The 72,089-nt window shown below is 32.3% G+C and overlaps 5 protein-coding genes and 1 long non-coding RNA gene across 9 annotated transcripts in view; 3 read left to right on the forward strand and 3 right to left on the reverse strand.

The window, feature by feature from the left end:
- Nucleotides 1-5,645: 5,645 nt before the first annotated feature.
- LOC132722481 (uncharacterized) lies at nt 5,646-8,665 on the forward strand. The gene is made up of 2 exons (XM_060706986.1): nt 5,646-5,909; nt 6,271-8,665. Exons 1-2 carry the CDS (start codon nt 5,810-5,812, stop codon nt 6,861-6,863), a joined length of 693 nt encoding a protein of 230 aa, XP_060562969.1. The 5' UTR covers nt 5,646-5,809; the 3' UTR covers nt 6,864-8,665.
- Nucleotides 8,666-9,309: 644 nt separating this feature from the next.
- On the reverse strand, nt 9,310-9,660 carry LOC132722477 (putative nuclease HARBI1). Its single transcript, XM_060706983.1, has one exon. It carries the CDS (start codon nt 9,658-9,660, stop codon nt 9,310-9,312), a length of 351 nt encoding a protein of 116 aa, XP_060562966.1.
- A 369-nt stretch (nt 9,661-10,029) lies between these two features.
- LOC132722482 (uncharacterized) lies at nt 10,030-11,742 on the reverse strand. The gene is made up of 3 exons (XR_009624616.1): nt 11,669-11,742; nt 11,187-11,265; nt 10,030-10,152 (listed from the first exon to the last, which is right to left on the reverse strand). It is a non-coding gene; the product is annotated as an uncharacterized LOC132722482 (long non-coding RNA).
- A 558-nt stretch (nt 11,743-12,300) lies between these two features.
- LOC132722483 (HMG box-containing protein 4-like) lies at nt 12,301-25,913 on the forward strand. Its single transcript, XM_060706988.1, has 10 exons — nt 12,301-12,484; nt 15,794-16,056; nt 17,533-18,424; nt 18,956-19,126; nt 19,496-19,581; nt 20,024-20,111; nt 20,659-20,723; nt 22,344-22,562; nt 23,121-23,213; nt 25,387-25,913. Exons 1-10 carry the CDS (start codon nt 12,406-12,408, stop codon nt 25,552-25,554), a joined length of 2,124 nt encoding a protein of 707 aa, XP_060562971.1. The 5' UTR covers nt 12,301-12,405; the 3' UTR covers nt 25,555-25,913.
- Nucleotides 25,914-28,396: 2,483 nt separating this feature from the next.
- LOC132722484 (ATPase ASNA1 homolog) lies at nt 28,397-37,958 on the forward strand. The gene is made up of 8 exons (XM_060706989.1): nt 28,397-28,551; nt 29,920-30,067; nt 30,352-30,406; nt 31,839-31,929; nt 32,384-32,534; nt 33,294-33,401; nt 35,595-35,795; nt 36,331-37,958. Exons 1-8 carry the CDS (start codon nt 28,430-28,432, stop codon nt 36,457-36,459), a joined length of 1,005 nt encoding a protein of 334 aa, XP_060562972.1. The 5' UTR covers nt 28,397-28,429; the 3' UTR covers nt 36,460-37,958.
- A 7,185-nt stretch (nt 37,959-45,143) lies between these two features.
- LOC132722485 (protein O-linked-mannose beta-1,2-N-acetylglucosaminyltransferase 1-like) overlaps nt 45,144-72,089 on the reverse strand; it is a 39,765-nt gene continuing 12,819 nt past the window's right edge. For 2 of the 4 annotated variants that reach the window (XM_060706992.1, XM_060706990.1), the window contains exons 2-21: nt 71,817-71,963; nt 68,286-68,418; nt 64,856-64,989; nt 63,010-63,075; nt 62,295-62,408; nt 61,504-61,630; nt 60,517-60,615; nt 59,342-59,472; nt 56,564-56,634; nt 55,867-55,942; nt 55,155-55,280; nt 54,746-54,804; nt 54,201-54,273; nt 51,597-51,725; nt 50,580-50,770; nt 49,586-49,697; nt 48,728-48,799; nt 48,303-48,344; nt 47,872-47,939; nt 45,145-47,270 (exon numbers count right to left, since the gene is read on the reverse strand). In XM_060706992.1, coding sequence (XP_060562975.1) covers nt 47,201-47,270; nt 47,872-47,939; nt 48,303-48,344; nt 48,728-48,799; nt 49,586-49,697; nt 50,580-50,770; nt 51,597-51,725; nt 54,201-54,273; nt 54,746-54,804; nt 55,155-55,280; nt 55,867-55,942; nt 56,564-56,634; nt 59,342-59,472; nt 60,517-60,615; nt 61,504-61,630; nt 62,295-62,408; nt 63,010-63,075; nt 64,856-64,989; nt 68,286-68,418; nt 71,817-71,876 — 1,953 coding nt within the window. In that variant the 5' untranslated portion in view covers nt 71,877-71,963 and the 3' untranslated portion in view covers nt 45,145-47,200. Of the gene's footprint in view, nt 47,271-47,871; nt 47,940-48,302; nt 48,345-48,727; nt 48,800-49,585; nt 49,698-50,579; nt 50,771-51,596; nt 51,726-54,200; nt 54,274-54,745; nt 54,805-55,154; nt 55,281-55,866; nt 55,943-56,563; nt 56,635-59,341; nt 59,473-60,516; nt 60,616-61,503; nt 61,631-62,294; nt 62,409-63,009; nt 63,076-64,855; nt 64,990-68,285; nt 68,419-69,438; nt 69,587-71,816; nt 71,964-72,089 lie in introns of those variants that run through there. The other 2 variants (XM_060706993.1, XM_060706991.1) reach the window with 2 other exon arrangements.

Below are 72,089 nucleotides of genomic sequence, written 5' to 3' on the forward strand. Positions count from 1 at the left end.
TTCATTATTGAAACAACAATAGATTTAACCAAGTGTTCTTTTGTTAAAATAAATATGGCGGGGTAAAATTCCAATCGCAACTTTTCGGCCCTTTCCGTCTGCTTTCGGATAAGGACCTCGGACACGGACGGGTATAACCTACGCTAAGAAACTAAACATGTAAACAAATAGTAATATACATTCATTAAGTTCTTTTACTTTCAAGTTAAATTTCAGTTACTTAAGTTCTGTTTAACCGTGCTTTCTCCTCTACGGAATGCCGTTAGGGCCATCGCCTATGAATGTGTTGATCTAAAGCGCGATAGTCGATAGTACGATGGTGAAAACGCGAAATCACGAAACTACGATGGTGAAAACGCGAAAGCACGATGATGAAATCGCGACAGTACGATACTACGATGATGAAAATCGCGTTTCAGATCAAACCATTCAGAGGCGATGGCCCTAACGGCATTCCGGAATGCCGTTAGGGCCATCGCCTATGAATGTGTTAATCTGAAACGCGATTGTCGATAGTACGATGGTGAAAACACGAAATCACGAAACTACGATGGTGAAAACGCGATAGTGCGATGATGAAAACGCGATAGTACGATGATGAAATCACGACAGTACGATGGTGAAAACGTGATAGTACCATGATGAAAACACGACAGTACAATGATGAAAACGCGATAGTACGATGGTGAAAACGCGATAGTACGATGGTGAAAACGCGATAGTACGATGGTGAAAACGCGATAGTACGATGATGAAAACACGACAGTACGATGATGAAAACGCGAAATCACGAAACTACGATGATGAAAACGCGACAGTACGATGGTGAAAACACGATAGTTTATCGCGCTTTCATCATCGTAGTATCGTACTGTCGCGTTTTCATCATCGTACTTTCGCGTTTTCATCATCGTGCTTTCGCATTTTCACCATCGTAGTTTCGTGATTTCGCGTTTTCACCATCGTACTATAGACTATCGCGTTTCAGATCAACACATTCATAGGCAATGGCCCTAACGGCATTCCGTAACAATGCATCCTCTTACAAATTATTTTATGCTGCATTAATGAGTTAAACTTTTTGTATGACTTAAAATTACGTTCTCAATACTTATGCGCAACACACAAGAAACAATTTACAAAATTGTCGCCCTTGCACATATTTTGAGAATAGCGTCAAGTTAGCGTAAAAAAGACGTTAGCTCTGTGGTTTTCAATACGCTATACATTACCCACAAAGACAGCTGCTTTTTAACAGCGAAATATTAAAAAATATTTGATTCAGATTTCAGCTATTTAAAAGCGAAGACGAAATGTTGTCTTTAAATTGTAGAAAAGGTATACACGTATTTTAAAAAAAGAAACAAAGATGTTTGAGAGTATTATAGTGGACATGTAGCTCTATTTAATGCAACAGGCTTACCGAAATCGATTTTCAAATTAATGTTTTACTCCGTTTATGTATCTTAATTAATTTCAACGAATCAAGTAATATCTTTCTGCAAAGTAATTTTCTAAAAATGAAAATCAATTTTCTTCTAATCTCAGAATTGCTATACCAGTCAGAGATTGTCAGGACAACAGTGAAATCTTTTGTCATTTCAAACACAGTGATGGCGTTGGAGACGGTCATGACAAAGATGTTAATAAATCAGATGTTGATGCTGATCAAGGAACGGAAGTTGATGCTTCGTATCACGGCATTGTAACCTACTAGTATGCCAGCGTTCTAGAAAAACAGAAAGCTGGAGCGTCGGGCCGAAGAGGAAAGGGAAATTAATTGTAAAGAAATCCGTAAGAGTCGATGAAGGAAACATGGCACGTAAGGTAGATAACTTGTTAAGTTAATTAAAAAGCTAGAAAGCATGCGGTGAAACGAACCCGTTCATATTACGAGTTTTGCAACAGTGTAGACGCTTTCCTTAGACATGTAGAAAAACCGAAAGTCTACATCAAATATTCCGAAAGGGGAGATGGTGTGCAACGCGAGGGGTTTTACAGTTTTTGGTGTTAGACCAGCAACTATTAAATGTAAAAGCCGGCAACGTGCCATTATTGGATATGGCTTACATGTTTCCAGCAGAAGTCACCTGCAAGAATATATTCAAACAATATCTTTAGCACATGATGATATGCTACGCCAAAAAAGCAAACGACAATTTTCGCCATATTTCAACTGTTAGCAATGCATTGACATGTCCAGATCCGAAACCATTTGAATGTGTGCACTGGATAAACTTAATCTATAAATTTTATATTTCCGTGCCTGTCAAATGTTCAAACAATAATGTTAACTTACCTGCAGAAAAGTTTTCAAACTGCACAAATCCACCATGGAGAAATACAAAAAAAAACCAAACAGCAGACGACAATTGTTATGGATAACGTTTACTTCCGGTATACTGTCTGTTGACATTGAAATATTCATTTGGCATTATTCCACATTAAACCTTTGTATAACAAGTACGCGATCAAGTTTACGCTTTCAGCATAGACAGACGTATATCTTTTGGATACTTAAAACCTAAGCTCACTACAAACGAGAAACCATCAAGCAGATCGTCTAATCCAGTTGGTGAATGTTCACGGTTCTCAAAGACGAGCACGCGACAACCTATATGCCAGCAGTAGCAGACGATCAAAATAATTGCAGAAGACAAGCAAACAACGGGATATGAAAGAATCATTGACGGATCCTTTTGGAATAATGTCTGCTTACTGTAACAGCGAGATTCATTCTAGTTTTTTTTTTAATTTCTAAAATATAATTCATTCACGGAGCTAGACTATTTTTAAACACAGCTATAATATAGTATTTAATACTAACTAATTTTAATATGTTGTATACAGACAATAACTCATTTTAGATACAATTTATGTGTTTTTATTACGTACGGCGACATTGTATTTTCCCTCCGACATGTACATGTACTATTCCATTTTTTTGCAGGTATGACATCTCTCTAGCAGACGACACGTAAAATTGGAAACAATATGGCATTTTTCATAGCTTATTGTTATAGTTTTTATTTGTTTGGGTCGTCAGACCAAACAAATAATGGTAGCGAAATTTCAGAGTCTGATGCTGCCGAAAGTAGGCCGCTTTTTTGAAGCGGTTACTTCACTTTATATGTACAGTAACGCCGAAAAAAATCAGGGGAGATCACTGCGTAAAGATTGTCAAATGACAGGCGCATTAATTTTCAAGCAAAATAATTCCCGAATGGTCGAAGATTTCTAATATTGTTTTATCCTTTATAGATATACATGCTTATAATAAGCTCCATGATTATTAACATCTGTGTTAAACAACAGTTAGCGTCGAAATAATAAGGGTTACACACCCTAATTTAGAATAATATGGTTTTCTTCAGACCTTTTACATATAACTTCACCGTGGCCGAGGGGTCTGGAGTTCAAATCCAGGATGACAACTCTTTTTTTTCAAATTGTTTTAATCAAATAAACATTGAATTGAATATCAGTGTTGCAATTAGTCTTAAAGCCAATTAACTACAATTAAAACGCTGGAAAGCACTGGTGGCACTATACAAAAAACAAATTGGTTTATAATCTCACAACCTTCACCTTTCTGACATTCTGAGACCCAAACACATTCAGCGCCTTCTGTGCTTTGATTTATTGTTTTGCATTGGGACACATTTATTATTTATTCAAAGAGAACATTAATCAATGTAAAAATGGGTATAGCAATTAACACACATGGACTAATGTTTAGTATTACAAGCAAAAACGTTCGAGAAAAACAGCATCCACATTGGAATGTAGATGGTTACTGAGCATGATTTGTTGTATATTTTATGTACTTACTTCAGAAAAAAGAAGCGAACAGAGAAAATAAATTGCTTTAACTAGAAACATCAATTTATCATAGTTTATTTCAAAATGTATGTTTTATATTTACAATAACGGTGTAGTTTATTGATCGAAATCTTATAAAATAAACATATCGTCTTTTATGTATTGATTTATGTTTCCACTCCTCAGAGGTAAATTCTATATCGTATCAAACAGTAAGACTCTTTGTTACAAGTTAATAATGGTTTGTCTATTATAACTTGATGGTATTGATCATTTTATGCAACAGCTTTAGGAAATATTGTCACAGCTGCATTTTTTACTGACTTGAAATTGATTTTTAAGGTATGAGATGGCAATTTGATTATAAAAAATATAGGAATTAATGCCAGAAAAAAAAATATGATGGAACTGCTTTCTCTAATTTATAACCTAATGAAAGTAAACTCAAATATAACAATTTGTAGATATTTATTCTTTTAATAAAAAGTCGATACATTCAAGAATGAATTTGCAGTCAAGATTACTCATAAAAAGATAGCGACAATCTTGATTAAATATTCATTATTACATCGTTTGTAACCCGTTTGAAATCAGTCCGATGACCAAAACTTTAAAGTTATTACCGGGTAACGGTATATACGCCTTATGGGAAATTATACAGCCTGAATGAGAAAAATATGACCCCGACGCCAGTCGATTATTGATCCAATTAATGAAAACAATTTATATGAACATTTTTTGACACTGAAGTATCTAATACTAATTGAATAGAACTTAGATTTATGCTAAAACATAAAGAAACATATTTACATTTTGAACCGCGTCACGACAAAACCAACATAGTGCGTTTGCGACCAGCATGGATCCAGACCAGCCTGTCTGATCTACGGATGCGCAAGCTGGTCTGGATTCATGCTGGTCGCAAACCCATTATGTTGGTTTTGTCATGGCACGGCTCATTTATGAAATGATAACGTTATTGCAGTACAAATATGCAGAAGATACATTTATCATCAGTCATTGGTGGTCTTGCTGCTTCTTAATCTACATAAACATATTTTTATATTGTAATTAAAGACTCTGACATAATTAAACTTCCCTTCAGTGTCACTTCCCACTGATGACAAAGCAGACCTCATTCTTAGACTCTAAATCCCTCCATGAAGATATTGTCCAAATGAGAATCTGTGGGGAAAAAATTGGACATGGAGTTTCACGGGGGGGAATCACGTGACTTTGTATAGTAATACCCACGAGAAAATGGCGACTGCTGAGCCCCGGTAAGTACCTTATTATGTTAAATTAAGGTGACAAACGTTTCTTAAATCAAAACAAAACCTAGCGTATCATATGCGCGTTAATTTTCTTCAAATGACAATACAAAGTGCATTATCGTACGTTTTGTGGTTTTTGAGAACATTGTTTGAATTGTGTGAAAATTGCACATTCAGCGATAGTAATTCGCACGAAGCGATATAATTTGGTACCAAAATAAATGAAAATAAACTTACTTTCTGCACTTAAGACACAAAATCAATCATTTTATTGACATCTGTTATCGTAGAAGTTCATATAAAATATATTTTCGAAGGTCTGTAGCCTACAAATGTTCTTTGCAAATGTATAGTAAGTATAACGAACAATTTCTGGATAGTAAGTTACACGAAAACAAAATAGTAAGTTTCACGCACAGATTCCATTAGCATACATATACATTAAAAGAAAGTTAAAGTTCATATGTTAAGAGATAGAAAATACTTATTTCAATTATGCAAGATCAAATATTTCACATTTTTGTCTATAGGACGAATGCTTAATTGGTTGCTATTATGGGCGCATTTGTTGCCGATAAACTTAGTTTGGTTTCAAACCCGTTTTGTAAACCCTACATTTGTTTTTCAGTTTTTCACTTAAACTAAAACTGATTTAGTTGTTTTTAGAAGCGGAAACAAGAACCGGTTTAGCAAACTGACCAAACTGCCTCCAGATGCAGTTTGATCGGTTTAGGTTGTCCGAACATACATGCACTTTCCTGGAAAAATGGCGGCAGCCAAACATGAAGGAATGTTGGACCAAAATTCAAATCGGTAATTGACAAATGAGCATAATTTTTTAAACATTTTAAGCGGAACAGTAATGTTACTTATTAGTTGCAAAGTTGTATGACACAGCTTATAATGCTTTATAAGTATAACTTGTGATGTTGCATTTATAGACGAAACGTACTCGAGTCTCAACGTACCCAGCATTAAAAAGTCAAAGTAGAGATCTACTTAACATATATCACAAAATATTCTCTTCTATATTTTAGTTTTAATATTTAAAAAGTAGCTATTTATGTGATGAAATTAAGTATTCTTTAATAATTTACTTCTCACTCTCAGTCCTGTAATAAATTACGTTGAACTGTTGAATTATTATTTTCTAAGGATTCTTACTTTATTTCAGTATCACAGAACGAAGTATTGCAAAGCCCAAGTTTTCAGTGGACGAGACCTGCTGTTCTTAGGTTAATAGCACTTTATAAAGAGAATGAAGCAAAATTTCAGAAACCAGCTATTAAGAAAAAGACAGTTTGGCAAGAAATTGCAAACAAAATTACTGAACACCTGTTACCAGTAACATGGCAGCAGTGTGAACAAAAATGGAAAAACATGACAAAAGCATACAGAGACACAATCGATAATAACCGAAAATCTGGTGCTGATAGAAAGGAATGCCCTTTCTTTAAAGAAATTGGAGAAATATATGGGTACAGACCAAATGTTACTCCATTACATTGTGAAGGATCAATGGCTGAAGCTGGTGAAAGTGAATCTAGCACAGGTAGTGAAGAACCAGGAGCTTCTACATGTAGTTCACCAATCAAGAAAAAAAAGCAGAAAACAAGAAAAAACAAAACCGATACAGTAATACAGTTAATAGAAGATATGAAAGAAGAGCAAAGGGAGTTAATAACTGAGATAAGAAAGCAACATGAAGATAGAATGACAACTGAAAAACAGAAAATTGAACTTTTGTCAAAATTACTGAAAGATTGAAGTTAAGAAAGCTGGACAACAGTATTGCTTGTTTTAAAATGCTCAGCACCTAGAACTGATTGCGTTTTAATATGCTCAGCACATAAAATGGTATGGCTTGCTTGAAAATGCTCAACACTTAGAACAGTACAGCTTGTTGAAAAATGCTCAACATAAAGAAGAGTATCACTTATTTGAAAGTAATTTACACATATAACAGTATCACCTGTTTGAAAATGATCAACATGTAGTACGCAATCACTTGATTAAGTATCAGTTTGCTGGATTGTTAATGTGCTAATTCATTCTGATTTGGAAGTTCTGTCTGAAGAACAGACATTAGTGTTTTGAAATTTATAAAACCTTACTCAGTTTTCTTGTTAAAGTAAGATGGTTAGTTTTTAAAGTGTTCTAACATTTCATTTCAACTAGGCAGCAGATTACCTGCCAAATTTGTTTGCTAATTTTTGCCCAGTTTAAGGTCCAGGTGTTCTTATATCTACTTTGTTGACTTAATTGGTCATTTTGTGTTTCGTGCAAAGAATGCACCTGACTAACATTCTTTAGATATCCAAAATGTACAGTGTTTTTAAAATTAAATGATAAAAGTAATGATCTTCTCAAGTTCTGCCATAGACTTAATATGATTCAGTTATGAATTGTGCTCCATTCAAAACATGGCTTTAAAAGGATTTAAGAAGGAAATTCTGCGTGGTTTTATTAATAGTATAGTGGAAACTTCTTTATAAACGTATGTACATGTATAAAGCAAGTTTTCTTGACATGCTGTAAAAATTGTTGTGGCCTTCTAGTTTATTTTTTGTAAGATCAACTATACTGCAGTAAATATTATTAAAATGATTTTAGGAATTTCAAACCTATGGAATTTATAATATGCCCCATTGAACAGCTGTAGGGCGATATATGTGTGTTTTTCTGTGTGTGCTCACTTCTGCGAGTCGTATTAGCTTCATATCTTTTAAACTGCTTAAAGATTTTGAATTTATTTGTGTATTTGCTATTGAGATAATGTGTCCAGTACAGTTTTAAGCTATACTGACACAATTTCAATATAGTACTTGAGCTTCAAACTTCCACTTTACAATGGTTATATGTTAAGTCTCCACACCTTATCTCTCTTAACTGCCTGAAGTAATTTAGCAGAAATGTTTAACATAATGAAATGGCGTGTGTTTATTGGTCCATTCTTGTAACAGTTCAAGGTCATGCAGACACAGGGCAGAGCGCAAGTTTAAATGGTAAAGATATGCTTGGCACTCATCGTTGTTGTACACAGTAGCTGATACCAATACCTTTGCAGACAGAACTTATATATCTTTTAATATTTTAAGATAGACTTTGAATTTGCATTTTAGCAAATATCAGCTAAATGATGGAAACAAACTTCCTGTTGTAAGAAAACCAGTTTCGAAATTCAAGTATACTTGTTTTTATTTGAGCTTTATTTGATCATTTATTATTGTGGAAACTACAATCGTACGATGAACCCTTGTTTGTGCTAACAGTTTTTAATGCCCTTGTCTTTTTTAAAGTTTTAGGGTAAATTGACTCGACATATACTTTTTTTAGACATGTTTAGTTATGACATGTGAGTTATTTCTCAGATGTGAGAAGGTGGAAATTAATATTGTTCTAGATTTTTTTCACAACTGATCATATTTTCATTGGAGATTCTTTATTTTACTTTTAAGACTTGTAGGAAAAAGTGTACAGTGTACAAGATTAATTAAGAAAATTTCTTTTCTGTTACATGTGTTGTTATGTTTATAACATTCAGTTAAATAAAAGAGAAACACAGCTTATGAATGTTTTCTTTTTAATTTTGACTAAATCAGTTATGTATTATCTTATCTGTAAATAATACTGCCACTTGGTATACACCATAATGCATGTACTGTTCAAAGTTACAAAAGGTCGGCAATGGCTTTTCGTTTCACGTCAGCTGACGCACATGTTTTACAAATGTCCATAAAATTGTTGACCTCTTCGTTGTCCTCGGCGCTATCCGGTATGAATTCCAGGATGTCCTCAGCACTGTTGTACAGACAAAGTTGATGAAGACAACAACAACTTAGTACAACATGCACAATAGCTTTGATGTCTGTCAGATCCACAAATTTCAGTCTGCGAAAGCGTCCTTTCAGAGCTCCAAAAGCTCTTTCTATGCAGATTCTTGTTGAACTATGTTTGTAATTGTACCTTTTCTGGATTTCATTGAGGTTTCCAAAGTCCTTAAAAGGTACCATTAACCAGTTGGATAGTGGATAGGCTGAATCTCCAAGTAGATGTGTGTTGATGGGAAACATGTAGATTTCTTCACTTTCAGCTGCTGAAGCACTCTTGAATAACGGGGAATTTCTAAGGACTCGTGCATCGTGCACTGACCCAGGCCACCCGCAATATACATCTAAAAACTTAAGGTTACAGTCGCAAACTGCTTGAAGTATCAAGGAGGGTAACCTTTTCTGTGAATATAGTTTTCTGGGAATTCTGTTGGGGTGCGGATAGGGATATGACTTCCATCAATCGCTCCAATGACACCTGGAAAACCATTGATTTCCTGGAATCCATCTACAGTTCTATCAGCTGTCCGTTTCTCTGGCCATTTCACTAAATCTGGTAGCAAGTGTTTACAAATTTTCTCTGAAATTTCATGAATGCTTTTGTGAACAGAATACTCGCATACCCCAAATATATCTGCCAAAGCTTGATACGTCTGTTGTGTTGATATATACTTGACATATATTAGCAGTTTCTTTTCAACGCATATTTCCCCTTTACCTATGTATGGAATCATTTGTTCTACTAACGAGTCGAATGTTTCCCTACTGATTCGGAATCTGTCCTTAAAATCATCAACACTATAATATGGCAATACTCCCTCCACATAGTTCTGGATTCGTTATTTTCTTTCTCTAAATGTTGTGGTGGCAACAGCCATGCTACAAACTGTGTTCCTGGTTATTTTTTGTAGCAAATGAATATTGTCATCGTGTTCAGAACACATTAATTCTTCTAAAAATTAGATATCAGGATACATTGTCCACCATTTTTACTTGATAAACCCACAGTTTGGTGATTAAAACTAAACAGGTTTCAGGTTGATCCTAATAACACTAAACTGCAAACCTATAACATGAACTGGTTTATCGGCAACAAATGCGCTCTATTATAATATATCAAATGAACTTTGATGGGATTTGATATTACACGGCTCAGTGTTATTTTTCTGTGGCGATAGTAGTTCTTTGACCTCTGCAGTTTCAGGTGTGTCTTGGCCCTCATTTTACTGTAATGAACAAATATAATTGCTTGTTAATTGGTATGGTGATGTTTATTAACTGAATGCTGATCGATGTTTTTATATGGCGGTATTTGTTACATTTAGTCACTATGTTACTTAATTTATGAAAATATATTGAAGAATTCGCAAGAACAAAATAACTTCTTACAAAAAAAAACAACAAAAAAAAACAACAACAACAAACAACAATGATACAGTGATACAAGTTATGATTAAAGGCACATTGTTCCTCAGAAATCCATATTGTTTAAATTCTTTAGAAATGTCAAACATGTGTTTGATAATGTTTAAATAATGGATAAAACGTATGATAGTATTTTATTACAACTGAAAAAGGTAGCACTGAACATTATATTAAGTGATGTGTCGCTAAGGTAGCAAAATGTAAACAAAGTAGTATTTTGACTTCCATACGAAATACTTATTCACTAAAGGTATACCATTTTCCAACAGAACCAAAGATGTAAAAGATAGTTTGAGTATCTAGCAAATGAGTATGTTTTCGGAAACTGTAACAAGATACCAAAAATAAACAGTTTTTTTTTTAAATAAAAATGATAGCATTTAAGAGGCATAATGGACATTCAAAGAAAAACGAATATTTGAAATCAAACGGTCAAAGATATGAAGGCAAGTGGAGTAAAAAAAATATTTACATAAAACAATCTTAGATGCTGGGTTTCAAATCACACCGTCAATGTCGGGACACCTGAGTTAAAGCACCGACGTTTTGTTAGCTAGTTTGATGAAAGAATTCAAGGACTCTGGTCGGACTAGAATCCATAGCGGTGAGAAGCATGTGTATAAAAATCAGGGACTTTAAACACTCCGCCATGGACGCACTGAATATCTTATTTACTTACTCTATCACAAACAAAAAGTAAGAGTTTACGACGCAACACATTTGCACATGGTAAGAAAATAAACGTATAGTAATACATAACATTTTAACAAAACTTCTTGGGTTTATTTATAAAATCTGCCAGTGTAAGAATAAAATTAATAAAAACTTTGTATACCAGTTCTATGATGGCATTAAATATCAATGTGAAATGGCGAATGTCTTCTCCTTTGCGTTTTTGGTCCAAATTGCAGATACTGAAAAATAAATGATGGTGTTGTAATATTTCCTTCTGCACAGTTATTTCTTTATAAATCTAGTTCTAAAGATAACGGATGTGGGTCCAGTCTAACGTGAAAAAGGGCCAAGTGTAACGTACATTGTTGAGTATCAATGTCAATGTCTCATTTAGTTATTTTAAGTTAAGTAATCTTTTATGAAATTATATGAATATGAATACATGTAATATGAAATAATATGAATTATTATTAAAATACTCTCTCGATATTTGTTTCTCTGTCACCGTAGACGGAACACACTTGCAAATTTGAAACCAAAAGAATTATAAAATAGTTTCGTCACATTTAAGTAAGCTATTGGAAACTGTGCGTTGATTTAAGAAACGTTTGTCACCTTAATTTAACATAATAAGGTACTTACCGGGGCTCAGCAGTCGCCATTTTCTCGTGGGTATTACTATACAAAGTCACGTGATTCCCCCCGTGAGTTTAATTTATTTAATTGCTAAGTCCTACACATAACAAGAAAAAAAACCAATATACCTTACTAGATGAATTCTTGACTCTCTTCCATTGGACCTTAGACTTTACCTATCATCTCAATTTTCTTATAATAAATTTTTACACCTTAAGAATTATAACAAATGCCCATTAGACCCTATCCTTTGTTATGAGAAATATTATTATTATAATAATGCTATTACATTATATTGTTTCTCAGATAATTTAAACCGATAAACAGTGTACAAACTAGCAGACAACGGGCTTTTCTTAGAGTTTCGAGTAAAGAAAACCAGTTGAATATCCATCTGTAAAATGGTTGGTAACTTTAACAAAAAAAATTAATATACCTTTGGTGTCAAAAGATATAATTATGTTGAAGTTTAAATTGATACAAAGCTAAGATTTCGAGCTTTTCATTTGTGTAAGAATTTTAAAATCGCAATAAACTGGCAGTTTCAAAATTGTGTTATTTGTATTCTTTAAGCTTTAACAAAATGTGCATATTATTATTTTAGTACCGCGTATCCTAAACCAGTGCCACGTATTTACAGAGTATATTTTTATACTAGCACCGTTTCATAAAATGGCGGCCAAAACAAAAATAATTTCATAAAATAATATTTTTTTCTCTGAAACATTATCTAGATTCTAAATATGGCAACCAAAAGAAAAAGAGATGTTGAAGAAGATGCTTTGTCTACGCCAGCATCAAAATTTCAGAAGCAAGACGAAGGTAAATGGCAATAAATTACAAAAAATTAAAGAAAATTGTTACAAGGAAGTGGCTAGCCGGCCCGTACGGCTAGCCAAAAGTTCTAGCCGTACGTGAGTCACGTACGACTAGCCAGGACACACTGTCTTCAGTAAAGAAAGTACGTACTTTAATTGTCATCTCAAGACGTCGAGATAAAATAGCGTTTGGTTGCAGTTAAATAACATCAATTGAAATAGTTTACAAAATTTTGATAATAATCCTTTTTTGTTTCATTAAGTTTAATTTTTAAATAAAAAAAAAACAAAAAAACGAAAACAATTGTTGTTGGGCTCTGATAATTGCGTCAATTACCGACGGTATAGAAGTTTGTCCATCGTCCATCATTAAGGAAAGTTTGCATTATTAAATTATTTTTTCCTTTTCACCGTTCACAAATCATAAGCATGAAAATTAAGGACGTTATAACATGCAACTTTGACACTTAATTTTATTGAGATAGAAAATATTAGATTATACAATGCTTACTCGTATTTTTTTTTTTGCAAAATTGCGGAGCATCTTTATTAAAGTGAACACACTAGGACAAATGCGGAGATTTGATTAAAATCGTCGTTTAAAGACACAAAATAACATATGCATTTTCGACTTCCATATAATTTTGAAAAGTGCCGTACGGCTAGCCAATACAGTGTGTTCAGGCTAGTCGTACGTGACTCACGTACAGCTAGAACTTTTGGCTAGCCGTACGGGCCCGTACGGCTAGCCACTTCCTTGTTACAAAGAGATATGTGGCTATAATTTAGGACCGGTTGTTTACAATAGTTGAGATGGAGATATTATTTTTCCTAGTTACACATACAATGATATAATTTTCTTAACACTATATAGTAATAGAGGGGCTGTCAGGTGTGGAGTGTATCTTGAAAAAACAGCATAGTTGTGATAATTGTCTGATGATTTACACAGACACAAGTTTGGAGTATAGACCCCGCCCTTCTCCGCCCATGAATAATATGAAATTAGGCAAAGCCTATAAACAGGGAAGTCGTTAAAAAAATCCTTTCATTCTTTCCGTTTTAAAGGTGTCATTCGGTGTTACATGCACCGCTTCCGTTTCACTAGTCAAAATATATTGACGTGCCAAAGCTTGATTCTGAGATATTTTCGTTCTGGGGCAGAATCTCGCTTTAAAGGCGAGATATTGCCCAGACAGGAAAATAGCACAATATCTCGTCGCGCAGTACAATTAGTTGGACTACCGTTTCACTCGACGATTATTATTAATCCGAAAAGTTGAGATTTGTTCCTTTATCGGAATACCCCGCATATTATCATTGAGTTACATTGTAAATGGCGGCGCCCGACTAGAACTGACACTGAAAATTTCATTGATAGGTATAGAATTCTATATATTTTTTAACTGTTTTTTTATTTGATTTTCTTTTAAATATACATGTGTAGTCTATAGCCGGGCAAGCCAAAGCCCGGACCCGCTTTGCGGGCCCGGTCTTTGACTTCCCCGTATAAAAAATAAAAGTATTATTTATTACAAGAACACGTCCCTCACCGCTGTAGGTTCGATGCCCACTCGGGTCGAAATCTTTCATGTGAGGAAGCCATCCAGCTGGCTTACGGAAGGTCGGTGGTTCTACCCAGGTGCCCGCTCGTGCCTGAAATAATGCCCGAAGGGGCACTTGGGGTCTTCCTCCACCAATAAAGCTGGAAAAAAATCGACAAAAAAATCTCGGCGGGACGCTCTAGGATGGCCCGACTTGAGTGTACGGTCGCCCATATGGCCTTTTCGGCGGCGACCTTAAATAAACGCATTAAAAAAAAAAGAAATTCAATAGCAACTACTCGCCCCTTTCCGTCAGTCTTCTTGATTTGGTTTTTGTACTGATTAGGGGATGTAACCGCTGCGGGGATTTTGGTTTCGGCATAAATGAAAGCGCAAAACAGTGCCGAAACTCATTCCAGTCGTCTCGCATCAAAGGAAAGCCTACATTGTTATCTTTATGAAATTATGATATTTTAGGGACTTTAAACGTTGTTAAAATAGCGGAAAACAAGTTTTATGTTCAAGACATGTGACCAGGTCATGATAATATGCAAAATATTTTGACGTACGGTTTGCACGATAAAAATAGACATGGTGTATACAAGTGCGAATCAACAAAAGGAGCCACGCAGATAACTCCAAGTGTCTGTGATGATTTATGGTTTTAGAAATTATTCTTTGAACAAATATTTTCAATTACTTTTTTTACGGTAGATCTACAGTGTTTCCCATAATTTTGGGACATACTACCATTTTCCTAAATAAGCTTTTTCTCTGTGCAAATCTGAAAATCCCATCCCCCTTACTTTGCTTATTGTTCATCAACTGCAGCAGAGACTGTCAGACAGCTCAACATATTTTAGACATGATGGTGATAATAGATATCATAAGGGACTTCTTCTTTTTTCTGGCATGGGAGTCCCAAGACTCCTATTTTGAAAATCCTAGTGAGAACCCTGCTTCTGCCCTAAATTACACTTCTGATACAGTGGTGTTAATGGCCGAGTTGTTTACACACCTTTGTGTTTGGAAAGTCACCATAGGACCTCTACTATGTTGGTGCGATGTAAAACCGAACAAAAATGGTAGAAATTAATTATGTAGAAAATCAGCAAAAACAAATTATCATTGAATGATCATAATGATGATAATATAAAGTAATTACTTTTTTAGAATCAATTTTCATAATTCTGTTAATTCATCATGTTCAAATAAGATACAAACAACATCTACATGTATGATAAGAGATTAACAAATATAGACTCACTTGGAACACCGCTGACTTGGTTGAACATCACCAATTCATTTAGATGTAGATAGAACAGTACTACATGTAAATACGTGCATTTACTTACTACATGTATAATTTATACTGTATTGAGCAACTTGGTCCGGGAAAGATCTGTTTCATAGAAAAAAACTATGGTTGTTATTAAATCATTACATCTTTTACCTAGGAGAAGGACACATGACATGTGTCTGTCACTGGGGTACAATATGAAAACAGTGTATGTGCGTTACGCTTGTTTGGTACAATGTACAACTAAAATGGAATTTATTCTAGTAATTTGACCTGCTTGATGACAAATTTCTTGCAATGTAAAATTTACATTAATTGTTAAGAAAATCTTTTAAATATTTAAATATGTTGACAGCAGAGGAAAAATCCTTAAGCTTCTACTATTTATTAACACACAGTAATTGAATTTTCTAACTGTGACAAATAGTCATAACTTTGTTAAGTAAGTTCTTGCGCTTATCTTTTGCAGTGACAAGATCGGGGAGAGTGAGGAAGAAGCCTGCTAAGTTTGTAGAAGAGAATAAAGAAGAATCCGAAATTAAGCCAGATGTTGCAAAGCTGCCACGTTCTCCTCCAGTGCCTCGTGTCCAGCAGGTAGAGATTGCAACAACACCACCAGTCCCTGCAGCAAAAATTGTGATGGTTCCAGTGAAACAGGAAGTACAAACACCATATAAAGAGGATGCCTCCTCCAATGATGAAGATTCAGGAAAGCCAGGTAGATCATCAAGGGTGAGTTTCTACTTCATTGCATCAAATACATGTATTGCTTAATTAACCTGTCAGAACAGATGATTTAGGTTTGTAGTGTAGATTCATATACTTCAATAATTGCCAAGGTTCTCTTACACTGCTGGTTGGATGATTAAAATTATTCATATATAATTATAATTAATTTGTCAGCATTGCAGATTTGCATAGTGGTCTGCTTCGAAAGTCCCTAGGGTCAAAATTTGTGACACCCGATCGTTATTTCTGTAATATAGAAAGATATTATTAGATAAAAATTTAGGGAAAAATAAGTAAAAAGCATTTGATTGACACTGGCACCCCTTGATAACATTTACATGTGAGTTTGGTCAAAAGTTTCAATCTACAATATAAACAGGCTTCTAATATATAACACTCATCACTAGATGAAATTGTTGATACAGATAGATAAAATTACCCCAGCCACATACATATACAGTGTAACTTCTGAAAACCGAACACCCACGGGACTTGTCAAAAAGTTCGGATTTCAGAGGTTTCCGGAATTCAGAGGTTTATGATAATGCGGACAAGACTAAGCCACTTAATATCACTAAATGTCAAGGAAGAAGTGGCCTTTACTGTAATATCATATATAATAGTCTTTTAATCAAGATAAAGATGTGAATGAAAAGAATATATTTTTTATCTTACTTGCAAATGCTTTTGAATTTCTATCAGTTTGTAGAAATGTTGTTAATTGCATAAACTTACATATCGTCCGATGCTAGTTAATTAATTATTACATCAAATGCAATAAAATCCCTAAAGACTTTTGATGCATACATTGTCCAATTAATTGTCATTTAATCCGCTAATAAACACTTCAAATTAACTGACCGCCGTAAATTACTTTGATTAACCGCATCACTTCAAACATACCATTTCACAGTTTGTGATTTTTAACACGTGTCAATTTACACGATCACCGCTAATTAGTAAACAATCGATAGGGAGATTAAATCTTCCTGCAGGGTTTACAATGTATTTCACACCTTTGAATATTTCCGGTTTTTGGAGGTAAAATTGCATTGATTTGACTCTAATTTTACGAAAATATCGTCCGGAATTCAGAATTTAGAAGTTCCGGAATTCAGAAGTATTATTGTAATAGAAATTAGAAGGGAAAAAATCGGGACCGAAAAAATTGTTCGGTTTTTAGAAGTTTCCGGATTTCAGAAGTTCCGGAATTCGGAAGTTACACTGTACATAAAAGTAACCATTTTGTTAATCAACATCATTTAAAACAACAAAACTTGTTTCCGAATTTTAAAAGTGAAAGATATTAATAAAATTGTACACAGTTATATGTTTGCCTAAAAAATTATATTAAAAAGAACAATATCTAAATCTTAAAAAAATTAACTTAAAATGTAATAATGTGTAAACAAAGTACTGTAGTAGTTAAAATGCCTTTACCTGTGTCAATAATAAGAGTATACTTTTCTAAACTTTTAGGCGAGAAAGAAATCAGCCAAAGTATTGGAGATGGAGGAATTTGAAGAAGCTGAGAAAAAGCAGGTTAAGAAAGATCCCAGCAAGAAGAGTAAATCTCCAGTAGCACAGACAGGTCACGAGGTACAACAAACTGTCACTACCAACCTGCCAATACCAATTCTGAAGATAAAAGATATACCAACACTTCCAAAGGTTGAAACAGTATCACCACCTGGCAGTATCCATGTATCTCCGTCCCAGAAGTCGCCTGTTGCCGGATCTTCAAAGTCACCTATCATTGTGAAATCCCCAGACAACAAAGCAAGTGTTATAAAATTATTGCTGAGTTCTCCCACACAATCATCAAAACCAGCCTCATCTAACACTCCTATTGTTCAGAGTCCTCAAATGAAAGAAACAAAGACAAGTTCAAAGAAAACAAAAGCAAAATCGGTGACACCTGCTAAACAGGCATCATCAGATGATAAATCAAAGATAAGGCAAGTTCTTGAAATGTCAACAGGTGCGCCAGCCCCATCAAATATATCCATTATAAAACAAAGACTGAATGCTGGTCCAGATCCAACAATAGTTAAACCTGAACCAGGTGAAGTGGTAGTCGACAAGGCACAAGAGTTTGAAGAAATCACAGCTGTCCCTGTACCAATGATTCACAAAGAAACAAAGAGTAAAAGAGGGAGTAAAAAAGTTGCTGAAACTGATGAATCTCCATTCATGCCCCCGCCAGTACCTTCACCAAATGTTATACATGTAGGACCTATGAATATTGGCCTTGAGGTGAAACAAGAAACAGACTGCAAGAAAAAGAAAGGCAAGGTGAAAACTGAAGCAGAAATGGAAGAAGCAATGATCCATGAAGACTTTGGGCTAGACATGCCAGAAATCGAGCTAGGTGACTATATTTTTTGTTATTATGTTAATAGATGATAGTAACTTATAAATTACATAAAGTGGCTATTGTCTATGTGGTTATGTGGCTACTTTTTATCTGCCATATACATGTACATCATTAACTTGGTTTGTATATAAATTACTAAAAAGAGGGGAACATGATGTCCTTTAAGACAACTTATAGAATACAATTGCAATTCTTTTGTTAGATAAACAAGCATTCAGTTTGAAAAATTGATTTTCTATTTTCATTTATTATTTTTCATTGTTATTTTATAATTGAACTGCCATGACAAGAAACAAGGAGATACTGGTTATATCATACAGATCAGTTAAGCCTGCATTTCCTTTATTCAAAATGCTTTTCTTCATATATTTTAGTACCATGCCCCTGTAGCTCACAAATGATATGGAAAGCATTTATTTTACACTCCTAAATTTTAGTACTGTGTTCCCAGTAGTTCTCAAATGGCACGAAAATACATTTATTTTACAGTGATTGATTGGCTAATTTTCTTTGTTTATTTGACAGGTGAACCAGGAAATGATTCTTTTATAGAGATGGAAGAAGATGATGGTCTGATGATTCCAGAGGAAGAAGTTGTAACAACAGAGAAGAAAGGAGCAAAAGATGCAAAGAAAAAGACAGCAAAGGGGAAGAAAAAGCTCAGTTCTGTACAATTAGGAGATATTCCAAACACAGGTAAGCTGTCTTTTATAAGTTGAGTATCAAGGATGCTGTGTCCTGTCTCAATGTTGTATTGTTCCTTAGTAAAAAGATTTATATAATATATAAATAAACTTATATAAGTGGTTACTTGCACTGTTCCAGTCTGTAAGTGATTTTGTTTTGAGGTTTTAAGTTAAGTACAATAGACATTATTAAAGTAACATAACAGCACAGAACCTATTCCTATCATAACTGTGTCATATATTCTCAATGAAATTTTCATCCTTAATATTATAATAATTGCTATGTTGTCTTGGTTTACTATCAAGCACTGGGAATAGTTATGCCTACAGCTCTCATTTATCTAAGTCGCATAATAGTTGTATTGTAAAATGTTAACAGATGGTGAATTAGTGATGGATTTTGCCAGAATGAAATCAGATGACAAGAAGAAGAAAAAGGAGAAGCCTGCAAAAGAAGAATCAGAGGTACTTGATTATTTTTTATTTAAACAATACAGCTATATCGTGACTGTTTGTAATCAGTAGTGTATGGACAGATACCTGCTGGGTACCCTTAGTACTGGCAGTGCGGGGTATTAAGCATTGATATTTACATCTGACTACTATCAGGTATCAGATTAGGAACTTTTCCAGAGTGTTTATAATCCAAAATATAAAATCCCAGCTATTCCACTGGAAAGAGTAGGAAAATGTGTCAGAATTTGCATTTGATTGGTGTCTTATATATTTGATTGTTAAACTCATCCGTTAATTCTTTCCCTGATAAGCCAAATGTTTATTCTTCCCCTAATAAGCCAAATGTTTGTTTTGAAAAGTTGTATAAACCAGTAATTTAAATTATGTTTTGGTAGTTGTTATGTAAGCAAGTAATAGTACCTTATAGGGGCATATTGTTTGTATTTTTTAGGCAACCAAGAAAAAGAGAGCCCCAACAGCTTACATGTTATGGTGTACTGCTAACAGACAGCGCTTAGTGAACGATAATCCAGGCATAGGTTTGTAGTTTTATAATTACATACCCCTCCCCTAGGAAAAAAAAGTAAAAAAGATCATGTTTCCTTCATTCCCCCATTTTGTTAGTTTATTCATGTGTCTGTCCCACTTTGTTTTGGTTAATAAGTATCATTTGACTTTCATAGTATGATCACAAATTCACAATAATAAATAAGGAAACCTCTGTTGTTTCTGTGGCAAGAATGTAAAAGGTTATGGTCTCAGTGATATTTAAATTATTCAATGTTTCAATCATTTCCTGCCAATAAATAGTGTGCCATCTGTACCTTCTTGAAAGGATGATTGTCATTTATTAAGTATAGAGGACATATTTATGAAAGATTAAGATTTATGCATCTCTAATATTAAAACCCCGACTCTTTGCTGTTCAATCTCTTAAGTGTCATTACACCTACAGTTTTACAATTTATTATTCGTGTAGTTTTTATTATACAGAATTTAATGTAGATCCATTTATGTCTGGATTTGTTAACATTTATCTGATGTTTCTATAATGCTCTGATTTACTTATGTATTCTCATTTTGTAGATTTCTCAACCATCAGTAAAACATTGGGGGAGATGTGGTCTACATTATCTGAGAAGGATAAGATGGTATGTGTCTAATGTTAAAGTTCTCACTAGGCATTACTTAATGGTTCCATTTAAGTACATGTATAATGTAGGTATTGGATAGACAGTGCATTTATACTTTAATAATTTTTGGTATTTCTGTACCAAGATATATGTTAATAACTATAAATGTCATTTTCAGAGAAATGAAATTTTGATACTTTTATTGCAGACATTTATTGAAATCTAGAAAGTTATTGCTGAAAATGTCTGATTTGTGTTTAATGCATTAATGTTTTACAATTTAAATAATATTTGAAGGAAGAAACGGAACAAAATGAAACTTTAATGCTATAGATCTATATACTATGCTCGTATTTGGGTAAAATACATTTTTACATACATTGTACATTTGTTGAAGAAAATTTCTTACTGCATATGTATGATTTGAAGAATTGCAAAAACTAAATGTTTGGAAGCTGCATTCCCTATTATATATTTATATTTAGAAAAAGCAATATGTATTTCTTGTATCTACTGTTTCTGGGAATGGACAAGAAAAACTGTAATTAGTCCCCTACCGGTTTAACCGGAGGGGACTTTAGGTTTACCCTCCGTCTGTCCGTCTGTCTGTCCGTCCGTCAGTCCGTCCGTCCACAAAACTGGATCCCGCGATAACGCAAAAAGTACTGAAAATATTTTTATGAAACTTGATATATGGATAGATGGCAGTATGGAGATTATGCACGTCTTTTTTTTTCTTCCTATGTTGAAAATTCTGGTTGCTATGGCAACAAATAGTCTGAAAATATGGCAAATTTAACACATAAACTGGATCCAGTGATAACTCAAAAAGTACTGAAAATATTTTTATGAAACTTGAAATATGGGTAGATGGCAGTCTGGAGATTATGCACATCTTTTTCTTTTCTTCCTATGTTGAAAATTCTGGTTGCTATGGCAACAAATAGCCTGAATTTCAAGATTTCTGATTTAAATTTTTCAGCTTTTTCACTATATGTTCTTTATTTCTTAAGGTGTTTACTTCAAACTTTAAATATATGTTTCTGGTCATCAACCACATCATATGTGACAATGTTTATAACTCTAGCACAAAAAATATCAGTATTACCTCCCTTGAACTTAGATTTTTTAGGGGAAAAAATGTTGTCTTTTTTAAATAACTTCTTTATTTCCTAATGTATCTACTTCAAACTTCATATATATGTTTCTTATTATCACTCGACATTTTTGAGAAGGTTAAATACTCTAGCAAGACTATTTCCAGAATTAAATCCCCCTTGAACTTAGATTTTTTTCGAGAAACTGGTATTTTCACTCCAACTTCTTCATTCCTTATAGGATTTACTTTAAAATCCCACGTCGTAATAATATGACAAGGTTGTATAAACATAATTTCCTTACTAAGCATGGAAACTTAACACATTACTGTGATATAGACAAACTTATTTTATTATGTTTTGTGGTTGATATTTTCAAATACAGACTTCATTCTCAAATTCATTATAAATGGCAATACACAGGAGTGTATGACAATTAAAGAACTTTTTGAGGGACCGGTAGGGACTACTGTATTGCCCGCAATACTATCAAATGCTTGTTCATTTATGATTTACATATGAATATTTTCGTAATTTCCAGGTATGGAAGAGAAAAGCAAAGAAAGCAGCAGGAAAAGGGTCAACTCTGATCACAACTGGTAAAGCTAATGTACCAAAGATCCCAGGCTCACAGACCGTCACTACAGCCAGACAGATGGCTGTCATGTCACAGAAGAACGCTCCAACATTGGCTCAAGCTCTTCTTTCTGCTAAAAATGTTAAACAACAACCTATTGAAGATATGTCTACTCCTGTAAAGGTAGGTTTCAAGGAACCCCTTGGTTACATGGTTGCTTTAAGAGCTGTAGATTGACAACAGTTTGGGATAGAATCTAAACTACAAATTTGTCTTTGTTTTGTATTGTAGTAATTATAGTTTTGTAAGGTAGGGACTTAGAAAAATTTTTATAAAAAAAATTAAGCTTTATATCTGATGCCTGTAATAAGCAACATTATTGTTTTAATTCTGAAAAAGAATGATCCCAAAATATTTATATGAAAGAAATATGTTTGTATATATGTTTGGGCACTAAAGAGTTAAAATCCTACATAAAACGGCAAAATACTATTTTCATGTGGAACATTTTATTCTGTTTATGTACAATATTCATGTGTGTTAAATAACAGAGACATTCTAATATATGTTACAATTCTTTCAAAAAGGTAAGATTAAAGAAACATCATAATTTTATTTTTTCTCGTAAATTTTTTATAGAAAATATTTTATTTGATATGCACAAAATTGCTTTATAGTCTGTAAGTACTGTAATTGTTATTCTGTACAGCTTAGATTTCAAATATTTATTCTGTATTGCAGGGATTTGGAATGGAACCTGTTGACGTGGCTGCTCATTTGAAGATTGTTGGTGAATCTCTGAGTATTATTGGCATGAAGTTACAAGAACATCGGGTAACTATAGCGTTATGATTACATAGAGGATATTTGTTTAGTTCATTGGAAGATCGGAATATACATTGTATTTCACCTATTGAACATCAAAAGGTATATTTCACGAGTGGCACAGCCACTCATGAAATATGAACGTTTGGTGTTAATGAGGTGAAATATATTTTGATCAGCCACTAAACTAAACAAATTTTCTTTTTATTATATGCAAAGAAACATTTATAAAAGACATCCTTACCTAATTCTTAATGAAAATCGTGCTTAGTTTACTGTTATGCATATAGTTACTGTTCCGGAAATGAGCATGAAGGTAGTCTGAGGTCTTCCTCCACCAGTAAAGTTTGACATCAAACCTAGATTAAGTCTAAGTTCAAGTATATGTGAAATACATGAGATTAAATTTTTGATAATTTCATTAGCTGTAATAGATTTTAGTTATCTACTGGAAACTGTGTTATATAATTAACCCTTATCATGCCAACACCGAGATATCCTGGATTTCATGTCCTTACCACAGCAGCCAACACCGAAATATCACGGATTTGTTAGTAATCCAATACACAACAGGGAATACACTAATCAGCAATGTCATACTGATAAGAAATAATTACCAGTGAATGCAGGAGAAAATATCTTAATTGTTTCAGTAATCTTGGGTCAAGTTAAACATAAATTATCCAGAATGGTGCGAATGTTTTCAGTTTTATTCATTTGTAAAAAGTTCAGAGAAATGGCAGAAGGGCAAAATAGACAAATGCATGTGCAAGATGTCTTAGAACAATTGTTTGATGATGAAAATATGTATAATACTAGTTCTAAGTCTAGTGACACTGATAATTACTTTGATCAGTCAGAAAATGAGCAGGAATATATTGGGGATTTATTACATAATTTGCTTAATAATTTCGGTACATTTTTAGCTCGACTTTTCTATGAAAAGGGGAGCTATCCTACTCGCCCCGGCGTCGGCGTTGGCGTCACACCTTGGTTAAGTTTTTCGTACCACCCCACTTTATTTCAGAAGTATTACAAGTATGGCTTTGAAACTTACCATACTTGTTCACCATCATAACCTCCATCTACAGACAAGAGTACATAACTCTGTCAAGGTTTTTGACAGAATTATGGCCCTTTTTTGACTTAGGAAGTGTATTGAGCTTGGTTAAGTTTTTTGTACCACCTCACTTTATTTCAAAACCATTGGAGGTATTGCTTTGAAACTGACCATACTTGTTTACCATCACGACCTTCATCAACAGACAAGAGGACATAACTCTGTCAAGGTTTTTGACAGAATTATGCCCCTTTTTGACTTAGAAAATACATTGAATATGGGTAAAATCCACTTATTGCCTTAACCCTTTGAGATATTGCTTTGAAACTTTTAATGCTATTTCACATCATTACCCCCATCTGTACGCAAGAGAAGGTAACTCTGTCAAGGATTTGTTTTAAAAAATTAAGGCCTTTTATCGACTTAGAATCTTGGTTAAGTTTTTAGTACCAGTCCACTTTTTGACTGAACTGTTTGAGATATTAATTTGAAAGTTGGAATACTTGTTTACAATCATGATTCCCAAACATGTCCAGGAGAAGGTAATTCTGTCAAAGATTTTATTTGAATTATGGCCCTTAACTGTCAATGTTTTGTATTATAGGCAAGCACTAAAAAACTTAAAAAATCTAAAAAAATTCATTCCTATCCACTTGTTCACTTTACCATAAATTATGTCATATAAACATTGCTGTAATATTCAAGGGTATCAAACAACTAGTTCACTTTAAAAATACAGAGATTCTTGTATTGCCTTTTACTGCAAAAACTTTTTTTATTGGCAAGCAATAAAAAAGTCGAGCGCGCTGTCTTACGGACAGCTCTTGTTATATTTCTTATGATATTTGTAAGCAATTTATAAACTAAAACTCAATGAAATAAAATAAGTTTTATATTATTACGTAAACATTTTAATCTTCTTTCAAAAAATATATAGGTTTAAATATCAAATAATAATAATAAGGTAGAATAAGAGGTTTAAATCACCTAACCCCAATTAACCTTAACCCAGCTGCTGTTCACATAAATTAATTCGGCACTGCAGTAGTTAGCAGTGGTAGTTTACTCGGCATGATAAGGGTTAATAAAGCATAAATATGTTCATGTTCTTTTATATTACAGGGTCTGATTGCAGTCCAAGGGAGCTTATCCGTATTGTTAGACTCTATGCTGTGCACAGTTGCTCCCCTTATGTGTCTAACGTCAGTTTTACCAGAGACAAATGGCCTGCCTGCAGAAACTCACATGAAGAACTTGGACAATATTGCTTACATCATGCCAGGATTATGATGGAACAAATCACCCCACTACACATGTGTTCATTTTAGCTAAACTGTATCCCAATGCAGCTTCATGTTTATTGATAGGGAATACTCATGAATACAGTTTTACCTATTTAAAAGTTCAGGTGAAAAGGAGTTGACACAGTTTTGTGCTAGATGCAAAGAATGAGTATGGAATCTTGGAGGAAGAAGTTCAAAGGATATTGGTGGAATATTGACAACATTGATGTCTGCATACTGCACACCAAAACTTTCTCATTTATACTTTTTACAGTTGTTGTAACTTAGTGCAAAGTTATAAAAGTGATGGAAGACATTTGATGAAAATATTTTTACTATGGTCAGGTGTTAAAGATGATGATAAAGATGGTGATAGGTGGTGTTGATTATTGTACCAATTATTGTACCAAATAAAACAATGATTTAATCACTTAGATGTAAATAAAATTTACTAAGTTGAGATAGATAACAGGATGGGGTTTTGACAAAGTAACTAACAGTGTATTGACAGTAAGTTAATGTTCTACCCGCAATTTCTAATTATTCATAATACTATTTAATATTTAGTAAAGTATTTTTCATATGTAAGTCATGGGAAGATTACTGCTAAATAATTATAAATTAGGAGTACAAATTGTGTTTATAATCTTATTTTCAGGTCACTCAAAAAATATTTTAATCATTATTTTGATAGATTTTGAAATCATGAATATGATATACTTAAAGCAGCATGCCTTCAGGTTCATGCTAATTTTCATGAAAATTTTGAAAACGTTTTAAAGTGAAATATTGTGAAATGAACAAAGAAAATAATTTTTACTTTGCAAACGGCATTTTTTATTTTGATTTAGATCTGTGTAAATTTCCAAAAAGAGGTCAAAATATGCAAAAATACTCCTTACTGCATTTGTCCCTCAGTAGAAATATGGTGATAGATACTGCAAAATCAGTCATCAATCGCACATGACATATAAATTTTAACATGAATCTTTATATCTGTTTACTTTTGCTAAAATCCTATGCAAAAAAAAATAAAAAAATTTGATTTTCTATATTTTTCTATATTTTGGTTCATCTGGAGGAATGCAGCTTTAAGATATTTGTGTAATGGAACAAATTTCTTATAAAATTTTGGGTGTTAGTTAGTTTTTTTTTCTCAGCTTGTACTTTCTTTTTTACAATGTTTTACGCAATTGTTACTGATAGAAATGTTAGTGATTTTGTTATGACTTATTGAAATACTGTACATTTGTCATTTATCAATGTCATTCAAGTAAAATAAAACTTTCAAAGAATGTGGAATGGCTTTCATTTACTGTCTCAATATTTGCACATATTTATGATTTAAGTACTTGAAAACTTCTTGATACTTATTTCCTTGTTGATTCAATAGACATTATTAGTAGAGTGAAGAGAGATATTTAATTGTTACTGCCTGCATCCATCGTTTCTTTCAGAACCTGGTTACGGCCGCAAGAATTTCACAATTCAATTTATAATTTTATTTTTATGGTAGTGGTACATGAAAGCTACTGTCTGGACTACTTAGCACAGATTTAAGCAGAACTTTATAATTATGCATGAAAACAATGTTTAATTGTGAAACATCCACAGATGTGTTCTAAAGGCTGTGATCACAGAAGTGAGAACCTTCAATAACACTTTCCATTCATTCTAAGAACAGCGGCATATAGCCCACAGTTTTTGTCTTAATTGAGCATACAACAGGCACTTAATAAAATAACATTTTGAAAGGAGGAGCAAAGAATATGAAGACTGGGTATCGTAGACGATTTGAAAGGCATGCAACATATCATAAGGGTGATTAAACTGCATGAATACTGGAACCACCCAACTAGCAGGAAGTTTAATTCATTAAGATAATATATTTTTGAGCCTTTGAGAAACATATAAGTAAAGCATATATTAGCTGCAATCATAGGTAAACATACTAATATTTATTGTCAGAAATAGTTTTTATTTAAAACATTTATTTGGTATGGCCAATATGACCAGTGATGTGTCGGTGTTCTGCTAACTCCAACATTTCAAACAGAACTGAAACACAGACAATTTGTGGTGAATAGCCTCCTGTGAAACCTATATAACTGACGTCTATATATATCTTATAATTTTGCATGCGTGTCACTGTGTACTCTACTGGTCGGAGACCATCAACCGGACACTTTTGGAACATTTTTCCGTACAGATATCATAATTTTTAACCTAGAGACCAAAAAATTTGACACAGTTCAGCTAGGTTCTTCTCCTAACAAACAAACTAGTTTGTTTATTTCTGATTGTATTGACACTTATATCTGAGGCTCGACAAGGAGGGTATCAAATTTACCTAAATTGTCTACACTACAGTACCATGTGCCCGGACAGATATGTACATGATGTGATTTAATTCAGATAAAAGCTTGGGTGTTTTGGTTTTTGATTTGTAACATGATATACAATATGTCAGCAACAAATGCTGAAGTTTTGGATATTCTATTATTCACTCTGCAAATGATTATAGCTGGTATATGAGGTCAGGCATTGCTTTCTTGACCCCCGAATTTCAACGTCAACATTCTTGAAATAGACATTAAAATATTACCATTTACGGAGGTTGAAATAATTTTATTTACTTAATTTTAAAAGAAACATGCACTTATTGTTGATAAAAAAGTGACTGACAACCACTGAACAAAGAAAATACTAAATTAAGCATTTTCGGGACCGTCCGGGTTTGGTGGTTGTCCGGTTTTGGTGGTCCCCAACCAGTAGCGTTGAAAGATGTCAATCATTGATAACAACAATTTTTAGTGTGCGACAGACTATTTCTCGCAATCCGTACAAAAGTTAGAAATTTACTGTCACACCGCCCGGTCAAAATGGCGGAAGCAAGTGGAGAAAACAGTGAATTTGAGCCTTCTGTTCGAAATATCATAGACCAGACATCTTTAAAATGGGTATTTGTTGGTGGAAAAGGAGGAGTTGGAAAAACTACTTCAAGGTTTGTTCATATTTGTCAAAAATCAACAGTAACATCCCTCAAGTAACTTGATTTGTGTTGAAAATTTAACATTTGATATTTTGACAGAAATCACACGTCAGCATAGTCAGATATTCTATCTTGAGATTTGGTTTGTTTAAACTGTGCTTTGTCATTCTATACATTTATATACATTGATTAAACTAAATTAAATAAAAGGTTGAATTTACATTATTTGAAAAAGAATATTGAAGTGTTGAAATATTTAGTGTAACTGTTCAAAACTTCGACAAAGGATAAAATTATAGAATTAAGCAACATATGTATGTGATTTTAACATATTTTATTGCCAAAAATAAGACATATACATACATGTCATGTAGACAGTTACAATACAATGACATGACATATTTGGCAAAAGGGTTGACCCACAAGTTCTCTCAACATTAGCAACGGGTCTTCCCTATGTATGTGATTGATGTCTGAACATATTCTGACTTGTTCCAAGTACTTGTGCATTAACACGGGTTTTCCAGTTGAATAATGTTTGTATGAATTATGGCCCTTGAGTGAAAAAGGCATTTTGGCCTGTTAATGATTTTTGTGTTGCCTGCTTGACAGTCAAAGGGGGTTGTAACGGTGCCAGTTCTCTATATTAGGGTCAGTTGTGACCAAAACTAGGTTCAGCCCCCCAAAAAAACATGTGACAACCCTTATATATACAGAAAAGGGTTCCAAACTATGGAACCCTAATCTATACATAAAGGTTGTCATATGTTTTTTGGTCTGGACCTAGTTTTGGTCACAACTGACCCTAATATATAGAGTCCATGAACCATAACCTTTGTTCACAGTAGTCCAATATATCTGATGTTACGGGCTTGTAAAAGTTTGTCTGTCAAGCTTCTCAGTAGCTGATACATGCTACAAAGTTACAATGACTATATTAAGGGTCACTTCTATGTCTTCTGTCCATCAGTCACAAAACTAAAATGGAATTCTTGAAAAATTACAGGATTGATCAATACCTCAATTACTTGCATATAATAAAATTTAAATACTTGCATATAATAAAATTTAAATGGATTTTCCAGTTTATTTTTGGCTGAGTTATAGCAGAAAACAAAAATGTTTTGGCCTGTTTATGGTTTTTGTATTCCCTGCTACACAGTCCTAGCTTCAAAGCTACAAAGTAGCCGAGACACATGTGTATAAGGAACAAACAGAAACTGATCAATCACCCATTTATACAACTGCTCAGTTTTGGCCTGAACATATTTATAAATTCAAACTTATTATGCAACTAGTCACACATTATTAGAAACCTATTATGAAGTGTTTGAGGTATAAACTGTATTATTTGTTTAATATTTTTAAATTCTCTTACAGTTGCAGTCTGGCAGTTCTGCTATCAAAAGTTCGGGAAACTGTCCTCATCATATCCACAGATCCAGCACACAATATTTCTGATGCCTTCAATCAAAAATTTTCAAAAGTTCCCACACTTGTTAAGGGGTTTAAGAACCTCTATGCAATGGTAGGTAATTTTTACAACTAGGTTGCAGTTATATGTCAAGGGAACATACCATTTTTTCTGGGTTTTTTGTTTGTTTTTTGGTTTTTTTGTTTGTACTAAAGCCCAATGGACTGAATAGAAAAAAGGGAGAGTTAAATTTAGATAACAGCATAATAGTTTCACCATGAATAAAAAAAATCCATGTTATTGTTAAAAGAAGATTCAGATGCCAAATTATTCATATAATTCTTTCTATATTTTAAAAAAGAAAAAAAATGATATTATTGAACTGTTTTGTTTTACAGGAAATTGATCCAAACCTTGGTGTTTCAGAGCTTCCAGATGAATACTTTGAGCAAGGTAAATACTATTTTTATCTAATTTTAGTCAGCTATTCTCAGTCTTATGTCAATACGCTGTTCTTATAACACTTATGACAAACACAAAGTCAAACACACAATTAAAACATCCCATTGAGAATTTTTACATTATTAAATAGGAGATAGATAGCTTAATAGATAAAAATATTCAGACTGGAAGAAATTTTCTTTTTTCTTTTCAATGTTTTATATTCCAATGTTTTATTTACATTACTTTTAAAGACAGCTCTGTTCTGATCTGCCTATAGATTCTATTGTGTTGCCAGCTGTAGTTACACCATATAGGGATCACTTTTCTCTTGTCTGTTACAAAACTGGTCTGGATTCCTCAAAAATAACTGGTGCGATTTCATCCAAACTCTACAGGAATAACCAGTACCAAGTTTAGTTGTGCATATCTCATACATTTTCCTGGGAATATTTTAGATAATTTTTTAAAGTTTTGTCCAGTATAGTTCTCTTAAATTACTAATTTAATGCAATTTGAGTGAAACTTTTCAGGATTGTTCAGTACTTCAAGTTCTCGCCAATTTTTAATGAGTTTTCTGGTTGTATGATTTTTGACTGAGATATGGCCCTTGAATAAAAAGGGTTTTGGTCTGTTTAAGATTTTCATGTCTCCTGCTACACAGAAGCTGCAACATGCTACAAAGTAGCCACAACTTATAGGAAACAAACTGTCCATTCCCCCTCAATTCAACTGCTTAATTGGCTGTTATCAGACGACTTATGTGTTCACTGATCGCTCCTGTTTTAAATTGCATTATAGCAATAAAAATAAGTTTTTGATTATGCAATCATCTTCACATATCAAAATAAGCATAGTTAAAATTTATTTCACTTGATTTTATAAAGTGTCAATAAAGACTATGATGTTGATGTAAACTGTCTCCCCTGGGCTTTTAATAATGTGTATATTTATTAACCAGGTAAAGGAAGTGATGTTATAAAACCACAAATTATATCTGTAGATAAATAGGATAGCCTCTGGCATAAAAAAAATATTTATTATTATTTTTGATGAAAAAATCAATGATAGAGTGAAATAAACAGGAAGAGATAATCATACAAATGTATCTATTTTCACAAGGCTTTTTTAAACCATTTACAAGTCATGAAAATGCAATTCAAACACTTGATATTAAGTCTTTTTCAAATGTAGCTTCAAATACTGTAATAGTATATGTAGGAATTCAGATTGTTATAATAAAGTTATATTGGTTGATAACAGAATTTATTTTGTTATTTTCTACTGTCAAACTCTGAGAATAGTCAAGCACACTGTCCTACTCACATCTATTGTTCTTTTTTGTTGTTCTTTATTATATGCTTTAATTGCAGTGTCAAAATGCAAAACTTCTTTTCAGATTATTATACAATTTTTTTAAGTGTTGCTTTTTTTTCATTTTTAGACATGATGAGTATGGGTAAACAAGTTGCTACAGAACTTCTTGGTGCCTTCCCAGGTATAGATGAAGCCATGAGCTTTGCTGAAGTTATGAAGTAAGTTTATATCAGCAATTTATCATGCTGTATTATGATATAGAAATAGAAACATATTAAGAGTTTAAGAAATGCACTGGTTTTCTTTTTTGGGTCATTTTATAAAGATTTATACAGAATGTTGATATATTTACTCAGATGACTGCTCATACCTGATATAATGCTAGGAAAGGTACAATGGATCTGCCTCCACTAGTGAAGTTTAATAACTCAATATGACCGTAACAGTGCCAGTATGACTTAAAGATGAACCAAAACAATTAACATCAATTGAGTTTATCCTTTAACATTGATGTATATTTTGAAATAGGAATATTGTTAGAATTATATTGCATATGTAGTAATAATATTGAAAAAGTTTAAGAAATTAATTTATTCAGGGTGTTTGTCATTGTTTGATACAAATATGCAACTGATGTACAAGATATATTTAATTAAATTGTTACTGTTTCAGACTAGTCAAGAGTATGAACTTTTCTGTGGTAGTGTTTGACACCGCACCAACAGGTCACACTTTACGACTTCTGTCATTTCCTACAGTCGCTGAGAAAGGTCTCGGTAAATTATTGAGACTCAAGAATCAAGTGGGACCAGTAATTTCACAGGTAATGATAATTAATTGTCAATACTTTACATATTCTGAAAAGAAATAATAGTCTTATTGAAAACATAACAATTCATTACAGAACATAGAAAATCTGTTTTATAAAAGGAAATATTATGGCTGTTTTTGTAGTAGATATCTGATTGTTTAGTAAATTTGATAAGATTTTGTTAAGAGTAAAGTGCTATGCCAATTTGCCAGATGATGTGAACATGTATTGTAGAAATAATTATAACAATTTGCATTTGTTGTTCATTTTTGTGAGTACTTTATTATTAAAATCGTCAATAAGCTGTTCAAATATCAAAGTAAATTAAATAAAAATTGAAAATGTCCTTTTGCCTATTGTTCCTTATTTAATGGAGTGTATCTCAATTTCAATATGCAGTATATATATATATATAGAAATAAATGTGATACATGGATAATTTTTGAAAATAGTCATCTATATGCGATATATATAGTAATCAGTGTAATATAAATGGATAAACTTTGAAAATAGTCATTTATAAATGAGGCAAAGCTATATTCATTCTTGGCAGATTGTCTTTCCCCTTGTAGAACAAATTTAGAATTACAAAAGTAATAAATATGTATACTCTAAATCTGTATTTTTGGTGCTACTCTGTTACCGACATACTGTCAGTATTTTGTCATACAAAATATGACTTATTAAATTCATCAATGAAATTCAATGCAGACAAATAATAACATGAAGTACTATGATAATAATGCGTCCCATGCTATATATGTATTACAGATGGCAGGAATGATGGGAATGCAGGACATGAATGCAGAGGATATGTCAGGGAAGTTAGATGATATGATGGCTACTATAAGACAAGTTAATGAACAATTTAAGAATGCTGTAAGTACTTTCATAGTATTCCATGCTACATTGTATTTCTTTAGTTTAAGAATAGAACAATTTGAAATGAGTGGAACAAGTGTGTGAACAAAAATGCCACATAATTATTGATAACACATGCATATTGCTGCTACATGTGAATTTAGATCAAACTACCCCCTCATGAAAATTATTAAGTGCACAAATGAAGTGATTAAAACCAGCCTTACACACTGATTATCCACAGAATTTAGTTACATACAAAAAATTGCCTTTACTCAGTTTAAAATGCAAAAAAGAATGGTATAAATTTTTATTTATTTACAGAAAGCATGTTTACAGTATAATTGTTTTTATTATTATCCCACGCCGAAAGGCGGTGGGGGATATAGAAATAGTCTTTGTCTGTCCGTCCATCCGTCCGTCCATCCGAGCAATCATTTTGGGTTTAGGGGCTGTATAACAGTAAAGAGAACAAAAGAGAACAATAGGTTCATTCCGTAATCAAAGGGTTTAGGGGCTAGTAGCCCTTAAGAAAACAAAGAAAAGAACAAAGAAAATAGCCCCTAAAGCCAAAATGTTGAAACGTCCGTCCGTCCTTCTGTCCGACATTTTTGTCCGGTGCATATCTCAAAAAGTATTTGAGGTATCAACTTGAAATTTCATAGGTGGATAGACCTCATTGAGGAGGATTGTAGTGCACAAGAAAGATAACTCTACCCTGCCTAATTTTTGAGTTATTACCCTTTGTTATTTTTCAAAATTAATTTTTGTCCAGAGCATAACTCAAAAAGCCTTTGCGATATCAACATGAAACTTCATAGTTGGATAGATCTCACTCAGGAGGAGGTGTGCAGTGCACAAGAATGACAACTCTACCTTTCATAATTTTTGAGTTATTGTCCTTTGTTATTTTTCATACTTAATTTTTCACCTGAGTGGAGCATAACTCAAAAAGTGTTTGAGATGTCAACATGAAATGTCATAGGTGGTTAGATCTTATTGAGGAGGAATGCTGTGTGCAAGAATGATAACTCTTCCCTATATAATTTTTGAGCCAAAGCCCTTTGTTCTTTTTCATACTATTTTGTCAAAAAGTGTTTGAGGTATCAACTTGAAACTTCATAGGTGGATAGACCTCATTGAGGAGGAGTGCAGTGCACAAGATTGATAACTCTACCCTGCATAATGTTTGAGTTACTGCCCTTTGTTATTTTTCAAAATTAATTTTTGTCCAGAGCATAACTCAAAAAGCCTTTGAGATATTAACATGAAACTTCATAGTTGGATAGATCTCACTCAGGAGGTGTGCAGTACACAAGAATGACAACTCTGCCTTTCATAATTTTTGAGTTATTGCTCTTTGTTATTTTCAGCCATCAGTATTCACATAGGTTTCAAATCTGTAATCACTTCAGCCATCAGTTTTCATTATCAAAAGACCTCTTAAAATTGAATTATTCTGCTCTACTACATATACATTATTCCAATGAGCAAACACATTCGGCGAGGGATGGCCATGTTAACATGGCTCTAGTTTACTATTAGAATTGTTGACCATTTACTTACATACAAAAAATTGCTTTTACTCAGTTTAAAATGCAAAAAAGAATGGTATAAATTTTTATTTATTTACAGAAAGCATGTTTACAGTATAGTTGTTTTTATTATTTACTATTAGAATTGTTGACCATTATATACATGTTCCTTCTGTGGACTTTCTGCCAAAGTGGTAATTAGTTCCAAGTAGTCATTAACACAGTTTGATCATATGAGCCGTGTCACGACAAAATCAACATAATGGGTTTGCGACCAGCATGGATCCAGACCAGCCTGCGCATTCGCGCAGTCTGATCAGGATCCATGCTGTTCGCTATCAGTTTCTCCACTTGTTATAGGGTTTGTAAGCGAACAGCATGGATCCTGATCAGACTGCGCGGATGCGCAGGCTGGTCTGGATCCATGTTGGTCGCAAACCCATTATGTTTGTTTTGTCGTGACGCGGCTCATATGTTATTACAAAATTTAATGATCATTGCTATTTATAAATTTCAAAATAGCCAGCAGTAAATTGGTTTGTGATTTTAAAGCAGTGTTATTCACTATGCCTCGGTAAAAGTAGCTAGCAGTAAATACTGCAGTATCTTGTGACGTAGCCCAGCCACATGGGCTTATCAAGAGCACTGAATAATGAAACATTTCTCTAATTTACAGGATCAGACAACATTTGTATGTGTTTGTATAGCAGAGTTTCTATCATTGTATGAAACAGAAAGACTTGTTCAACAACTAATGCAGTTTGGTATAGACACTCATAATATTGTAGTTAACCAGTTACATTTCCTTGCCAAGGGAGACAAACCATGTAAACTGTGTGCATCCAGGCATCGTATTCAGGCAAAATATCTTGATCAAGTAGGTCTTTTAGAATTTGTTTAAATACATGAAATACATACTTAATTGTACATTAACATGAGTAACATTCTCTTACTTAATAATACATTTATTTACCCTTCAGATACACAAAGAATTGTTGAGTTTTATAGCAATAAATGAAAAACGAATTATCATTTCTTAATTAAAGCTAGACTTTATAACCTAAGAGACACAAAAAGAATTGTATGACAGTAAATAAAAATCATCTTTTAAGCTCTATGAATTCAGTTTAGCTTTACTTTTTGTTTTAATAAAAATGATGCAATGAAATCAAATTTGTAGCAAAGAGTAAAAAAAAATATAAATAAATGCAGAATATTTACGTTTTTAATGATAAGTAATTTGTATTTTTTCTGATAAAATTACTGGCATTTATTAATGTAATAGCATTTTATTGTATCTATTTAAATAACATTACATTGTACTATCTATTTTTAACATTCTATAAATAAATTTATACATTCCATTTATAACTTTTTACTTTTATAAATAGATTTTGGTTTTCTATCAATAGATTGCCGACCTGTATGAAGATTTCCATGTGACAAAGTTGCCTTTGCAAGAAGATGAAGTCCGAGGAGTTGAAAAAATAAAAGAATTTTCCGAGCATCTTCTGAAACCTTATAATCCCGACGAGACATGATGTTGGTTGTGATAACATAATGTTTAGCATTACTGGAGTTTTATTTTGTGTATTAAATTATTATTTTATAGTAAATTGCTTCAGATACCATCCTGAAAATAATCATGGCTATATGAATGGCATTAGTTTGTAATTTGTGGCCTAGAAAAAATTCTCTTTAGCTGACTATTGAAAGAATAGTGGGGCTATTCTATTAACAATTTCTCATTTGATTTCAAGTTTCATACATGTGTGTTCTAAGCTTAAGAAGGGTCCATTTGCCCTTTCAGGCAATGACAGTACGGACCTCATGGTTCGTACTTTTTTTCAGGGTTGTATTTGTAGGTCTGTAAGCAAGACCCATAACTCTAGCATGGAATTTTACTAAATTATTTCCTATTGTGAATATCTTGTTGTTCAAGCTCTCTGTCCTATGTTAGGACATTTGTATTGTACAGTATTTACAACAATTTGTACTGTAAACCATTAAAATTAAGCATTTATCTATAAGCCTATTATAAAATTCTTCTGTTTTGACAATGTTCTAAATTTTATGATCATATTTATGAAATTAAATAATTATTAAATTTTGTATTAATTTATTGTTTGTATCTGTTTGAAAACTATGATGTTTTCATACCATGGTAAATGCATGTGGAAAATTTATGGTTTAAGTTTAAAATGTATTTATTTATGTATGGAAATCCCCCAAACTAAAATGAACTATTCCTTAATTTAAAGAGGGCAAGTCCATTACACAAGTACAGTAGGGGAATGATAGGACTTTATTTACAATATGTGTTCAGTTATGTAAAAATGTTCATGAACATGCCCCTTTATGATGTTTTCTTGATATATTGTAGATTGTATTTTTAGCAAACAAGTGTGAAGAGATTTATTTTAGCATATGTTGAAAGCTTCAAGATTTTTTTGGATCTTTCTATCATGATCTTCCTAGAACTAACTAGTGGTGATGTCAGATCAAATAATGTTATGTTACTTTAAACATTTATTTATGGTCAGTTGTAAAAAAAAAAAACTCATGTAATTAAAATAAATCACTTTATACTCTTATTTCTTAGAACAAACCAGTACTGATGTCATTTATGAAATCTTGGTGTAACGAAAGTAATGCTCGAATCCATGATTCCTAGGTTGAGAGGTAGATACCTGAGCCATTTGGCCATTGTGCCCCTTAAGAAGCATTAAATTAGACTCAATTTAGTTTAGTTATGAAAACAAACTGTTGTACTACAAAACCATTTAATATATGTTAAATTTTTATCATACATTTATAGAAATATTCATTTTTTCTTTGTTACAATTTCATGTTTTAGGTAAAAATTAAATTCTTTTAATGTGTAAAGTGCTGAAAATTATTCGTAAATATTTTATTTTTTCAGTAAAATGAAATTATGTACATGAGCTATTGCATTGTGTATAATTCAGTAGTTGATTGGTTTTTATTGACCAAAAGGTTGTTTTCTTTGAAGATATAATAATAAAGTTGATAAACAATATCTTTGTTTTCTGTTATCATTATGTTATAATAACCTTTGAACAATATCTTGCTTCTTGTAAAACGTACATTGTACATTTGAATTTTTTAGCATAAGCTATAAAATGAATTGGAATATGTTTGGTGTAGAGGGTAGCATTCAGAATGACAGATTTTTCTGTGACTCATATTTGCAATGTAGTTACATTAACCTTTATTTGCATTATAGACACCCGGAGTTGCAAGACCCTTGAAAGGATTTTGTGGAGTTAAGTTTAAGTTTTTACTATACACATACATGTATAAGGAAAATCAGACCCCCCTAGCGGGGCCAATTTAACACTGGGGCTTTTATTTGAACAAATTTGGTGGACACTTACTAGAAGATGTTTCATGCCAAATATTTAAGCTCTAGCTCTTTCGGTTTTTTAAAAGAAGATTTTTTAAGTTTTTACAATATACATGTAAGGAAAATCAATGACCCCCGGGGCGGGCCAAAATTGACCCCAGGGCTTTTATTTGAACAACCTTGATAGACACTCACTAGATGTTTTGTGCCAAATATCTTAGCTCTACATCTGGGTTTTTTAAAAGAAGATATTTTAAGTTTTTTCTTTTGGTTGCCATGGCAACCAGAGTTCTGCCTGGAATTAAATTCTTTGAACAATTTTTAAAGGTGACCACCAATGGACCATTCCTGTGAAGTTTTGATGAAATTTGCTTAGTGGTTTATGAGGAGATGTCATTTAAAGTAAAAGTTTACGGACAACTGATGAACGGACACCGGACGAAAAGTGATAACAAAAGCTCACCTTTGTGACAGGTGAGCTTAAAGCAATAATGAAAATTTTCAAAGGGCAACAAGTCTAAAAATATCCAAGAGTCATAGTTCTTGGGCACTACATTGCTTAATGTAACTACATTTGAAGTGATAGGTTTTTTAACTATAACAGTTTTAAGTGAAAGTGTGAAGAACTGTTATGCCGAATGGAAATCAATGACCAAGAAGGATAATAAAACTCCCAACATCATGGCATGGCAAGAACTTTTTGCAGACCCATTGCTAAACAACTTCAAGTAACTGAGGTTTACTTTTGAAAACAGAATAGGGGTAATGCTGTATTTTCGGGATGGGCGTTATAGTTTTGACCCCGTTACAATGTGGTTTTGAGACGTAGGAACCCAACATAAGCACATTAATGGGATTGCAGTGTAGAATGAATAATGAAGAAACATCTGCTGTGTAATAAATATATTTGGTCTAATCATTTTTGTGTATAACAATACAAAAACATGTCGCAACAACTTAAACACATATGGTTTAAGATATATACAATGTCAAACACACATAATACATGATCATATCTACAACACATCTACTAACAAGGTATGTGGCACTTCATCGTTGTAAAGATTTAGATACAGAGAAGCTATATTATAATATACAGTCAAACCTTGTCACGAAAACCCTTTAGTTGAAAAAGAGAAAAATGGTGGTCTTTTTTGAAAAAAAAGGTCTTTCAAAGCAAGTAAAATTGTTTAATAGGTGGGATTTGTAAATAAAATTGCACATCAAAGTATAAGCGTTAGATATGTGACATAATGAACAAATCAATTGTAACATTGGCCTCCAGCGTCCTCTAACACGCCAAAAGGTTTGGTAGATAGCAGGGGCAATGACTTGTGTTTTACATTCCAGCTGTCCAATCACTTAATCATTGCAAGGTAAATGTTATAGCTAAAGCGGTGAGAGGGATGGGTGTTTCTCATTTGAGCCGTATCATGACAAAACCAACATAATGGGTTTGCGACCAGCATGGATCCAGACCAGCCTGCGCATCCGCGCAGTCTGAACAGGATCCATGCTGTTCGCTATCAGTTTCTCTACTTGTTATAGGGGTTATAAGTGAACAGCATGGATCCTGATCAGACTGCGCGGATGCGCAGGCTGGTCTGGATCCATGCTGGTCGCAAACCCACTATGTTGGTTTTGTCGTGTCACGGCTCATTTGATTGTTCCCTTAAGGTAAAGATTATACAAGAGCTTTCCTTGTCCAAAATCTTTTTTATATTATCAGGGTTTGGGGGCTAATGTTACAAATGACATGTGTATACAACACAAAGGTTAGACTGTATATTGTACTAAAATTTTACAGAGACAATGTAAGTTTAGGACATATTTATCCTGTATAAATGTAACAAAGTAAAATGAACAAATATAGCATGGTAACATGTAATTATCTACCAGACTAATATGAACACATGTAACACTCAAGTTTTTAAAAAAAAATTCAATGAGACACAAGCTGGTAAATGGATTCTACATTACTATTTGCCACTATACATATATTATTTGCAATTGTACAATACTGTTTGGGAGTTGACATTATTTTTTGGGAGTTTACATTATTATACAAGATTGTACAATACTGTTTGGGAGTTGACATTATTATTTGGGAGTTTACATTATTATACAAGATTGTACAATACTGTTTTGGGAGTTGACATTACTATTTGGGAGTTTACATTATTATACAAGATTGCACAATACTGTTTACATTACTAATTTGGAGTGTACATTACTATTTGGGAGTTTACATTATTATACAATATTGTACAATACTATCTGGGAGTTAACATTACTGTTGGACAGTTAACATAACTATTACTACATTTTAGTATATAGCCTAATTAGAAATTGAATTCTAAACTACAATCAGAGAGTTAACATAGCTATTTCTGATTCAATACTTTTACAATACCTTTTAGAATTCATTATTAATATTTGGACAGCAGAAGGAATGGTTCAGTTTTAAGCAGAAAGTCCTAGACAAAACATTATGCCATGTTTTCAAGCAAAAGTGCAACTTTACAGGATATCTTGCATGTATGAAAAATAATTTAAACTTTCTTATAATAATTTCTTGTTTTTCTGAATTTTAAGCCAATTTTATCACATTTTTTAACCTGGTATTCCTGTATATCTAACCAGTAATGTTACCAATTTCTCCACGAGTGAGACTACTAACACCACATGATATGTGAATCAGCGATGAGAGACAAATAACCACTAGATTCAATGTCATTGGTACTTCTTTAAAACAACGTAAACAAAAATATTTTAAACATATTAAAAGCTACATACCAGTACTAAATATTAAAAAGAAATGAAAAGAGTACTGATACTAACTTGATTTTGAACATGTCAATTTGTAACAACTAAGAAATATTAAAAAAAATAATAGGAACACAGTAATATAACATAATGATGTGAACAAAAAATAAAATGTTTCAAACACCATCTTAGCATTAATCAAAACTCCCCCCAACATCAACAATCCCCCCAAATGGCCCCTTTCTTTTTCAAAGTTACAAACAAATATGACTTTAAAGTTTACCAAACCTTAGAAAGCCACTTCCTCACATTTCTGAAATAAAATTTTCCTTTCTCTGATATTGATATACATGTAATAAGTTTTTACTTTACTGAGACTAGATTTACTTAAAAGAAATTTTTGTAATAGGTAACATGATACTGAAATAGCTTTTTTTCATCTTTGTCCAAGATAATAATGATAAATAACATTGCATTCTTTAATGAAATATTGTTTATACCTGGTATAATTGCAGTTTACTCTCTAAAAATTGACAGATTGTGGCAATATTAAAGTGACAAGTAGATTTTTTTTCTTAAATATTGATTAAATACGGAAACAGTGACCACTCGTTTTTTCTTTAATATTAATTTTACATTATCATGGAAACAAAACGTTTTGTTTTTGTAAAACATTGCAAATTCTGCACAGAAATGAAAATGGCTATACCTTGATGCTTAATGTCAATCCTTATCAAGCTTTTCTAGAATTTGTCTGAAGTATTTTTTTCTCCCATAAATTGTCACAATCATGATTTAGCATCATATACATTATATACATGCATGTAATTTTTCAATATGAAATGAATTGTAAGAACATGTCAACAAATAAAAAATCATCTGACTCTTAATGCAAAGAAGTAACTTTACACTATGGCAAGTATCAAATAAAACATGATTTACAGCAAAAATAAATATGGAATTCTAAATTCTTTTTTTTATTATTAAAAAAAGTGTCACATATTCTGTAACAATATTCAACTAATTTCTTAGGGAATATCAACACTTCTGGTAATGAAAGAAAAACAACCAAATCTTTATTTCAAAAAAAGAAACTTGACAATTTTATGCTTTGGTATCTTTTGCCAAAAATTTGTTTTAAAAAAATCAACTTTATATGACAATTAATATAATGGCATTTTTAAAAAGCAAATATATACAAAAATACCAAGATTTTGATAACAAAAGTAAAGCATACCACTTAAAGCATTTTACAATAAAATATAAGTAGCAGCACAAATGGCGACAATATCTTATAATTATTTTACATGTCATTTGTCTTTATTTCATATACTTTTGACATATTGAAACAAATACACACCTGCCATAAGAAATCTGTGTAGAACATTTTGTTGGTAAATTTATAATCATAAAATGTCATTAACTTCAACATATAATTTTGGAAATTTCCCAGGGCAATTATAATAAGACACATACATTCTGAATAAAAAACTTAATAATTGTATATTGTGACAAGTGACATTGTTTTTTTTATAAAGCCTGTTGAGCCAAGATGATTAAAAAAAAATGGAACAATAAAACTTATAGAACTTATAAGTCAAAAAAATATATACCATTTAGATTAGGGACTGTGAAGCATGTTGCCAGTGTAAAACAACCATCAAAATCTTTATTTTCCCTGTTCCAGACAGGTAAGTACAAAATTTAGAAAAATGAAAATAATGGACATTTTTTTTCTTCTAAAAGTTTGTTACATATAAACTCAAGCTATACCATAAACCAAATAAACAAAAACAAAACATTTCCACACCATACTGACCCCACTTCTTATGAAAATCAACATGGGACGTCAATATGAATACAAAAAGTAATGTGTGAAATGATAAAAATAATCATAAATATTATCACACATAGTTATTTTCTGAAAGAAAAACTAAACAAAAACAAAAATACTTTGAAAATAGATGCCATAATAATTAAAAGTGCGCTTTAGAAGCCATTGCCTGAACACTCACATGTAAATTCCTTGTATTGAAAAATCAAACATACATACAATTTTTATAATATAAGATGCCATGAACCTTCGTTGTAAAAATCTTAATAAACCACCATGTCACCATTTACTGCTTTATTGGTGGCAGCAAATTACATGTAAGCTCCTTACGTTGCGTTATTTAAGGCAAGACCAGGCACTTTGATACAATGAATGACATATAGTCAGCAACATGAAATTTTTTTTTTTAAAAGAATTCAATGTTTGTTCACTATTTTTCATAAAAAATAGCTTGCCCAAAAAATGAACAAGAGGGCCATGATGGCCCTGAGGTCGCTCACCTGTATATAGGCCCCCCCACCCCCGGGCCAATTTTTACCCAAGGGCTTTTATTTGTTTATTTGAACAGACTTGGTAGACACCCATAAGAAGATGTTTCATGCTAAACATCTAAGTTCTAGCTCATTGGGTTTTTTAAAAGAAGATTTTTAAAGTTTTTACTATACACATATAGTTAAAACAATGACACCCCTGGGGCAGGGCCAGTTTTGACCCCCGGGCTTTTATTTGAACAAACTTTGTAGATATTAACTTAAAGATGTTTCATGCTTAATATCTTAACTCTAGCTATTTGGGTTTTTTCAAAGAAGATTTTCAAGTTTTTGCTATACACATATAAGGCAAATCAATGAGGCCCCCCCCCCCCTCCGGGCGGGGCCAGTTTTGACCCCCAGGGCTTTTATTTGAACATACTTGGTAGACACCCATAAGAACATGTTTCATGCTAAATATCTTAGCTCTAGCTCTTTGAGTTCTTTAAAAGAAGATTTTTTAAGTTTTTACTATATGCATATAGGGAAAATCAATAACCCCCTGGGGCGAGCCAATTTTGACCCCAGGGCTTTTATTTGAACAAACTTGGTAGACACTCATTAGAAGATGTTTCATGCTAAATATCTTAGCTCTAGCTCTTTGGGTTCTTTAAAAGAAGATTTTTTAAGTTTTTACTATATGCATATAGGGAAAATCTATGACCCCCTGGGGCGAGGTCAATTTTGACCCCAGGGCTTTTATTTGAACAAACTTGGTAGACATTCACTAGAAGATGTTTCATGCCAAATATCTAAGCTCTAGCTCTTATGGTTCTTTAAAAGAAGATTTTTTAAGTTTTTACTATATGCATATAGGGAAAATCAATGACCCCCCCGGGCCAGGGCCAATTTTGACCACAGGGCTTTAATTTGAACAAACTTGGTAGACACTCACTAGAAAATGTTTCATGCTTAATATCTTAGCTCTAGCTCTTTGGGTTCTTTAAAAGAAGATTTTTTAATTTTTTACTATATGCATAAAGGGAAAATCAATGACCCCCTGGGGCGGGGCCAATTTTGACCCAAAGGGCTTTTATTTGAACAAACTTGGTAGACATTCACTAGAAGATGTTTCATGCTTAATATCTAAACTCTAGCTCTTACGGTTCTTTAAAAGAAGATTTTTTAAGTTTTTACTATATGCATATAGGGAAAATCAATGACCCCCCGGGGCGGGGCCAATTTTGACCCCAGGGCTTTTATTTGAATAAACTTGGTAGACACTCACTAGAAGATGTTTCATGCCAAATATCTTAGCTCTAGCTCTTTGGGTTCTTTAAGAGAAGATTTTTTAAGTTTTTACTATATGCATATAGGGAAAATCAATGACCCCCTGGGGCGGGCCAATTTTGACCCCAGGGCTTTTATTTGAACAAACTTGGTAGACACTCACTAGAAGATGTTTCATGCCAAATATCTAAGCTCTAGCTCTTAGGTTTGTTTAATAGAAGATATTTAAAGATTTTTCTTTCGGTTGCCATGGCAACCAGAGTTCTGCATGGAATTAAATTCTTTGAACAATTTTTAAAGGTGACCACCAAAGGAACATTCCTGTGAAGTTTGGATGAAATTGGCTCAGTGGTTTATGAGGAGATGTCATTTAAAGCAAAAGTTTACGGACGGACGACGGACAGACGACAGACGGACGGATGCCGGACGAAAAGCGATCACAAAAGCTCACCCTGTCACTTTGTGACAGGTGAGCTAAAAATCAAAACTCTTGTAAAATCATATCTCTTAAATACTATTTTAAGGCCACTGTAGTTATAAATCTATAGCACAATTCATTATCAATACTTTAATGTATTACACATATTACACATTCTTAATTATTATCTTGTAACTAAATATATTACACTTTACTTTTATATCTTAACTATCTTAATGAATTTAATATTCAATAATCTAATGTATACATGATTTATCTAATTTAATCAATTTTCATTAACTTCATATACTATAGTATTCATCTTAATGAATCAATATTCAAAAACTTAGGATTTTTAACTATTCATGAATTAATGACCAATTATTTAAAAACTTTGAATACTGAACTATTCATCGTAATGAATTAATATTCAAAGTCTACACCCTTTCTGAAACGTAAATGGACATGATCAATAGAAAACATATGATTCTTAGTAATGAGTGACTTACACACTAAACAGGTGGATATTCAATGTAGATCAATCTTTGATGATAATAAACAGAGCAAAAACATTGTACCATTTACATTGTATAATATTTATCAATAAAATAATTAATAGAAACTGTGTTGTTCAAAAATATTTAAATAGCACTGATAGACAAATACAAACTTTGGCATACACTTTAAACACACTTTGGATAACATTTATATTGCATAGTATATCACAAACATATGTTCATAAAAATGCAAAATGTTTTTCTTCATTTTATAAAAAAATAAGACAGGTGGTTGGCTTAAATTTATAATGTATCAAAATAATTTCATTAAAACCTAATTAAGTGAATTGTGCTGCCTTAGAAACAAATAAACGTTATACTATTTATAAACATTATAACTTCAAAATCTTTGTTGAATGTTCATTCGAAAGTGTAATACATCTGAATTTTATTCAAAACCAGGAAAACAGAATATTTCAATATATCCAAAAAATATTTTCATCTGCCATATTAATGTGAAGGCTTATAAAATGACTAGTGACTTTAACCACACAAGCAATAATTATCTTTGCATATTATCTCTATAAATTATGATTTTGTAAAGAGAAAAAATAACATCCCCAGTTTTGTGTTTAATAAATTTGGGACTGTACAAAATAAAGCAATATTCAATAACACAATTGGGTATTGCACTAGCATATTAAAATGTTAATGACCTTGAATGTTCTCATGAAATTATGGAAATAACAAGCTGTAAATTGGTCATTAAAGCATGCATGTTTCTAAAGACTCTCAGAAACAACTAAATTGGCTACTGAAACATGAACATATCTAAAGACTCAAGAAACAACTAAATTAGTTATTGGCTACATACTCCCATAAACAACTAAATTGGTTATTGGAGTATGAATGTTTCTACTGACTTACAGAAACAACTAAATTGGTTATTGGAGTATGAATGTTTCTACTGACTTACAGAAACAACTAAATTGGTTATTGGAGTATGAATGTTTCTACTGACTTACAGAAACAACTAAATTGGTTATTGGAGTATGAATGTTTCTACTGACTTACAGAAACAACTAAATTGGTTATTGGAGTATGAATGTTTCTACTGACTTACAGAAACAACTAAATTGGTTATTGGAGTATGAATGTTTCTACTGACTTACAGAAACAACTAAATTGGTTATTGGAGTATGAATGTTTCTACTGACTTACAGAAACAACTAAATTGGTTATTGGAGTATGAATGTTTCTACTGACTTACAGAAACAACTAAATTGGTTATTGAAACATAAATGTTTCTAAAGTCTCACAGAAACAACTAAATTGCTTATTGGAGTATGAATGTTTCTACTCACTTACAGGAACAACTATATTTGTTATTGAAACATAAATGTTTCTATAGACTCAAAGATATAACATGCACCAAAAGTTAAATATTTAACACTTTTGTCTCTATTCACTAATAAGATGAAATCAAAATCTAAATATAACACTGGCATATCTTTATGACTCTTATAGATAAACTTAACCAAAAAATGCAATGAACCAAAAAACACTTGTAAAATCCTGGTTGATACAGTCAATATAAAAAACATTAATATAATCTCCACAATAAGCATAAAGGATTTCATTCAAGTTCCCTCTTTCTTCTGTTCTTTACTTTCAAGGTCAATTGGAGGGATATCTGCAGGTTTAAATTCTCTGAAAAAAAGAGGAAAAATGAGTCATTGTTTTTTAACACTACCATGCCAAACCATTTTTACTGAGTCCAAAAAGCAGCACGGGTAAGTGTTAATATGAATATAGAATATTTATCAAAAAATCTAATGCATATGAACATCATCCAAAAATGTCTGAATACTCACAACTTAGCATTATATTTCTATGGTTTAAGAAATCATTAGCAGACTTATCAGAACAAGTAGTACTAAAACTAATCATGTTGTACTTGAACTGTTCAGCTTAACCAATTGTTTAAGAGCCATTTGCCCCTGTATGCACCATTTCAATGGACAATTGAGTAGAATCAACAACCTTCCCAAAGCTAGCTGGGTATCTTTCTTATACATGTATTTACTGATTGACAAAGACTTCAGATGCCCCTATGTGCATCATTTGTGGCAGCAATGGGCATGTTGGTAAAAATCTCCACATTTCCACAAGCTACCTGGATAGCTTTCTGACATTTAAAAGATCAAACATCCCTCTTTGGATTTTAATACAGAGCAGTGAGAGGTTAACAATTGTAAATTAATATGGTAGATATAAAAAAAACAATTGTGTAGTTAAATATATAGCTTACGCATAAGGTGAGGCTGGAGCACCAATAATGACTAGATGTTTGCCCTTTAAATACTGGCGCCACATACTCTGAAAATATTGTACATACATATAATACACATGTATACATACACAGACTTATTATACAGTATATTATTAATAATTTATGTTAGAATTTCATATCTTAGATTTTAGTTACTTAAATAATGAAACTACTTAAACATAAAGCTTAATTTTCTAAATAAACTAAAGACTAACTGTAAACCTTTTATACAATAAATGCATGCATGACAGAAAACACTAACATAATCATATGAGACTTTTTTTTTTACAAATAGAATGTCTTTGATCTTATTTTATGATGAGGAATTCATCACAACAGACGAAATCATTTTAATATTCAATCAACATTCCTCATTACTATTTAATTAATAAACCTTAGGGTGACGTTACCTTATGGAAACCTCTGACATCTAAATCCCAGAGTTTGTAACACTGAAAATCAAAACAAAAAAGGTTAAAAAAGGTTTAACAGTTCATAGATTGTTATATCATTTTTTCAATGTATGAAAATCAACAGTAAATATTGAAAGAATTTTTAGCTTTTGAAAAGATGAGAGAGGGATAACATGACTTATTTGAAGATGAAAGAAGTCAAGAGGCCATCATTCAACACAGATGTGGTGCCAGGTAGAAATGATGATCTTCTGCAAGCATAATTAATGGCTTTCTCACATTTTTCAAAACCAAGTGGCCAGCATCTCGAAGTTAATACCTCTAAATACCATATTTTGGCACATTTCTTAGGAGGTCTACTTGATAACCTATTTTAAATAAATCAAATCTTCACTTTTAAATATGACAGATTTTGTACTTACTTTAGCTATCTGTTTCCATGTCTCAAAATCAACTGCATCTTTCATGTGTATATACATTACATAGGTTTCTATCTGAAATGTTTAAAAGGAACTGACATATGTATCATGAAGTGTTGTTAAAATTAATGTACATGTATAAAAAAAACCTTATTATTAATTTTATTCAAGTGGATTCAGGTGACCCCTTGGGCTGGTCAAATTTTGTCCCCAGGCATATGATTTAGCTAACTTTTGTAGAGGTTTTTGTGGTGCTAAATACCAAATATCTATGCTCTGGGCATTGTTGTTTTGGAGAAGCCTTTTATTAGGCATGCTTATTATACAGGTCTACATTATCTTAGCTAAAGATACTTCAGCGAACAGGTTTTATAGTACTGCTACTGTCGCAACATCAAAATAAAAGCGACATATAAAGTTATGGAAGCCAGAACTAACATTATCTAAGTGACTCCTTGAGCAGGACCATGTTGACCAATAGGGTCATAATTTACAAAGGTCCACAAGACAATGCCATATGCAAAATAGCTTAGCTCTAGGCATAGTAGTTTCACGTAAGATTTCATTTACTTTTCCCCTTTATATAAACTTATATATAAACTAAGTGACCCATAAAGATTTTATTTAAAAAATCTATTTTTAGCTCTTGTAACCTACTTATGCATCAGACTACACAATTTTTGTAGAGGGCCACCAGAAGATGATTTCTGTGAAGTTTAGAAGAAGGTTTACAGAAATTGTGGATAATGATGGACAAAAGCCATTATGCTAATAGTATATCAAAAGCTCACATCTGCGTATTTTATCAGATAACTGATATGTTTTTTATGTGTACTGTATATAGCATTTTGTGTACTTTACCTCTGTGTTTTGTGGTATAAAATCATCAGCACAAGGATTTTTGGAATGATCTAATACTGTGGCACTTTTTATTAATTCTTTAATTAACACTTCATATTTCTCATTTGTCATCCTGTATGGTAAAAAAGAAAATTTCTTTCTTTTGATTTTTTATCATTAACTGTTTATATTAACTTAAAGCTAAGCATGAATTGAGATCACATGACTGATATGCTATATATGCATGTTTTTTTTTTTTTTTTTTTTTAATTTTCAAATCCTGGCTATGAATTTAAACAAATCTCTGAATAGATTAATCCTGTACCCAAATACATGTACCATATCAGTGCCCACTGCTTCACTTTATACCATATGATTTATTTAGAGTTTCTAAATTTTTAAAATTAAATTTTTCATTTTACGCCTTTTCCCAACAGTATTTCAGTCATATAGGCGGGAAGTTTCCTAACCATCATTCCTGGAAAGTTACACCAGTTCTAGACTACCTTCCTCTGTGCTAAACTACCAAAGCATCTCCCAGGGATCGAACCCTCCCCAGAGAGGTAACTGGATTAGAAGTCATCGACTGTAACCCCTCGACCACAGAGGCGGTCAAAATGTACAAGTCATTTTAGGATAATCAGTACAAAATGTTCACATGATTATTCACGAGTTCAAATTTTTAAGTTGTGCCTTGTCATTTTTTACCATTCAAGTGCTGAAATCAATCAATCAATCATGAATTGGCTGTCAACTTTCCGACCAGCCTGCTAATCTATGTAGTCTAACATGGCCCTATACTGTTGCCTCCTCAATTTTAATATTTTAATATTAAAATCTCTTTAAGCAGACTGTTCCAAAGTTCAGACAGGAAATGTCCAATAATGGTATGAGTCATATAACAGCTTCTTAACAAAATATTTCATGGGTTAATAAGTTCATGGCTACATTTAAAATCACCTGCATTTAGAATCAAAAGAAACATAAGACTTATATCAATGAAAAAAAAACATACCTATCCACATCTTTTAACTTGACATTTGGTTTTGCCAATAATTTATGTGATTGAAAATAAAGTTCTTGAAAATATGGATTAATGTTGAGGCCCTTGGAGCCAAAATGATATGTGCGTGAAATATCTGGAATAATACACTCTCGAGATTTACGTATAGCATCATGTCTCATCCACATGTCCCAGTCCCATCGCTGAAATATTCAATAATCTTTATTGGACTTTTTTTCAAGAAAAGTTATTTATAAGCAACATAATTTTAAACATATTTTAAGTATCAGTTATTTTCCCTTGTATTCCTTGATTCTATATCAGCACTATCATAGTTTTTCAACATAAAATATGTAAATTTACGGCCATGTTGCTTAAATCACAGATATAGGCCATTTTTCTAAATATATATAAAAAAATAATTATAACAAGAAATGCTATTCCGATGACTGAACAGCACAATTAAAAAATTAATTTCCAATACATTTGACAGCTTAAAGCGTTATATTTCAGCTTTATAGCTTTGAATTTATTATGACTGAAATAAAACAAACTAAAGCTAAATTTAAATAAATATTCAGCTAAAAGCAATTATATAAGCAAACAGTCTGTTCCTAGAAAGCAATTTTGCCATTCTTGGTCAATAAACTGGTTAATTTCATTCAATTAGTGCAATATCTTTCAACTGAACAATTGATGGCAATTAATCATCCGTGACAATCATAATGCTAAACAGTGAAACTAGCATTCTTTATTAATACATGTACAGCTTTTTTACACTGTGTCATGAATTGACCGTTATTCTGAGTTGCTGCTGAAACTTCAATTTTCCTGAATATTTTATTCATCTGTTCGTAGCCAAAACTGTTTAATCTTTAATAACACTACATTTATTTATTTTCAGTAATTATCAACCATCTATGCAAAGCATAAAATTCAAGAAATTTCGTTTAGAAATCAGCTAACTAAGAATCTTTACATATCAAGTTACATTTAAATATTAAATTAATCAAACTTTCAACTCCTAACCTTATCTGGACCAGGCCACTGGGGTTCAAGCTCATCTTTAAACAATGATTTTTTCATCATCCAGCCGAGTCCCGGCATCGTCTCTATTCTATACAACAGTGCTGGATCCTGGCACGAATGTTCATAACCCTAACATACACAAAATAATATGAGTATGATTTTTCAGAAATTAAAACATGTTACATTTGTTGGGCTTCAAGCTTTAATACAATTTGTATCTTTCCAGTTGTTCTGGTAAGAGACTAGAGTAGAAACAAGAAATATTCCATATACTATATTCTGTCTAAGCAGATTCTTCAATCTTCACTTATCAGGATTTAATATCAACAGATTGTTACAGACCAACAGACCAGAGTAGAAATCATAAACCTTCAATTAACTGTCTAGATAGATTATTCACATCAAAATTTATGACAATGGAATGTTACTTTGCTACAGCCCCGTGATGAATAATAATGATTTTGCAGAACTGGTTATAAGCAAGTGGTTTTAAGTCGGTGACCTTACAAACAGTTGGTCTATAAAAATCTCAGATATATCTAAAATCTTTCTAACACAGAGCCTGAATGATGAGTGAATGTTTTCCTTTGCTGCAAATTCCTCTGTAACCAGACTATTATATGACACACATTGTAAATCATGGCATTATTTTATTCAAAGTCAAAGTCAAAAAACATTTAATTCTCTCATTCCATGTACAAACATGACATAATGGAGTAATAAACATGAATAAAGTATAATGAGGCTCAAATAGCAGTTAATTAACATACTAGCGAAAAATATAATTGAATTGTGCTTCCAGTTTTTAAGTACGTGGAGAGCCAAAACTGTTGTGTAAATATATATTACTAAAACATATTAAATAATAAAGAAAGCTAGTATTACATTCAAAGGTATTGTTTCATTTTTCTCGTCACACGCACACACGCACACACACACACACACACACACATGTATACTTTCTATTTCAACAATGTGTAGTATTAAATTGACGATTTCTGCTCAATAGTCGTAACGACAATCAATATTTTTAACGTAAATGAATATACTACAAAAATTTAAGTAAAACATGCGAATCATTTTTAGGGTATAAATGGAGAAGTTCTTTTTTTAACAATAACAAAAGGTATGGTATAGAGATGCGAATGGTTAGATGGGGGTGATAACAAAAAAGGCTTTGCACGTAGATGTTGTTGCATTTACTTCCCTTTAGTTAAAGTGTTAGATAATATTCAAGTTTTTAGTTATGCAGAGTTGAATTTGAATATGATCTAGAAAAACTTTCTGATCGGCGGGAACTGGGTCTCCGTCTACTCTATCGTGGACCTAACTCAATCAGAGCACGACCTGGGGCATGGAAGCTCCAATAAGGTCTTCCTGCGATGAAACGCGCCCCAGGCCGTGCCAGGTGCACTCCTGTCCCTCGACTTCCCAATGGCGGTCGGGGGACAGGAGTACCCCCGACTTCACGGCGAGTCCTATACAAAGGTATCGGAGGCCACAGTTCCCACACAATCTTACAATATTTAATTAGCGAAAAGCTATATCATAGGCCCAAAGAGGAAAAAAATAGTTCTTTTGTATAATGTAGATAGTAATAACACATTTTCATATAGTGAAAAATAGCATTAGATATTGAGATACGAAAGTGGAGTTAATTAGTATTTCTAAACCTAGACAACTTCTTCTAGCCTTTCCTTTAGAAAAATCAAAGATCTGTGGTCTAGTTGAAATGCGGAATACTATAAATGTGTGCCACTAGGTCTCCCAAAACGAAACAGAGACTTTGCAGCACTTTTGATAAATTCGAAGAAAAAAAAAGTTATATTATAATTATTACATAGTGGTCAATGCCTTAAATTCTACTTAGTATACACTTAAACAAATTTACCTAATTTGAGACGTTCTTGTTTATTGTTAGTATTCATTAATTCAGATGTTTTGATTATATTTGGTCTTGTAAAATAATAAGGTTTTAAGAAGCGTTTACGCTCATTTTCAAAGATTTTGCATTCGAATAAGAAATGAAATTCGTCGCCTAATTTATTACATGACGTACATAGTCTATCATTTAATTGAATTCTTGCCCAGTTTCGATTTCTAATCGGAAGATGCATGGTTTCGAGTACGAAATCGTATCAATGAATATAGATTGCTGACTTTGGCAAGGATAAAAATGATTCTCTTTCAAATTTGCATTTAAAAAGTTTATAGAAGCTAGGCCTTAGAAAGAGTTTTCTACATTAGCATACCATTCGTTAATAAACAGATCTTTTAATTTTTGTCGTACTGAAAGTTTTAGCATTTACTGTTTGGGAAATGATGGTTCGTCCATAATATGTATCATTCCACATTTTGATAAAAATGTCTTTAATATTATAAAACCAAGGATATTTTCTTTTCAATGATTCATTGCCCAATGTTTTAGCTATGTTAACTACATTTTTGTAAACTACTGAAGATAATTTATTTGGCAATGTATCTGGACTAACATTACATATTCTTGACCAAAATGCGATAGTTTTCTCTTCAATATCTATAGAGAGAGGTGTACAACTTCCTATGAAGTTTAAAATTGATAATAAATTTGTTAATACACTATACCTGATCATTCCAAGCTGAAATACAATACAAAGATTGGTCCTCATCTAACAAATGTTTGGTCTGATAGAAATAACTGAAATAAAAAATCAAACAAGATTCAATCTTTCATGAGTAATGTTTTGAGTGGCAAAGAAAATAAAGTGATAGTACAAAGCTTTATCTTATAATTGTAGGTAAATATAAATGTTGGTGCTGAAAACCATTTAGTTTGTTTGACAAGCATTGAACATTTCAACTGAATTTTTGTTAGACCAAATTAATTAACTGTGGTCAGGTTTTATGTCTCACAAACATGGTAAAGAATAAATTGCAGCTTTCTAGCTTTATTGATCAAGAAAGATCGTGTCTGCTCCTCTGAAAGAGGAAAACTGTGAAGAACCTCATTTCTTTTGTAAACCAGTCGGAGAGTTTTATAACCAACGTCCCTGGCAGGATTCTAACTTACAGCACTAAGGCATGAGTGATAAGACCTTAACCCTCCACCAAAGAGGCCATAGCCCAACTGAATTAATTAACTATTATCTATTGACTCAAAAACTACATACTTGAAGAAATCAGGTGAGACATCAAGATCCTCTTCTAAAATTATCACATATTCTGCATCCTGTTTAAACAACAAAATGAAATGTTATCTAAAAACAAACCATATTAAAACAATAATCAGCTGCCTATATAGCACCATGTTAGCAAGCAAATTAGAGCTAAATTCTATACCATCAACAATCAAGTCTTAACTCTTGACCTGCTAATTTTGTATTAATTAATGTAAAAAAAATGTTATTGGGGTTCTTTCCTCTCAAGGGAAATCCTTAAGACCTAGGAACCCAAAGGATAATAAAGTCGCTTTCTTCATTTCATGATAATCACATCCAACTTTTTATGCCTTTAAGACAATAGACTAATTTGTAAAGATACAACATCTACTGACGGGAATAAAAAACAACAACAACTTACAGGATGAAAATTAAATGTTGCAGTGAGACTAGCTTTATAATGTTGCGAGATTCTAGCATTTTTCTCTCCCTGGGGTTCATGATGAACACCTTTTACATTCAGCAACCGTGTTACTTCTAATGGCTCCTGAAAAAAAGTTTTATAACATATAACTATAAAGGTTCAAATATTGTGGCAAGCATCAAATCGTACAATGTGAGCTATTTCTTTAAATGTAGAGCGAAAAATTCCAACATGTTCAATTCAATTTGCTTTTTCACAAAACAAATCAACAATAGCCCAGGTGTATTAAGTCCATGTTCCAAAACATTCAATTTGTGTTTTATAAAATCGTGTATGGTGAAACTATTTTCCACCACATCAGTTTTCCTTGAAAACTTAAACAAAAATTATTCACTTCCCCTCAAGTGACAAACAACTTATCCCCATCTAATTTCAGGATCAGCGAGAGAGATGAATGATAAGAGGCAATGTCCCGAGGTCATATGTCATGAAGAAAATTCACAATGCTCAAGAATTGAACCTGCAACCTCTGTAATACTAATCCAATGCTCTTTCATTTGAGCTAAACCGGCAGACTAGTTAAAGTGACATGTTGGGTAGGTACAACAAAATGTAAACATCTTAAAGCACTGTCATTTTTGTAGGACTTTTGCAACACCACCAATATAGAATTTACCAAATATTTTTTTACATAAAACAAGCAACTTACATCATGAATTCCATCAATGAACACAATAATTTTATCAGCTTGAACACCAGGGGTCTGTAAAAGTTTTTTTAAAGTTCTGAAAATATAGATATAAACAAAACTACATTGGTATATATTACTGTTCAATAAAAGTGCTTAAAACAACTTTTGATAATGTTTACTTGTCCAGACTGGCTCAAATAATATAAACTACAAGTATCTAATATCATTTAGTGTTACCCAATTATCTGAAGTACTTGTTTTGAAGGAAATGTAGGATTGGTCAGGCAACTTTTTCAACTTTACTGATGGAGGAAGATCTCGGTAGTCTCCCCTTGAATTAAATCATACACAAACCTACACCTACATCCAGCTGTTGAAAATAAGCTAAATAGTTTCAACACACTTTGGCTAGATAGAGGATAAGGAAATTCCAACCCAAGGAAGATCGCTTCCATCAGAACCAAGCCTTGGTGTAGGAATACGTAAAGAGGTATTGCGCATGGAGTGTTAGATAAGACCATGTGAGATAATTTTTTCCAGCACTATTATTTTCAGTAACATTAAAGGCTATCTGGTTAATGAGAAAAAATAAACCCCAAAGTCACTGGTTGAGTTTTGACCCTTGTATAGCAGTAGCGGGCAAGTAATTCAAAACTCAGTTACTCTGATAACTCAGGCATGAAGGTCCAAAAATAACTTGATAATATAGAATTACCTAAATAAATAATGTGGTCTATCACTGGCAATAACAATCAGTGGTACATCTAACACATTGCCATTCTCTAACTGAAACAAAAAAAGAATTAAATAACAAATTCATGCTTGAAAAAAGTGACATCTCAACGAAATGTCCATCCAAGTATAAATGATGTACAGGATAAAAGTAAAAAAAAAATAACGTTCTATAACAAATTGTTTTCAATTTTATTTTCCTACTTTGGATAGGGATACGGACAAAAGCCCCCCCCCGACGAAAGCCCCCCCCCCCATCTAAAAATGACATGGTGGACAAAAGCCCCCCCATGAATTTTTCCACATAGACAAAAGCCCCCCCCATAAAAAGTAAAGGTAGGACAAAAGCCCCCCCCCCCAATGGTCCATCACATTTACATTTAGTGTCAATGAAATTAATATCTGCCTTTTTTCAATTAATTTGGTTATTTCATCATCCACCAGAACAGAGTGAAGGCTCTTTGTCAGCAGTTTGACAAGGGTGAGAAGACTATGGCACAATTTCTGTATGCCATGTCACAATGTATCATTTTGAACAAATTAACAAAATAAACAATTTTATTGAAAAAACATGTTTTCTATTTGTTAATTAAATATATATAACAAAATAACCAAATTAATTGAACAAGAGGGCCATGATGGCCCTGAGGTCGCTCACCTGTATATAGCCCCCCCCCTCCACCCATAAGAAGATGTTTCATGCTAAACATCTAAGCTCTAGCTCATTGGGCTTTTTAAAAGAAGATTTTTTTAAGTTTTTACTATACACATATAGTTAAAAACAATGACACCCCTGGGGCGGGGCCGGTTTTGACCCCAGGGCTTTTATTTGAACAAACTTTGTAGACACTCACTAGAAGATGTTTCATGCTTAATATCTAAACTCTAGCTATTTGGGTTTTTTCAAAGAAGATTTTTTAAATTTTTGCTATACACATATAAGGAAAATCAATGACCCCCGGGGCGGGGCCAATTTTGACCCCAGGGCTTTTATTTGAACAAACTTGGTAGACACTCATTAGAACATGTTTCATGCTAAATATCTTAGCTCTAGCTCTTTGAGTTCTTTAAAAGAAGATTTTTTAAGTTTTTACTATATGCATATAGGGAAAATCAATGACCCCCTGGGGCGGGGCCAATTTTGACCCCAGGGCTTTTATTTGAACAAACTTGGTAGACACCCATTAGAAGATGTTTCTTGCTTAACATCTAAGCTCTTGCTCATTGGGCTTTTTAAAAGAAGATTTTTTAAAGTTTTTACTATACACATATAGTTAAAAACAATGACACCCCTGGGGTGGGGCCGGTTTTAAACCCAGGGTTTTTATTTGAACAAACTTTGTAGGCACTTACTAGAAGATGTTTCATGCTTAATATCATAACTCTAGCTATTGGGTTTTTTCAAAGAAGATTTTAAGTTTTGGCTATACACATATAAGGAAAATCAATGACCCCCGGGGCGGGCCAATTTTGACCCCAGGTCTTTTATTTGAACAAACTTTGTAGACACTCACTAGAAGATGTTTCATGCTTTATATCTAAACTCTAGCTATTTTGGTTTTTTCAAAGAATTTTTTTTAAGTTTTTGCTATACACATATAAGGAAAATCAATGACCCCCGGGGCGGGGGCAATTTTAACCCAAGGGCTTTTATTTGAACAAACTTGGTAGACACCTATTAGAACATGTTTGATGCTAAATATCTAAGCTCTAGCTCTTTGAGTTTTTTAAAAGAAGATTTTTTAAGTTTTTACTATATGCATATAGGGAAAATCAATGACCCCCTGGGGCGGGGCCAATTTTGACCCCAGGGCTTTTATTTGAACAAACTTGGTAGACACTCATTAGAACATGTTTCATGCTAAATATCTTAGCTCTAGCTCTTTGGGTTCTTTAAAAGAAGAATTTTTAAGTTTTTACTATATGCATATAGGGAAAATCAATGACCCCCTGGGGCGGGGCCAATTTTGACCCCAGGGCTTTTATTTGAACAAACTTGGTAGACACTCACTAGAAGATGTTTCATGCCAAATATCTAAGCTCTAGCTCTTAGGGTTTTTTAAAAGAAGATATTTAAAGTTTTTTCTTTCGGTTGCCATGGCAACCAGAGTTCTGCATGGAATTAAATTCTTTGAACAATTTTTAAAGGTGACCACCAAAGGAACATTCCTGTGAAGTTTGGATGAAATTGGCCTAGTGGTTTATGAGGAGATGTCATTTAAAGTAAAAGTTTACGGACGACGGACGCCGGACGAAAAGCGATCACAAAAGCTCACCCTGTCACTTTGTGACAGGTGAGCTAAAAAGGCAGATATTAATTCATTGACACTAAATGTAAATGTGATGGACCATGGGGGGGCTTTTCCTACCTTTACTTTTTTTATGGGGGGGGCTTTATGCTATGTGGAAATTCATGGGGGGGGGCTTTTGTCCACCTTGTCATTTTTAGATGGGGGGCTTTTTGTCCGGGGGGGCTTTTGTCCTACACTCCTTTGGATAAGTTATTAATTACACACTTAATTTCGAAATGTATTTGTAATGTTCTGCCCTTGAAATAAGTATGATTTTCAAATTCAAGAGCAGATAACTTGAAAATGAGATGTCACCTACCCTCCCCCCCTCCCCATATCACACACACACACCTTTCCAATTTGTTTTTACGATTTAAATAAATTCTATTATACAGTTTTCATTCTTTGCCTTTCCATGTATGCCTAAATATAAATTTAGCATATGCCTTTGAACTACATAAACTACTCACAGGTACAGGTGGAAATTCCAGTTGTTGTGGATTATCACAGTCACACACTGTACCATAACCTTCATATATATCACAGAATCTTTCACGTCTTGTAGACATTGCATCCGTTGGCCATGATTTACATTTAGTATCTGAAGGAAGCATGTGAAAGGTAGGAAATGACAGATTCATAGCTTCTCTTTTTGTATTTAACAACACACTGACACACTGCAGGTCATACTGGGCCATAAAGTTTTGCATTCTTTCATGTACTTATCTAAGGAAAAGCTATTAATTTTGTCTTAGCTTTAGCAACCTTGACCTAAGCAAAATTGCGCTCTTGAAGCAATAATGGTGAAAGATTTCAAATATAAACGTGCTGTACTCTACATGTATAGTAGAAATACTGTGATTAGAACTTCGATTAGTCGATTTTCTGAATGTGTCAAAGTAAAATGAAAGTCCCGATTTTTCCCCTTATATATTCCTTATATAAACATATATATGAGTCAAAATTTTATTTGCCATTTTATTTTATGTGTAAAGATTTTTTTGTGGTCCTTACAGAATAAATCAAGTACAATTTACAACAAATAAATTGAAGTTCTTCGATCTCAAAAAAAAAATTCACACCTTTTCTGACCACAAAGATGATTTCAGATCAACTTTTGTGACACGTGTTAATTACAAAGCCACGAGTTCTAACAGCCTTTATATGTGTTCACATGTGTGTTAAAATGCTTTAATTGTTACCATTCAAATTGCAATAGTGAATTTGAAAGTAAACAGTAAGAACTACTTTCTTTTGAGAACTATTGTGACCCGGTGTTGTGTGATAATCACAACGGATACATTTACTATATGCTGGTTTAGTAATTATTCTTTCCTTTTATTACGCCTTTTGTAACTTGCTTGTTAACGTCAATGTATTGAGACTGTTTCACAAGTCAAAGTCCTGATGTGTCGAAGTTTTTACGCAAGTCCCTTCAACTTTGACTTAAAGAAATTCTTCTGTATATTCAACAAATAATCTTCACAAGTCACCACAATCTAAACCAGTTATCAATAATCAAACTACAGATAAAAGAAATTGAAGTCATCTTTCAAAAGACATACCAGCTTTATTGCCATACTCTTATTTGATAACCAGTTCTTTTTTAATTGAAAATCTTCAATAGAAAACAGTTAAAACTCACCTTTACCAGGGACTAAATCAACAGTAACAGATAATGAGACAGGCTCCCCCCATTGATCAATACCTGGAGATCTTGAAAACATCTCCCCTAAACCTTTCCCTGAAAATATAAAAATAAAGTTGTATCCTATAATTAAGAAAAAGCTCAATCAAACTGAGCCTGCAACATTTTCAATTTTGCTGTTTTGTGCTTTCTTTAAGGATTCTATTTATATCTATTTTCAGAATTAGAGTTACTCACTGACAGAGAAATATACCAATACGATCATGAAGACTGAAATAAATGTCTGGAGATTAGATTTAGTGGTCATTTGCCAGTCTCCATTTTAGATTTGCTTTCTACTGTGATAGTTTGCTTATAACAATAAGATTTTTAAGATTGCATTTTGTGCTTATATGGCAATAAGGTTTTTGATTTTGAGGTTTATTTTACAGTCCCAAGATAGACACAGTAGTGTCCAAAGTAAGGCTCAAACCAATGATCCCTGCATTGAGAGAGGCACACATCTTAACCATATGGCCATTGTTCTACAGATTTATTTGGCTTTCTTGTATAAACCATGTGGAAATTCAGTTCTCTTGTCTTTATTTTTTGTTAACCTTGCAATGTCATTTTTAACATAGATTGTTAATTAAACCATCTTGATTTAATTTTTAAACTTTAAGGATATCTTTGAATCAATACTTATAGAGTCTATTTAGATTTTGCAATTGTCTTTGGTACACAATGTAATTAAATGAAATTAAGTTAAACCATAATCACATAATCAAGTCAGTTAAGTTTAAAGTTATTATATTTGAAGGCAAATAATGGAGCAAACATGATACTTCCAGCCTTAAGTGTGGACAAGAACACATGAACTTTTCATCATATTTCCATTAATAGTTTATTTTCATATAGCAAGGTATTTTTTTCTGCCAAAGATCATAACTACAAAGTTTACTGACATTTACAATACAAAAAAAGTTTAAAAAAGTAAATCCTTACTTCTCTGTTTCCACTTGACAGGAACTAACACCCACATGTCCCTCCAGAATAGAGTAAAGCTAGCATCACTACCGTAATCACCTAGACGCATCTTAGCCTTGTCTTGTAACTGGAATGTCCCTTCATCCTATAACAATACATACGATCATACACCTAGTAATTAGTCATTCAATTCCAAAATCAGACAATTATCAGCAAAAGACTCAGTAAAGTGTGATGTCTTGTATCCTTAGGATTAGTTAACTTGTCTAACCTAGTTTGTCATAAGGACTTATCTGCAAAATATTTTTAACAAAGTTAATTTTACAAATAAAGTAATAGCTCCTATAACTTGCTGACGCCTTAAGTACAGAGCTTAGGACCAGTCTTCAATTTCTCAAATACTAACCAGACTTTATATTGTAAGCAAGTAGAAGTTTAATATCAATTTTCCACATATTAACAATGAACAGTTTCAAATTTAGAGCAGGATATATCCAGCAAGTAAATTTATTATGGTAACAATAAAGAATGAATAAATGTCTTGGTACAAAATTCTCATAAGTCTTTGGCTTCCTTTTCAATCCTGTTTATATAATGTTGTTGTATCATAATTGTATATGTTTGTATTATATGAAATAAATACTGTTCAAACCAAAATTCTCATATTATCCTTTAAATATTGCCTTGCCAATTACATACAACAGTAGTGCATCAAACCCTAGAAATCTGATTATTCCCCCCAAAAAATCTTAAAAGGTCGTGAATTGTTTTTACACATTTCACTATCTTATCAGTGACCAATCACTTACCTTAATGGTAAACACCAGTATTCTGCCATAAGATAATGAATCTAAGAACTCTATCATGGCCTCGTCCTCTTTCTGTAAATATGTGTCAAACAAGCGTGTTGCCATGACAGCACCCTGAAAATCATGATAACAATGTGAATGCTAGTTTCTACAAACAAATAGGGTTGTTATAATAGTATTTTGTTTTGAAACTTGCATTTAACATTTATACCTCTACAATTTACTAAAATTTATTCATTTCCCGAATGCACTTGATTATTGAAACATATTTTTAACCTGCAACTATTTCACAGATGTCACATGATCAGCTTTCCAACCTAGTTTTTTACTATGCACATCACAATTTGGGGTGGCCAAATATACTCATTAGAAAAATGCTTAGTTTTTTTTTAACTATAAATTTATGGACACTAGTTACAGGAACCAATTGTTTTCCTGTAACAAATGATTTGATGACAATTTTTCAAATGCCATTCTCCAATCTCCACTGCCCTTTCAAATAATTTATTACAGAAGGTGATTTTTGTAAAAATTTGTAAGTAATGCTCAATAGTCCAGTACTAAAATCTGCATGTATATATCTAAAGTATGATATATCAAGTATATGACAATTATGATAATTTTTCATAATTTATCATCATAACACTGCTAAAATTCCAATCCCAATGGTAGGGATAGTGTTCTTAAAATGCTGGTTAAAGACTGAAATACTTACAGTTGCTTGGTTAAGCACAAGAACATGAATTCCTCTATCTTCATCAAGACCATCTTTCTTGTATACCTGTACATAGGAAGACAGATTATAAACTTCAAGCATAAAAATGTTACACGCTGAAAATAAGCTGAAAATAAGTACGGAAACATATCAGGCACAATTTAGATTGATATCAGGTACAGCAGCATTTATTGTTGATATTGTGTAAAAATCAAAATTATTTTTTCCCCAACAGTGGTTTTTCTGCATAATAAAATCAGTTTTTGTCATTCGGATGTCATGCATCTAAATTCCAAACAGTGACTTTATTTAGCCATAAAATCACTGCTAGGGGTATATAATTTCTTAAATAAAACACATAATGTTGAAATAATCAGTATAAATCACTTGTTTAGTAACAACTAATAAATCAACTTAAGTATTTTTTTATTAGATACTCAAACTTTAAATATATGTAAAACACATACATTTCTGTCAGAAAAGTGCAAAATATATCTTACTGAAATAAATGCCAAAGATTATCTGACTTTAAAATGAATAATAATTTAAATGATATGCAACGAAAAGAGAAGTTAATCTATTGTAAACCCAACTTCAATACAAATACACTTTTATCTGCTGGCATGAAAAATGAAATCAATGCCAGCACCATTTAATCTGAATCAATGTAAAATGCATCAGGCTAAAAGCCTGTCTGAGTAGGTGATAAAGGAATTCTTGACTGTGTTATTAACAGACATCTAATAAATAACTTTCTAATGACATTAATTCAATGATTTTACAACTCACTTTAGACGTCCAGAGTTACATAATTTTACAAATGTATCTATATACTTAAATACTTGCCTTAAAAATGAAGCTAAAAATGAAAATAATTCTATTGGGGTATGGTTACATATACATCCCACCAATATTGTTACTTTAATAACTAGGTCCCATGGCAACTTTGTCCAGTCTGACCAGACAATTAGTGACTACTGACTGCTTATTTATATATTTTTTATTTCGCTCAGTTCCAATTTCACAGAAGGTCAATGCCATTCTATAAATTTTGTATGTTTAGTATGGTAGGTGAAAAATTTCTAACAATGACAATGGACAGTACAACTAAAGATACAAGCTAAAAAATACTATTTGAGTTGTTATTGTATAACCATTACAGTTAAGAGTACACCTATCTTCTTAAGAATAAGTGCAACCTCTGATAACTGCATCAGTGATTTTATTGTTTGGCTCATTGATCTAGAGCGTGGTCACTTTTTCTCGTGAGCTAGAGGTCATGAGTTCGAATGCCAGCCACGGTAGGATCTATTCTAGACTGATACATTTGAATCTTTCTGTTACAAATTAAAAATGTTTGTAATAGTATAAAGAAACCTCAATATGTAGTCAAAATAGAACACTTGTCAATTACCATGTAATAACCTGTTCATACCAATATTATAATGCTCAGACCAGTTTGTAATGTTGGTTATGAAAGGCTGTGGTACAAAGTATACAGGAAACACAATGCAGGACTGGAAGAATATGTAAATACAAATCTAAACATGATCTAGAGTCCACATGTTCAAGAGTTGTTACGGGGCAGTTCTATTGTAGAACATATTTTTCACAACATGTAATTCAAATGGGGAAAGCAATACATCAGAAGAGTATTATAAATTATTGCTTACGATTTTTTCCAAAATGAATGGCACATATGAAGATTTTTTTCTATATGCATATTAAGTCCAGTCTGCGTAAGTACCTTTTCAAAAACTGCTCTTACAAGTAAGTGAAATAACTATAATATAAAATTATAATAAATTTACATGTATTTTCATTATTCAACTTCAAGTCAACTTACGATTTTTCCATCAGTTTTAACTACGACTCTTTCTTTACTGGACAAGACATCAATCTTTACAGAAGGAAATAGCTCTTCTTGTATCACTGGTATGTCATTATGGTTTCCAAAGTTCTTGCTTACTGAAAGCTCATCTGTGAAAGAAAAAAACACAGGTAAGTGTTCAAAAAAGAATGAAAATCAATTATAATGCTCACCAATCCAGTCAATATTATTTTGACTTATTTGAAAGCTGAAAAACATTGACATATGACTACTATGAGGCAAAGAAAGAAAATCTATTCTTAGCCTCAGTGACCTTGACCTTGATTAAAATAAACCGACTTGAAATACCATCACTTAGGGACAAAGATGTATCAATGAAAGAAAACAACATACACGCCATATAATTATATAACTTATTAGTGAGTAAATGAAGGTAAGTCCAGAGGAATCGATTATCATATCATACATCAATACTTGGTTAAGTACTCTTTGAGGATTCCAAAAAAAGTACCAAGTATCATTGATGATGCACTCAGTCATTCTCATGAATTTTATCTAAAAATATCAGACAATGTAAAATTTTCCTTTAATACATTAAAGATTCATGATCTCTCTCAGTCATATTGCAAGTGATGTGTCAGACATATATCCAATATTCATCATTATCTAATCAACTGAAGTGAAATTTATTAACATACAGGTTTCACAAAATAAATCAAGTGGGTTTTATGTGCAACAGCATTGTTCACTCAAGATATGCTGTCTTTCCTGGTTAAATGATGGAGGAAGACTGGCATAAGCCAACATTTCAGGAAAACCACCAACCATGTTTAAGCTATCTGAACTATTCAGCTAAATTCAAAACCACAGCAGTGAGGGGCCTTTAAACCACACAGACATGGAGGCCCCATCACATTAAATTCTAATGCAAACCAGTGTGCCATTATAACCATATATGTCCACATCAAACTCCCAATCCCTAGATACTGAACATTTACATTAAAATCTCTCAATTTATGTTGAGTAAATGGTATTAACAAACATTTTCATTTTTTATAAACTGACCTTGGACTTCTGCATGTGATCTTAAACTTAGCCATAGGGATCTGAATTTTGCTAAATTAAAAATTTGTGCTATGTATAAGCTTTTCTTTCTGACCTAAAGCTAGACCTTGACCTTTGACTTCAGAGACCTGCTTCAGGTGTATCAAAATAACCATCGAGTCTCAGTATTAAAACTTCAATAGTTCTTAAAAAAAATTGTCCAATCACATGACATTGTCAATCAAAATCAAACAAGATGAAACTTTGTCAGAGATTATGTTGTTGAACAACCCATTAAAGGTATATGTCAAAGTCCAAAAATAAGAAAATAAAACTTACAAGGTAACAGTGTTTTACATACTGCATACTTCTCTAAGACAGAGGACAAATCAAGCAGTTCATATACTATATGCCACATACAAACATAGATAACTGTTATGTATACTATATACTTAATATAAGTATATAACACTTTTAAAATTGAATTAATTATCCACATCATAGGTTCCATACAAAATGCAATAAACAAAATATATAACAATAATTTCTCCCTTAATGTACCTATTTTATAAATAAAAGCAAATTAATTTAATGAAGTATAGATATAAAATGATAAAATGGTGCCTGTTAAGTCTTATTTGCCATTTCCATCAGAATAGAGCCAGGCTAGTCAGCAATTTCATGCAGCTTATCTAAGTAAACTCTACAGACTAACCTGCCTATAGTGACCATTGGTCAGCTAAATGGCTGTTACAGACAGTTGACCACTGTATTCAGGTTCCCAGAGATATCATATACATTGATAAAACATGACATTGCTAAATTGTTATGTTATACTCCTTTCATGTCAAATGTAGCACTTATGTATACAGTGTATAGCGTAATATCATTATGTATATATGATGCAATAGTAAATGTTTGAGTTAATTACTTAGATAGCAAATGAGCACATTTGTCAGTTTTTATGTTTTTATAAGGAGTCTTACATAGAATTAGCTTAGAACAGTTGAAAGCCTAGTCCATTATACAAATTTAGCAGTGTTTGGCCTAAGGGTTAGACAAAACACAAAGCACAAGAAAAAGGAAATAATAATTATTAAGTTATTGAAAGTTTAACAAATGCATAATTATCATTTTCTTGCATTTTTTTCACAGAAAGCAAGTGATTGTACAATTTTATAATCCCTTTATGCAACACACTACAACAGTCAAATTGTCATATCACATCTATAGGTATAATATAGCTTTCTTAATTAATCTATACCAGCCTTTGCCTGTAACAGCTTGTTAGTGTTAAAACTGCATCTTTAAATATATAATATAGATGTGTACAGTCACAGTTAATCCAATATGGCCATAGCATGCACTGAAATATCACTGATTGTAATAAGTACTGAATATTGCTGGCTAAACCAATTAATAATCTAAATTTAAGTTAATTGATTTCCAGTTTCACTGAATTTCACTGAACTACTGTAACTGTAACTGAAACCTTGTTAAACAAACAAAGACAAATTTCAATTAAAATACTAGTATAAGGTATTGTCCCTTTTCCATATATGTGGGAGAAACATTTTTCTGTCCCTAAGTTATGTCCTTCCTAATGTTTGACTGTATATGAACAGCTACATGTATCTCTTCAGAATATATAGTCTGATTTTATTGACCTGTCAATTATGAATACATTACAGGACTCATTTAAATATTCGATCCAACTTCGGTTTGGTCCGTGTAGTTTACGAGAATTAATGTGGAGTATATAAGTCATGGATTGAAAGTCACACCAGTTTAATGTGAAGGATTTCCTTAATTCACGATAGCACAGACGGTAAATAGAATGCCTGATAATTGAGAGGTCTGTGGTTCGATCCTTACTGTTGCCACTAATACTCTTTCTTTATTTTTGCAGTATATTTTAAAGGAACATAATTTTATTTGTAGTGTGTTTTACGGCATTGAAAATACATTTATTGATTTTAATCCGTTTTAATTTTTTAACATGAATTCTTAAACATGTTATTTAAATGAGTATAGACATAACAAAATTAAGTAAAACATAATAAAACAAAACAAACAATATAAAATAATCATATATAGCTTCAATAATGTTGAAAGTATTAACAAGAAAAAAAAAACATGGACCAACGCGGTCTCGAACTTAAAAACACGTGTGGCAGTTAGATTATAAACTCGTGCATTACCCTATTGCGCTATACCGATGAGTGCACTTAGTTTATAGATACAAATTAAATTAAATTCCATCGTACAGCGTACATCTCACGGAACTTACCGAAAATCTACCGAAGATTAATATACTGTGTGCATCGACCGTGTAATCAGTATGTAATTGACAGGTTAATAAAACCAAACAATATCAAGGGATGTTTTAATAAGGTCATACCTGATTGTTTTGAAAGTCCTGATTGTTTTGAAGGATCTGATTGTTTTGAATTGTACTGCAGTTTGCTGTTAGTCTCCATGATAAATGATATGTTGATCATCACTGACACCATCAACATCACTAACAGGACTGTCTGTAATAAAATATAATAACATATGACAATGAATTATCATGTAAAGATCTATATAAAATAATATGTGATAATAAAAAATTATTAATAGGGCAATCTGTAATAAGATATCAAGCACAAATAATCATAAATAAATCTGCCTGCAATGAGATTTGAACACAAATGATCACTAATAGGACTTTTTGCAATGAGATTTGAACACAAATGATCCCTAATAAGACTTTCTGCAATGAGATTTGAACACAAATAATCACTAATAGGACTTTCTCTAATGAGATTTGAACACAAATCATCTCTAAAAGGACTTTCTGCAATGAGATTTGAACACGAATGATCACTAAAAGGACTTTTTGTTATGAGATTTGAACACAAATGATCACTTATAGGACTTTCTTTCTGTAATGAGATATGAACACAAATAATCACTAAAAAGACTTTCTGTAATGAGATTTGAACACAAATGATCACTAAAAGGTCTTTCTTTCTGTAATGAGATATGAACACAAATAATCACTAAAAAGACTTTCTGTAATGAGATTTGAACACAAATGATCACTAATAGGACTTTCTTTAATGAGATTTGAACATAAATGATCACTAATAGGACTTTCTGTAATGAGATTTGAACACAAATGATCACTAATAGGACTTTCTTTCTGGAATGAGATATGAACACAAATGATCACTTATAGGATTTTCTGTAATGAGATTTGAACACAAATGATTACTAATAGGACTTTCTGCAATGAGATTTGAACACAAATAATCACTTATAGGACTTTCTGTAATGAGGTTTGAACACAAATGATCACTGAATTTATGACTCTCTGTAATGAGATTTGAACACAATGATCATAAAAAAGTCTGTCTGTTGTAAGATATGAACACAAATAATCAGAAGATAGTCTACAACAAGAATGTCAGTAGTGTGGAAATATATTGTTGGAAATCAAGTTCATCAAGTTTGTATTGAAATGACTTGTCTCAAAACTTTGACAGTCCTAATGCACTTAAAAAACATACCTTGATCCTTCTAATGGTGGATGTTTTCATTCCTTTAACATCTTTTAATTTATACACTTAAAATAAACTCACTATTTAATATTTTCAAGTCAATATTTTCAAAGTGACTATTTTCCATATCTCATTTCATGTCTGAGATCCATCATTACTGTTATCATATACCATAACTTCTATTTTTCTCCTTCAAATCAAACTACTTGAAATAAATTCATTTTCATATTCAAAATATAAATTCAAGAAATCATTTTACACTTATCAACATTAAATCCTTTTAATTGTAATAAACTATATAAATTCACTTTAATTCCATGAACTAACTTTAAAAGTCAATCATTCAAAAAAAACTTAAATTCAATTAAATTCAAATTAAACTTTAAATCAATCAGATCAAATTAACTTATTAAATGTAAACTCAGAATATTAATCCAATCATCATAAAACTCTTCCTGTTTTTGTTTTGTTTTTTGTTGTTGTTTATTTATTTCTTCTAAATCCCTAACAATATCTTAACCTTCATTTCACTACATTTTAATGCATAACAGACTTAGATATATTACTAAATATGAATTTACACATAAAGTCAAAAGATAAACATCCCTTAAACACCCTTTTATGTTTAATATACTTGAAAGTCATTCATGCAGTGTAAAATAGCATAACTTACTAACATAATATATTAACTATAATCATTACCTTTAATTTCCACATTATACTCCAAAAGTACGGTACAGTAAGAATATAGGGGGAAAAAATACCGTAAAATCCTAAAATACACATTTATTATTAAATTATATTTACTTATATTTACTTAAATTTTCACGAAAGTTTTGGACATCTTGGCAATAGCCTTTTATTTTCATAAAAATAAAAATAACGCATAAAAAACCTTATAAAAATATATGATTTTACATTTCTTTGTTTTGCAAGTAAGTTATACAGTAAGAAAACTATTATCTCATTAACAGTGAAATATATTTGATTGTCTACACTGTCATTTCTTCCCTCCAGCATCTCCCTGTGTAACAAATGACTGGAACAAAATGGGAGATTTCAATCAGTCATACTACAACATATAGTTATATACATGTACATGTACATGTTTGTACGAAAATACATTTTTTAACTATTATCTATTCTTTTAGGGCCAAATAAAAGTAATATTTATTTCTTTTTCCACGGTGTTATTAGCCATGCAAGAATCTGTAACCTACTGAAAAAAATGCAGCTTAAAAAAAACAATTAACAATGAAATGTATTTTTTCTCCAATTAAAATGAAAATCAAATAATAAATAAAAATCAAATTATAGCGCAAAAAAAAATTGAAAAAAAAAAACTACAAATCTTGAGAAAAAATTATGAGTCTATTTATTATCATAATATATTTTTATTGTTATAGACAACACCAGAAACAATTATTTTGTTGTGGGGGGACTTATAATTTCTTGAGTAATAAGTATTATCTATGACAATCAAGTCAGGGTAAAATTGTTACACCCAGTTTCTATCATAAAAATCTGTGTTTGATCACTCAGGCATTACTTTCGTAAACCTGCAAAAACTGTTGTGACTTTACAGAAACAGTGTTGATGCATGACATGCTGTGGCCAAAAATAAACGTACAGTCAAACTTGTGTTAAGCCACAACAGAATTGACTTGAGTGGTTACTTAAAGTCAATTCTTAATAATTATATACCAATGGAAAGTGTAAACAAGACCTTCAATTTTCTCAATGCTGGAAGGTAAAATAAAAACAACACAGAAAAGGGGGCATAACTGTGCAAATGTGCTTATCAGTTTTAAGTGCCCTTGAAAGTCAAAAAATAGTTAACCACGATAAAAATCTAGGATAAAAATCTATGTGCAAAAAGAAGCATTAAACTGCAAAAATATAATTCTAAGATTATCTTCAATAATGCTGATATGACATCACATTTTGATTTTTTTTTAATGATGAACATCAACAAAGAGGTAAACAAAGAAATTCAAAGATGAGAAAGGGGGCTTAACTGAGCAAAAATGAATTTTACGATTATCTGCCTTTTTGAAATTTATTCCAAAATTGATAGTGAATAATTCATACATGTTTGACATTTTGACAATATTCTAAGAAGAATTTCTATATATCCTAAGTAGGACATTAATCCATTAAAACTGTTTTATAATTAGTCACCTTAGTGCAATAACTGGTTATCTCATATTGAATTTAGAAGGACTTAACCTGTTACTGCACTAAAGTAACAATATATCAATATTCTTTATGACTATTCATGTCCAACATAGTGAAAATTACATTGATCTGCCACTTGGACATATCTGAAAATGTCATTGGGACAATATCCTTATTTTAAACGACAAATTATATTTAAATTTACATACCTTGCTTATCTTTCCAAAGCATTGCCGTCGCAGGAAGGTTTTCCTCAGTAACATACTCATATATAAGAGTTGTGGCCCTTTGAACCATAAATAATTGTTAATTATCTCTCATTATCTTCCATTTTGTTTGTAAGCAGCCAAGCACACCTAAACAAATATCAAAGAGATAATGATTAATCAGTTATAATGATTAACTGAGCAAAAATGATTAATGATTAACCAGTCAAGAATATTTTGGATTTTCCCCAAGGTATTCCGTAGGTACAAACAAAC

This window comes from Ruditapes philippinarum, unplaced genomic scaffold (assembly GCF_026571515.1).
Source record: "Ruditapes philippinarum isolate M1 unplaced genomic scaffold, ASM2657151v2 ctg1660_1_1_1_1, whole genome shotgun sequence".
NCBI classification, from domain to species: domain Eukaryota; kingdom Metazoa; phylum Mollusca; class Bivalvia; order Venerida; family Veneridae; genus Ruditapes; species Ruditapes philippinarum.

Excerpts from the sequence above, each read along its gene's own strand:
- LOC132722481 (XM_060706986.1), top strand. The coding sequence starts at position 5,810 with ATGCAGTTTGATCGGTTTAGGTTGTCCGAACATACATGCACTTTCCTG. Across the intron at positions 5,910-6,270 it reads TTGGACCAAAATTCAAATCG|TATCACAGAACGAAGTATTG; the intron begins GTAATTGACAAA and ends ACTTTATTTCAG.
- LOC132722477 (XM_060706983.1), bottom strand. The coding sequence starts at position 9,660 with ATGATTCCATACATAGGTAAAGGGGAAATATGCGTTGAAAAGAAACTG.
- LOC132722483 (XM_060706988.1), top strand. The coding sequence starts at position 12,406 with ATGGCAACCAAAAGAAAAAGAGATGTTGAAGAAGATGCTTTGTCTACG. Across the intron at positions 16,057-17,532 it reads AGCCAGGTAGATCATCAAGG|GCGAGAAAGAAATCAGCCAA; the intron begins GTGAGTTTCTAC and ends CTAAACTTTTAG. Across the intron at positions 20,724-22,343 it reads TATCTGAGAAGGATAAGATG|GTATGGAAGAGAAAAGCAAA; the intron begins GTATGTGTCTAA and ends CGTAATTTCCAG.
- LOC132722484 (XM_060706989.1), top strand. The coding sequence starts at position 28,430 with ATGGCGGAAGCAAGTGGAGAAAACAGTGAATTTGAGCCTTCTGTTCGA. Across the intron at positions 31,930-32,383 it reads AGCTTTGCTGAAGTTATGAA|ACTAGTCAAGAGTATGAACT; the intron begins GTAAGTTTATAT and ends TTACTGTTTCAG. Across the intron at positions 32,535-33,293 it reads TGGGACCAGTAATTTCACAG|ATGGCAGGAATGATGGGAAT; the intron begins GTAATGATAATT and ends TATGTATTACAG.